This window comes from Phaseolus vulgaris, chromosome 8 (assembly GCF_051622355.1).
Source record: "Phaseolus vulgaris cultivar YP4 chromosome 8, ASM5162235v1, whole genome shotgun sequence".
Classification (NCBI taxonomy): Eukaryota; Viridiplantae; Streptophyta; class Magnoliopsida; order Fabales; family Fabaceae; genus Phaseolus; species Phaseolus vulgaris.
The window spans coordinates 18,174,468-18,246,556 of record NC_143505.1 but is presented as its reverse complement, the minus strand read 5'-3'; the positions used below and the strand labels follow the sequence as shown (position 1 = coordinate 18,246,556).

Sequence of the window (72,089 nt, the reverse complement as noted above, 5' to 3'; positions counted from 1 at the left end):
GTATATGATGTCTGATTTGGTGCTGCAGTTTGGTGTCTTTTGGCATAGTTCAGGCCGGTTTTTCTACTCTTATGATTATGTAGAAAACTAGTTGATATGTAATCATAACCTGCTATTAGAGATGTTCTGGATTGCATAGTTTCTGTTTTGTAGGTGTTGTTTCAGATTCAAAAAGATCAACACAAGCAACCAAAGATTTGTCTTCATCAAATAGGGGGAGATTGTTGATCAAGAGTGATCAAGTGCTTTGAAGAATCCAAATCCAAGGTGTTTGATGAAAGGTTGGTGTTGTTGTTGTGTGTGGGTGAGATCTTGGTAGATTAAAGTGTGATCCACTCTTTTGTTGAATCTAAAATAGATGTGAATTAAAACCTTTTTGAAATTATATGTTTTTCCAACTAAGTGAAAAACAACCTGTTGTTTTGTCGAATCAACCGGTTGTTTTGTTTTTAAAGGTTTTGAAAAAGGTTGAAAGTTGTTTGACTTGGTTGACCAAACTGTCAAACCAAATCAATCGGTTGTTTCGTGGTTTCAACCGATTCTTTCTTTGAAAATCCCAACAAAATTTTGTTTTGATTGGTGAATCTGTTTTAAATGATTTCTAACTGAATACGCTCCTTCATTAAATGTTTTGACCAATCTTTGGAAAATAATTCAGATGCCGAACGAGGCATAAGATTGAGTAAATAATTCGGATGCCGAACGTGGCATAATAATTATGATTACGTTGAGGTAATAATATAATTCTGATGCCGAACGAGGCATAAATAAGTGAATAATTCTGATGCCGAACGAGGCATAAATAAGTGAATAATTCTGATGCCGAACGAGGCATAAATAAGTGAATAATTCTGATGCCGAACGTGGCATAAAAAAGTTTGATTACGTTAAGGTAATAATTCAGATGCCGAACGAGGCATAAGATTGAGTAAATAATTCGGATGCCGAACGTGGCATAATAATTATGATTACGTTGAGGTAATAATATAATTCTGATGCCGAACGAGGCATAAATAAGTGAATAATTCTGATGCCGAACGAGGCATAAATAAGTGAATAATTCTGATGCCGAACGAGGCATAAATAAGTGAATAATTCTGATGCCGAACGTGGCATAAAAAAGTCTGATTACGTTAAGGTAATAATTCAGATGCCGAACGAGGCATAAGATTGAGTAAATAATTCGGATGCCGAACGTGGCATAATAATTATGATTACGTTGAGGTAATAATATAATTCTGATGCCGAACGTGGCATAAATAAGTGAATAATTCTGATGCCGAACGAGGCATAAAAAAGTGAATAATTCTGATGCCGAACGAGGCATAAATAAGTGAATAATTCTGATGCCGAACGTGGCATAAAAAAGTCTGATTACGTTAAGGTAATAATTCAGATGCCGAACGAGGCATAAGATTGAGTAAATAATTCGGATGCCGAACGTGGCATAATAATTATGATTACGTTGAGGTAATAATATAATTCTGATGCCGAACGAGGCATAAATAAGTGAATAATTCTGATGCCGAACGTGGCATAAAAAATTCTGATTACGTTGTAATAATTCAGATGCCGAACGAGGCATATATAAATCCGATAACGTCTGATGCCGAACGAGATATGAATTGAGTAAAGGACTAGGAGATTTGGATTTTAATTTAGTGCCTCGTTAAAACCTTCCCGGTCGTAAACCCTCCTTAGGGAAAAACCGACTGAGCGAGGAAAGAGTGCACTTTTATTATTAAAGTTCAACTGTAATAAAATTTGAGATGTGTGGCATTCCACGTTCTCGGTATTTCCTTCCCAGATAAATATTCTAAATAATAGGCTCCACCGGCTGCCGTATCAGCTATGCGGAAAGGTCCTTCCCAATTGTTGGAGAACTTGCCTCCTTCCTTCCGTGCGCTGCTCCGCATTCGCCATACTAAGTCGCCTTTGTGGAACAATCTTGGTTTAACTTTGGAGTTGTATCGTCTGGCCGCCCGAATTTTGCATGCTTCTTCTCTAATTCTACACTTGTTCCGGAGTTCGTTGATGAGATCGAGACCGACCGAGAGGCTTTCCTTGTTTAGATCAAGATCAAGGGTTTGCCGGCGGAGAGAGGGTTCGCCAATCTCGACGGGGATCATAGCTTCGGTGCCATACGTTAGGCTGTACGGCGTTTCTTGTGTAGTCGTCTGAGGAGTACAGCGATATGCCCATAATACTTCTAAGAGTTCTTCAGTCCAGCTGCCCTTTGCTGGACCGAGACGTTTCTTCAGTTCGTTCAAAATAACTTTGTTTCCAGCTTCTGCCTGTCCGTTTGTTTGCGGATGTTCGACTGAACTAGCGATGTGTTTGATGTGGAGCTTCTCGTAAAATTCAGCTAACGTTCGGTCGGTGAATTGCCGACCGTTATCGGTGATGATGATTTGTGGAAGCCCGAAGCGGCAAACGATATTTTTCCATACGAAATTTTGAACATTGCGGGCGGTGATTGCAGTCAGGGGCTCGGCTTCGATCCACTTGGTGAAGTAATCAATGCCGACTAGTAAGAATTTACACTGGCCTTTACCGGGGGCGAAAGGACCAATGATGTCCATACCCCATTGGACGAACGGCCAAGGTGATAACATAAAATGGAGTTCCTCAGGCTTTTGATGGGACAAAGTGCCAAACTCTTGGCATTTAAGACATTTTTGTACGAAATTGGTGCAGTCACCCTGGACGGTCGGCCAGTAGTATCCAGCCCGGAATACTTTGGCAGCCATTGTCCGTGCGCCGGAGTGAGTTCCGCAAATTCCTTCGTGCAACTCTTGGATGACATAGGAAGCTTGGTCTGGTGTCAAACATTTAAGGAGTGGTTGGGTATAACCTCGGCGATAAAGGTCGTCGCCGATTAAGACAAAACGGGCGGCCTGCAGCTTCATGGTTTTTTCGCCGAGAGGACTACATGTGCCGTCGAGTAAATATTGCTTGATTGGGGTAATCCAAGTAGATTCCGTGTCGGTCGTCAGGCATTCCTGTAGGTCGATGCTTGGGCGTGGAAGCGTCACATGGATGACCGACCGATGCATTCCTTTACACTTCGTGGTTGCTAACCGGGACAAGGCGTCCGCGCGGGTATTGTGATCGCGTCGAACGTGCTGCATAGAAATTTCAGAAAAGGTGCTCATCGACTGTTTGACTAAGTGATAGTATCGCTGTAAAAAGCTTTCTCGGACTTCATATTCGTCGTTAAGCTGACCGATGACAAGCCGGGAATCACTTTTGCAAATTAACTTAGTGATTTCTAATTCTTGAGCGAGACGTAGACCGGCTAATATGGCTTCATATTCGGCCTGATTGTTTGAAGCTTTGAAGTCGAATTTGAGGGCTTGCTCGATGACAATCTCGCCGGGGCCTTCCAAAACAACTCCAGCGCCGCACGACCTCTCGTTCGAGGAGCCATCAACATATAAGATCCATGATGAATGTTCGGTCTCGGCTGAAGAAGTAGTGAGTTCAGCTGCGAAGTCGGCGAGAGCTTGCGACTTGATCGCTCCGCGTGGTTGGTACTGAATATGGAATTCGGATAGTTCGATCGTCCAACCGATCATTCGTCCGGCTAAATCTGGCTTAGTGAGGATCTTTACAATAGGGTAATTTGTCCGAACAATAATCCGATGATTCTGAAAATACATACGCATTCGTCGGGCGGTAATGATGAGGGCCATGGCTACCTTTTCGATCGTCTGGTATCGGATTTCGGCGCCATGAAGGGCGCGGCTGACGAAGTAAACCGGCCGTTCTTCAAAATTAATTTCTTGCACTAAGACTGAGCTGACGGCTTCGTGTGAAACGGCGAGGTAGACTATGATGGGTTCTCGTGCGTCCGGTTTCTGGATGACCGGCGGGGTTGATAAAAAAGTTTTCAAATCGAGGAAAATTTCCTCACATTCGGTCGACCACTCGAAGCGGAATGCTTTTTTCAGTAGTCGGACGATTGGCCTCGTTCGTTCGGCGAGTTTAGGAACAAATCTGGATAGTGCGGTGAGTCGGCCGATAAGTCTCTGAATTTCCTGAATGGAGTTGGGACTTCGCATTTCGGAGATAGCTTTGCACTTCTCGGGGTTAGCTTCTATGCCTCTATGAGTTAGCATAAAACCTAAGAACTTCCCCCCTTCGACGCCGAACGCACACTTGTCCGGATTGAGTCGCATCTGGTGTTGGCGGAGGGCCTGAAAAACTTCTTTTAGGTCGGCAATATGTTGTTTGCATGAGTCGGACTTGACGACGATGTCATCGACATAGACTTCAACATTCCTACCAATCATGTCGTGGAATACGTGGTCCATTAGTCTTTGATAAGTGGCTCCGGCATTTTTGAGTCCGAAGGGCATTACTTCATAGTAGAAATTGCCGGAATCAGTCATGAAGGCTGTCTTCTTCCGGTCGGCCGGGTGCATTTGGATTTGATTATAGCCAGAGTAGGCATCAAGGAAGCTGAGGACGTGATGCCCGGCTGCACCGTCGACGAGACGATCAATGGTAGGCAGAGGATACGAGTCTTTTGGGCAAGCTTTATTGAGGTCTGTGTAGTCAACACACATACGCCATTTTCCGTTCGCTTTCTTCACCATAACCACGTTGGCTAGCCATGTGGTGTAATGGGCCTGCCGAATGAATCCAGCCTGTAACAATTTGTCGGCTTCCTCACGTGCGGCTTGACGTCGTTCCTCGCCTATATGTCTTTTCTTTTGAGCTATTGGTTTAGCTTCTCTATACAGTGATAATCGGTGAGTGATAACCTGTGGGTCTACGCCAGGCATATCAGCGGCCGTCCAGGCGAAAAGATCGGAATTTTTAACAAGTGTCGTCCCGATGGCCACTCGGTCGTCCGGTTTCAGCGAAGTACCGATGTGCGTAGTGTGGCGATCATCGCGAAGCGGGAATGGATGCAAGTCTTCTCCTGCTTCCATACGGGAATCGTCCATGCGAGGGTCGAGGTCAACAAGGGCTATCATTTGACGACGGGACATGTGTCGTCCGGAACGCCGTGTGGGGCAACGTCCTCGTTTTTGCGGGACTCGGTCGTCCGTATTGGTTGTATAGAGTCGTCGAGTTGGCTCACTTTTCAAACTTGCTACATAGCATTCCCTAGCGGTTTTTTGATCGACATGGATGGTTGCAATGTCGTTGTTAGCCGAGGGGAATTTCATGGCTAAGTGTGGAGTGGACACAATGGCTTTTAATCTGTTAATGGACGGACGACCGAGCAGGATGCTGTAGGAAGTTTGTGCGTTAACCAGGAGGTATCGTACGTTTATTGTTTTATGGAGGCCGTCTTCCTCACCAAAGGTTGTGTACAAGTCTATGTACCCCTTAGTATCGACCCGTTCACCTGAGAACCCTACAATTTGTTCGTTATAGGGCTGAATATGTGCTTCTGGGATGCGCATTTTCTTGAAAATGTCCCAATACAATATGTCGACCGAGCTACCCTGATCTACCAAAGTCTTGGCAATTGCGAACTTGTCAATTTCTACAGTGATGACCATGGGGTCGTCCTGGGCTGGATCTATGGCTGTAAAGTCTTCGTCAGTGAAAGTAATCGGAGGTATATGTGGACGCTTCCTCGTGGTAGCATGAGCGGACTGGATGTCACGAAGATGTTTCTTTCGGGCGGAATTTGAGCACCCGCCACCGGCAAATCCTCCAGCTATATAATTTGTTTCGTGGTTCGGTTCGCCCAAGTTAACGGGTCCAGCAATCATGTTGATGACTTCGCGGACTCGTTGGCGAGGTCGGGCGTTTCGGTCGGGACTTGTGCTACGGGGGCGTGTACGCCGAACGGGGCTTTCGCTGCGTTTTCGCGAAGTCTGGCTACGGTCAGTGTGGCGTTTGTAATCGTTACGGTACGACCGGTCGACACCACGGGAAGGACGGTCAGTATTCCGTGGTGGGGATCTTGAACTCCTTGTCCTCTTGACGAACTGCCGTAAATGGCCAGCTTGGATGAGTTCTTCAATTTTATCCTTCAAAGCTTGACATCCTTCGGTCGTGTGACCGAAATTCTGATGGTATTGACAACGCTTAGCAGTATCTGCATTCGGTGGTGTTTGATACTGCTTCAATGTCGGGATTAGGTCCGTTTGTAGTGCTTCATCTAGGGCTCGTCCCCTCGGCACAGTTAAAGGGGTGTAACTGTTAAACCTGGGGATTCGGCCTCCCCTATTCCGGTCGGACCTCAGAGTGGTTCGGACGGTTCGTTCGGTTTCGACTTCTCTTTCTTTACTTTGGGTTTGGTCTTTAAGGGCTCCGAATCCGACAGCTTTGAACCGTTGATGGTAATCAATGTGTTCTTCGATTTGCATGAATTTGGTTGCTCGAGTTCGAAGGTCCTCCATGTCTTGAGGTGGTTTCTTGATGAGACTTTCAGTGAAACGGCTCGGTCGGATGGCCGAGACCAAATGGTGCAATGCAACCTCTTGTTTGAGCCCTCGGATGTTCATGCATGCTTTGTTGAACCTATCTAGAAAGGTTCTAAGAGATTCACCTTTTTCTTGTTGTACCGCTAGGAGAGACATGGATGACATGTGATGCGGTCGGCTAGTGGCATATTGAGTGGAGAATTTTGCGGCTAGGGTGTCAAAATCGTTAATGGAGTTTGGAGGCAGCTCTGTGAACCAGGTAAGAGGTTCTCCCTGGAGCGACGTGGGAAATACTTTACACCACACATTGTTATCTGTGGTATACAAAGTCATTTGCGTCTTGTAGACATTTAAGTGTTCGTCCGGGTCGGTCGAGCCGTCATAGAGTTTAATGACGAGGCCTCTCCATTTGTCAGGAAGTGGAGTGGTGATAATTTCGTCTGTAAAAGGATGACCCCTTTTCCTTGACTTTCTTTCGACTGTTTCAGCTCTGGAAGCAAGATTGGTATTGGCAGGTGTAGGTATGCGAGAGGCGGTTCGGTCGGCCATATGGGATTGGCCTTCTCGTTCGGGATTATCGACCTGTTGTTGGAGTCGTGCATTCTGCTCTCTTAATAAGGCGATTTCTTCTTCTTGGCGGCGTCTATCTTCTTCTTGGAGGCGTCTATCTTCTTCATGTTGACGATGGTCTTCCATCCCCTTTTGTCGCAGTTCCTCCATCTGAGCTTGGAGGATTTGAATCATAGTCATCTGTTCTGCCATAGCGTCGTTGTTGTTTCTTGTCGCAACCATTATAGCTTCAAAAATTGAAGATTTGCCTCGGCCCCACGGTGGGCGCCAATTGTACCTGAGTGGAGAGATGGGGCCCAGGCACGGTCGGTTGACGGGGTGCAATTGCTGACGTGTTGACCTTCTTCTCCTCTGGTCGACTGTCCTTTCTTGCTGTCTCCTTTGGTCGGTCGTCCCTTCGTGCTATCAACTTCGGTCGGGCGGGGGAGGGTACCTGCGAAGGCACTCCGACGCTCAAGTAAGTATGAGATTCTAAGCGCAGTTTCGTAAGTGAATGAAAACGTACCTTTCTCTGGCTTGAGCACAGTATTTATAGGATTGCCTAATGGGCTTTCTATCCCTTGGGCTCAGGGTGGTTATGGATATGTCTTGTCAGTCGTGCTCCGGAATACCCGGGGAACATATCTTCTCTAAACGCATATTCCTTATTCTTCGGAGGTGTATCTTAACCACCTTAGCTTGTCACATAAATGCCCTTACATTTAGTGTGTATACGGCCGGTCGGCCACGTGCGTTCGTTTCCATTTAGTGTATAAGGCCGGTCGGCCACGTGCGTTCGTTTCCATTTAGTGTATAAGGCCGGTCGGCCACGTGCGTTCGTTTCCATTTAGTGTATAAGGTCGGTCGGCCACGTGCGTTCGTTTCCATTTAGTGTATAAGGCCGGTCGGCCACGTGCGTTCGTCCGGTGCCTACCAGTACATAAATAGTTTGTTATATATTTCTAAAGAGTAAGAAACAGTTTTGAGAAATTCAATTTGACAATTTGATCTCAAGTTTTCAATATTCACATCAAGCTTTGGATTTTCAAGAGAGAGTGGAATAGGATTTCTATTGTATTCTTTTCAGATTGTTCTTTGATCAGGTGTAATCCTTTCTCAATCTTCTGTATTTCTGTTGTTGTATTGCCAAAGAGTGTTGTGTTCCTGAGGTGTTCAAGATCAATACTCTTGGTGTGCTTTGCCAAAGGTAGTGTGTTTCTTGAGGGGTTCAAGGTCACTAGTTTGGTGTGTGATGTTTTGTAATCTGGTTTGATCGCTTAGTGGATTACCCAGTGGTTTCTGGAAACTGGATGTAGCTCTTGTTGTAAGAGTGAACCAGTATAAATTGTTTGTGTGCATTTCTCTTTCTTTGAACTCCTTTAAATTTTGTTTTTAAGTTGTTTAATTTTTAACTGGTATAAACAACCAATTGATTCGAAGAAACAACCGATTGTTTTTCTATGTTTTGCTTTAAAACAGTTTGTGTTCTTGCCTAACTTGATTCGTCTTCTGGATCTCTACACAGAATGTCATTAAACCTTCAAAAGTTTTCGAAAATCTCTTATAAACTATTCACCCCCCCCCCCTTCTTGTTTAAGACCATATATTCTAACAAAAATCAAGTACAATCACACCTAATCTAGAGAATAACTTCACACACATGTGAAGGGTTCACAAAAATGAACACTCTCATTACAAGTTTCTTAGAAGATGATTTCTCTAAGCGCTAAAAGCTTTTAAAAAATGAAATAATATAAATGTTACATGAAAGTACTTTTTTGTTGTTTTCCCCATCAAGAATTCGTGAGTTCTATTTGTAAGTGTCACAAAAAGATTCATTATGACCTACTGTTTTTACGTTGTCATTTATGTCAAAGCTTTTCAACATGGATGTTTGACAATAACCTCTTATACTTCACTGTAATACTCCTTTTGTTTGAGAAAAAGGACACATTATCCAAGTAGTTTTGTTCACATTACTAACCACATTAAAAGGAGATTACAAAGTCTAAAGAGTAGGTCGTACACTTGTTAAACTATTCTTTGATGTATGTGATATTAGTCTTTCGAATAGGTACACAGTCTTCTAGATTCAAATGTATCGTTAAAGATGTTTGTTGATCGTTTAATGAATCTTCACAAGTCATCTAGAGTTGGGTTGTGATGTGATTCCAATAGCAAAGAAGAGAATGATTCTTGACATTCTTAGGAATCAACTTGAGTTGGACAATTGTTAGGCACTTTTTCTTAGAATTGGATCAATGTTCTAAGTCAAGAACTCACCAAAACTAGCACCAAATCCAAACTCACATGGAAGTTCCTCATATTGTCAAATTGAACCAACAAAAAGAGGTAAAACTTAAAAGCACCGAACAGAATTGGATAAGAATCAAAATGAACCGAACAAAATGAAATTAAAAGGCAAAGAACTGAAAAGGATTGCTGGAAAATAAGAACAACCGAACCATAAACTCAAGAACACAAGACAGAATTTCAAGGAAACAAGCTTAAACATGAACAATTGAAAGAGAAGGAAGGAAGGAGAAAAGAATGCTCATGAAGATGGATGTAAGGTAGGATGATCACGCCACTAGAAGGATGGTTGCTCCTAGATGAGTGTGCTGCCGCCACTTGAGGACACCATGGATCCTTCAAGATAAGACTAGAGAAGAAGGCTCAAAAGCTCTCCAATGCTCACTCAAAATTTGAGTATAGTTTCTTTTCTCTAAAATTCAAATCTGAAATTTACAAAGGAAGCACCTTTATTTATAGCCTAAGGTGCTGAAAATGCAAGCTAAACAATTTCAAATTTCCCCCCTAAATCATTCTAGAACCGGCGCCTATTTACAAGGCATGAGGAAGGTGTGACCTCTTCCTTCACTTTGGCACCTCCTATTCTACTCCTACACCTATCTACTAATACACCCCCCCTCCTAAAGCTCCTAACTAAAGCCTAAAAGATGCTATAACAAAAGAGGTTTCTAATGTTTCCCTCTAAGCACCTTCAACCAAAGAAATTACAAAAAGAGAAAATAAATGTCCTCTAGCTCCTAAAGCTTTGAACATGCTTCTTGTAAGCCTTTGAGGTGGGCTTTGACCTCCATGGGCGTCCTCCATTTGTGCCTCTACCTCTTCTTGATCTTGTTGATTGGCCTCCATGTCCTCTTGAGCTTGATCTCCATCAGGTTGTCTAATGAATGACAAATTGCATATGTTCTTGATTAAAACAACTCAAGTTGATTTTCACTGAACAAACTTATTTGATATATCCAAACCTAGTATTATTTATTATCATCAAAATCTTGGACGACTTCTTGTCAATCTTGTAGACTTTTGTCTAGTCGTCTATGCCTTAACAACGGAAACAATTATGTTGGCAATGAGAACAATGTTGGTGGTCATGGGAACAATGGTGGTGACAAAAAGTGAGAGGCACAATAGTCATGGTTTCAGGAGGGAGGCTTAAGAGTTTTAGTGATGATCTCAATGGGAAGGTGGAAGGAAGGTATTTTTTGAAGTTGTGGAGGAGAAAATGGAGTGAGCAAGTGAAGTGTTAAGCAAGGGCTTTTTCAGAAGAAAATTTCAATAGCAACGCAACAATGGAGAATGAAAAGTAGAAGGCGTGTGGTTATGCCTTATTAAACTACATATTCTACCTTAAATCTACATATACTTGACATAGAAGGTTCTTAAAGTATTTACAATTATGCCAACAAATTCATTTTCATATTGATTTTGCATAAATCGATATTATTTTAACAAAATAAATTAACTTTTTCTCACTAATAAATATATGTATTATAATTGAAATGTTTCACCTAGCATGACCCAAATATGCTATTAATGTACTAGATTTGCCATTAGCTTTATAATGTCTTAATAGTGACAAGTATATTGTAATGAGTTCATGAATGGAGATAAAGAAAATAAGTAAGTATGAAATTTCAAAATCATGACGAAACAAAATACTTTTATTTCCAAAAACACTCTTAATTCTTTATTTCATATTTCTTGAACTCAAAATTAAGAGACATTTTTTCTTGTAATTTTTTAGTACAATTAATAATTTGTTGAACAGTTGTTTAGTGGGCTAATCCAAGCCCAATTACTTCAAGAAATTCAATCAAGAAAAGGTGAGTGAAGTTGGAGCTTCAAAGTGCAAAAAGAAGGCAAGAAAAGTGTGACTACTTGGAGCAAGGAAAACATGTACCAAGCACTAACCATGCCTTATTATTTTTGGCACATTAGAAGGGAATTCAAATTTCAAATTTCAAAATTTTCCTCCTTATATTTTCGACTAAGATTTTCAAAATAAGATTTGAATTTAATTTTTCATGTATTTACATTTGCATTTGAAGATGCATCATTATGTTACATAGCCATGCTTCTTCTATGTGAAAACACTTTTGAGATATTGAAATATTGAGATAATTTTGGCATTTGTGAATGCGAAAGAATTTCTTGGAGTCTTATATATTGCTTTATAGGAACAAGTGGTGATTCACTTAGAGTTTATTTTGGAGAAGCATGAGTTCATCTGCTTTTTTTTTCTACAAGTGGCTCGTCATTTTTCATCTCCTAACGCTCTCATATTTTCTCTTTTCTTCTTGATTTTATCTCTGCTTTACTTATTTGTGTTCTTATGTTTCTTTCTACTCATAAATTTAAACTTTAAGACTTATTTAATCATATGATTTATATTTGTATTCAGTAATGAACATATTTAAATTCCTTTATCTTTGTCTAATTCATTTACCTTTGTCTAATTCATTTATCTTTGAAATATTTGTATTCAATCATAAATTTTTAGTCTAATTCAAAACTTAAAAACATGAATCTTATCATATTGACCCGTTTTTAATTTATTTTAGACTCTCATGAAATATATGTTAATTAGTACACATATAACTATCAAAATTATGACCTAAGTTGGACTCGTTAGTCTTTGTTCAGTTCATTTAACATATAATTTAAGTGAGTTTAGGTCGATCAAACTTATTATCTGTTTCATAAAATAATAATAATATTTTTTTTTAAATATTATTATTTTATTAAAGTATACATATATGTTATAAGTTTATCAAATTTTAAAATATATTTTTAATTTTTAATGTTTTAAACAACTCAAAATAGTTGGTAACTTAACATAAGTTTGAATTGGTGATTTTTTTTTATCAAATTTCATGTTAAACATTATTATGATATTTATCATTCCAGTTAAGTTAATATCTTAGAATACAACAAGTATCTGTGATACATTAAAACATGTTATTAAATAAATAAAAAAGATAAACAAGTCTGGAAGATTATGTTAAAATCCATACATAAGGAAAAACATCAAATCTAGACTAGGAGGTTTATATTATGAAAAAACTCAAAAAAAAAAAAACAATAAAGCAAACAAAAGTTTTTGGATCGATGATTTTAAATACAGGTTAGACTATAAACAAAATTATTTTCCCATAAAGGAACAAGTATTTCTAGATTTCATGTTTCCATTAGGTCTTCACAAAACAAAATGGATAAGTTTACTCAAAGTTAGCTTTTAGGCCACTTTACAACAACACGTGGTATCTTGAAATTTCAGTTAATATATTTACTTTTTTATATGTTTAATGTAAACCTCTTCTTACATATATAAACGCCACAATGTAATTCTGGAATAATAAAAAGTATATGGTGTAATATTTTCAAATGATTAAGGAAAAAGTCACTGTAAATATTGAAAAGGAGAGAAGATATCGTGTGAAAATTTAAGAAACCACAGACATGTCGATGGATTTTTTTTATATCCTGTTAGGGTCATAGTCCTAAAACACTTATAAAATAAAATTTACACACTCTAAGCCACACACTCTTTAATGGAAATTTAGACATACAAAAGTTTCTTCTTAAAAGACTTTTAGAAAAAAAATAAAAAACTTTTCTGTAAACTAAAATTAAGTTATGTAAAAGTTTAAAAAAAAACTCTGAACAGCTAAAAAGCTTCTACTTTTGATTTATTTATGAAAAAACATAATCCAACTTTTACTTTTCTCTTCTAACTTTTATCAAAGAAATTGTTCTAACCAGACCCTTTCATAAAAGCTTCTTGAATGAGAAACATGTCATACATATTTTAATTGGTAAATTCATTCAGATAAGTTTAATCGTAAAACTTGTTGAAATAAATCAAAATACACTTTTTAAGAAGTGATGAGCCACTTTTGTTTTAAATTTACATTCTAAGATTCTAAAACCAACCCCATAAAAGTTGTTTGAAAAGCTCTCTGTACATGCCATCATCATTAATAATACATATATATTTATACTAAGTGCTCCGTGGTATATTATTCACAATGATGTACTAAATATTATTAATGTTACTGTCAGAAACACTTATCATAGATCTGAGACAAACTCCAAGAATATGTACATTGCCGAATAATATGTTGATAAAGCCAGATACAAGAATCAGGAATGTTACCATGAAAGGGGTAACAGAATTGCCTGCACCAAATGCAACAACAGAAAACAGCCACGGATTGCCACGAGCTGGAGACAAATTCAGCTGAACTGAGACATAAAAACAGTCAAGTTGGCATGCATTAGGAAAGTGAATACACCATGTGTAATGGAGAATTTCCCCAACCAATTCACTAGCAAAGCATTGCATTATTTGCTCCTCTCAAATCAGGAGTTATCCACTCAAACCCCCTCACCAAACACAACAACACAAGACCATGGACTTTTTTTCCTAAGCTCAGTTTCTCAATTGGTGGCTTCAGAATCACTGTGGTTATCTACTGCATCATCAAACAAAGTGGGGCCGTCTGAGGCAATCTCTAAGTTTCCTACAGACTCCAGATCAATAGAAGTGTCCCCTAACTGTGCTGTGGCCAGCCTCAACATTATGTTATGAATAATGTTGGATTGCTCAAGCTTGAACTTGTGCTCTGAGGTGTGTTGTTGATTAAATCGACCGGGAAGCTTGGATCGAGTTGCATAGCAATCACCACAAAGATCAAAACCCATCTTTTCCGTACAATCAGCGCATCTATATCTATCTCCAATTATTGGAAACATCTGTGATGAGTCACACATTAGCATACTACGCAAAACTAGAAGCATAAGAGTTAAAGACACTGCACCTTCAAGAGAAATACTAAGTTAAAAAAAGAAGTGAAATAAGGACTTGTATGTTTCCTGCTTTCAAAAATAATTTTTTTTTTCTAAAATTTGTATTATTTCTAAAACTGTCTCTTGAGCATTTGAATAGAGGACTAGAAGAAAACAGGATAAGAAAACATGTCCAAGTTGTTACTTGTTTTGGAAACAGTTTTTTAACCTAGTGCATTTTAGAACGACAGATTGATTGGAATTAGTGTGGAATTATTTTAGAAAACTATTTTTAAACAAAAATGTTAAAAGGGAATCAAACAGGCCTAAATCTTCAGGTTGGCATCTGAACACTACAAAATAGTAAACTCTTGCCTTCCCATATAAAAGCATCTATAGATAAACGTGAAAACAACAACAAAATTGAAATTAGTTATCAGATAAATATCTATGAAGGCGTCATTAATCTAGTGTAGTGTAGGTTCTTGAACCATATGAAAATGCACAAGTACTCTAAGTTGGCAGTGTGCAGCAAATAAGCAAGTTATAATTATACGTTTGTAGCTTGAACAGGAACCTATGACCTACTATAGGACAATAAGTGAAAAGAATATAAAAGGCACAATGAAAACAAAAGAAAATGGAAACAGAGCAACAGAACGAACAAAAAAAATGGAAGATATGATGGAATAGAACTTTTACCCCGCAAAAATCACAACCAACTCCAATGTGAACTTTTGAGTCAGGATCTGACCACCAATCTTTATTTTCTCCTTTGTTACCCTTATCCAATGAACCTGAAAGAAAACCATAACTAGAAGAACATGAAAAAAGAGAGAAAAATATTGAAAGAAACACCTTACAACAAGAGATCAACCACTTAGGAAATATAAAGAAAATATAATAAAATATTTTAGAGTATTGTAGATGATAACATAAGAATGACTTCCATATTGTAATATATTTCATCCGTTGTTTGTTTGTTTAAGTAAATTAGGATTCGAATATTTAGTATAAAATAGTGGTTATGCTGGAATGCTCAATACTTAAACAGGCCAAACAATATAAAATATCCTAGGAAAAAAATGTATATTTCTAATCCCTATACTTTCGGTCATACAAGGGCAAGATTCCTATACTCTTATATTGAGGAATTTGGTCTGCAAACTTAAAAAATATGTGAATTTAATCCTTCCGAACTTTAAAAAACATGATAAATTATTAGAGAGAGGCTAAATACACATGTTTTTTAAAGTTTGAAGAGCACAACCTTTCTACCACGCTCAATTGAGAGTATGAAAACTAAAAGACATTTCCCAGTATTCTATCATATTCTTAATAGAAAGCTGAAAGAAATACACATATATTTCAATATTTTCACCCAAAGCTGTACGCTTCAAGACATCAGTCATGTAATAAAATTGAATGCAATATACATACAAGAAGGGGTGGTCTCAAGTTTGACTTTGATCTGTTTTAGTTCAATGGCATCTCTCCGCTGTCTATATTCTTCAGGAAGTTGTTCCTCCAAAAAGTGATCTAACTCCAAACATACTTTTGGAAACCTTCTGGGATGTGGACTTTGACAAACTCGGCATCTGAGCGTGTCGTCATCTGTGTTGTTGACGACACAAGTTTGACAGTATACTGATGGGAATGAGGAAAAGTATAACAAAATCAATATACCATTTAAGTGTTTTATTGTTAATAAATCCAATCAGTTATAATTGAAAGAAAAATCCATTAAGTACCATGCCCACAATTAAGAACTACAGGACGAAAGAGCATTTGCTTGCACATTGTACACGTCACATCTGCAACTGATAATTTCTGTTGGAGAGAAATCTCTTCCTGAGTTTGAGCAGGAGTTCCAGCAATATCAGCCTCTCCATTGGAATAGACTATTCCTTCGTCTCTTTCATGGGTGGTGGACCCTGATTGCTCCGTACATTCAGAAGTTCCCACATTACATGAGTTGGATGTCAAATTCGTAACAGAGGAGGAAGAAGGGATACCAGAATGACCAAATTTAGCTTGTGATTCACATGTATCAGGATCAAATTGAGGAGAGTAGAATCCTGATTTCTTTTCTTCCTCTGAAGAAAGATCAATAAGAATGATTGTCAAAACTAGCCCAACAAAGTAGACTAAAGGATTACTTCTATGCTAAATACAAATTTACTAGATAGTGGCATAAAAGAAGGAGAAAACTGCCTTTTATAAAAGTATACAAGGAAAACCAAGAATCATAATGCAGTAAAAAAGAAACAAAATCATATAATAAAATTTTGGATATCCATAAGAACCTGAGGACATAAATCAAAAACAGAGAAGAAAATTTTTATCAGTGAAAGAGCTATTGTATATAAACTTCTCAATGAATACCATGTAACAGAAGAAAATGAGCTAAGATGGATTATTCTTGCATAAGTTAAAATTAATTTATGCACTTTTGTGTTTCTTTTAATTATCTCATCTACTCCAAAAGCTAAGGTGCATAATTTGATTCCAACATATGCGACATGTTTGGTTCCTTTTACTTTCCTACTTCTTCTCCAATGTATTTTATGAGAAGTTTATCCAAGCTAAGCTAAATTCTACTTAATTCAAGACAGATGGATACTTCTAATAGTTGCCAGTATCAAGTACCTATTACAGTATGGAATCCGTATTTGAATTACACAGACACGGTGGAATATATTAATTATAATAAGTGACAAATACGAGAACTTACAGTTACCCTACTATAATTACAAATACAGCATGAAATCAGACTAAAACAATTTACATCATTTTAACATTTCTCTTCAAGTCGGAGCATATAAATATGTGCATAATCTTTAACACATATAACTTATTTGAAGCCCTCTACTAGTTGATCAATTGAATTGGAAATCTAGTTTTAATGTCTCCAGATAAGATCTCTTAAATGAAACACGGACTATCTCAGTGTAGGGCTATTGACTATGGTACACAACTGTAATTGTTTACACATCACACATGCATTGGTGGACTTCTCATAGTCCATGCTGTTGTGCTTGCAGCTATGTTTTATGGTAAAAGATTAGGATCCCACTATTCAACACAATGATGAGCATTTAAAATAACTACTGAATTACAACTCTATTGTGCTACAATTAGCGCATTGGTCTTTGCAGCCTTGATGCCCTCTCAACAACTCCACGATTTGTCACTCATTAGGCCCTAGATACCGTGTTTAACCAGCTCGTGGTTAGTGCCACGGTATTTCTCTTTTCTACAAGCATTTGGAGAGGTTGTTTCACTAAAAGTATTAAAGTGGCTCGTGGTTACAAAGATAATAGAGAAGATGAATTCTATGAAAAATCCTAGACAAGTAAAGTTAAAACAAATGTTCAGACAGCTTATGAGTGATAGTGCACTAGAGAAGAAAACCTAAACTGACATAATAAGTGGAAGAGAGCAATCCAAGGGAAAGAAAGGAAAGGAGATGGCTGGCTACTTTAAACTGCTAGGATTAGAACATTTTTTTTTCTTAATGACCAAACTTCGGTTATTATGTGCCCTGTCACCCTGCATGTTGATCATAAGAAAACCCTCTATCACAAGAAAAGAAACCACCACCTAGAGGAGGAAGGTATAATAATATCATAAATTAAAGTTATTTCAAAGTTAAGTATTTGTGCTCGCTCTCTTTTTGGCTTATGGTACAAACTTCATATTGATACAGTAACAACTTTTTACTTCTGATGTATTTTCTTGCAAGATTCCTGCAGTATGCCTCTTAGTGTTTAGCTGTGCAATAATATCCATACGACAAAACTCAACTGACCAATTAGAAGTAATTCATCTTATGTTTAGTTGTCCAAAAACAATTCAGTATCAGATCCATTTTGTGGTCTGATTTTATGTGTAGTAAATAATAGATTCTTAGGATAAAAGAATCCTCAATATCTCCATAGTTTGATTCAGAGAAAATTTCATCAGAATTTTTTTATTCATTTAAGCATATTTTTATTTACTTATTTTAAAAAATTTGATTGTTACAAATAGAGATGATGAAAATATAATTAATGAAAAGGTTATCAATAAAAGAAATTATATAATGGTTAGATTCAAAGTTACTTTGCTTTTATAGCTCAATGGTCGAAGAATTATGAGCACACAACCCCAAACTTACAAAAGCTAGGAATCAAGATTTTAAGTTTGACATGAAGTTCATCGGGATGTGAGTGCAATTGGAGTGTATTTGAGCAAATAGTAATTATTGTTCATGACATGACTCATTTCATTATCATCTTCTCTATAGAATGTGAAAGAAAATAATTCACATTTTACTTATTCATTATGCAAATTCATTCAAAAAAATGAGAATAGGTTAGACCACAAAAGATTGCATGATTTGGTTTACATAAAGTATAGCCAATAACTTGCTCAAAGATACAATATTAAGGATGAAATAGACCCAATTGTACTCAATGACATTGATGAGTGGTAAGTGAAACAAGTCGATGATGATAACGATATCAAAGAAGGGGGGGGGGGGGGGGAATGAGTTGGTTTTTTATGACAATCTCACTCTTAATTGGGCAACTGTTTTGGAGAACCAATAATTTATACAAGGAGACAAGAAACTAATAAAACAAAGCAACCATCAAGTGGTGGTTTCATTATTGGATCTTCCCATGCTTCTAAGAAAGGTCTAGGTGCAACTTCACCCCCAACAAGAAGGAGGGGCAAGGGGTTGAGAATGAATTGCATGATAGCTCTGATTCTGAGTTTTAATAATTACTTAACTTTGACAGGGGTTTCTTTGAAGGGGGAGAGGAGGAGGGAAATGCCCCCATTGGATAATATTGAAGACAATTATGTAGGGATTGAAGAGACAAATAATTAGAAATTTAAGACATTTATCATATGTTTTGTTGTTATTTTAAGTTTTGAACTTGAAATCCGTGGTGCTTTGATTTGATGTTATTACTATTTAAATTTCTAGACATAATATTATATTATCATTAGTTATGGTTGCCCCTTTCATTATTTTTGCATTACAATTATATTTCTATATTTTTTTAAAAAATTATCTATGTGTATATATTATATTTCTTTGGTCTATAATGTTTCTGTAATAACCCGTTATAGTTTTCGGTACTCCCACATTCCGAAGAATGAACATCTCAATTGTAGTATTAGATATTTGTGGATGATCTAGCAGGAGCCTAATAGCGGTGGCACAACAACTCCGATGAACTTAACTAGGATAGGTTTTGAATGACTCTAATATCATCTTAGTAAGTGGGTTTATGCCTAACTCAACCTCACAAAATCAACTTATAAGGTGAGGTCTACACCTCACTTACATATTATAATTTGACCTAATTCCTAGTCAATGTGGGATCTTCAACAAAGATATATCTACTAAAGAAGGGGTTATAGGTTTTAATAAATCTCCAAGAGCATGGTTTGCGAGATTACAAAAGCAATGGTTTCCTTAGGATACAAGCAAAACTAATGAGATCATACTTTATTCATAACATACACTATTATAGGTAAACTCGCTATATTGTTGGTCCATGTGAATGATATAATTATTGCAAAAAATGATGAAACAAAGAAATTTACATTGAAGGAAAAAATTAACATCCCAATTTGAAATGAAACACCTAGGGAAACTCGAGTATTTCCTTAATAAAGGTTGATTATTCCAGAAAGAGGATTTTCTTCTCCTAAAGAAAATACGTACTTGATCTCCTCGAAGAAACAAGTAAGATGGGATGTAAAACTTCAAAAGTTCATATTAATTAAAATCATAAAATATATTTCGAAGTGAATAGAATCCTCCTATAGAAAAATGTCTATCTATCACACACAAAATCAGACCTTGCTTGTGAAATTAGTATGATAGAACAGTTTAAGCATAAACCAAGATAAGACACATGCAAGCAACTGAACAAAAAATTTCAATACTTAATCCGAAGAAGGGGCTACAATTCAAGAAAGAAGACACCTTGACCCTGAAATTTACCTCCGGGTACTATATATTTCTTGGAGAAAGTTTGGTAATCTAAAGTAAAAAAACAAGATAGAGCATCTCATTCAGGAGCAAAAACTGAATTTCGAGCTCTTGCTCATGGTGTGTGCGAAGGACTCAAATAAAGGTTGGCATCCCAATGCAATTGTACTATGATAACAAGTCAGCCATGATCATTAATCATAATTCAATACAACATGGTAGGAACAAACATGTTGAAACTGACGGACACTTCATCAAAGATAATCTTGAGATCTTCTGGTTACAACCCAATTCCCTATAGGACTTCAAGTTGCAAGCAATTTCACTATAGGGCTTCCTCAACCAATTCTAGAATCTTGTAGGCAAGTTGGAAATGAACAATAGATTTACCAACTTAAGGATGGGTGTTGTAAATAACAAATTATTAGATAAAAATGTCTCCAATATCTCCATAGTGATTAGAAGAAAATAATTTTAGAATCTTCCTATTAATTTCAACATATTTTTATTTCCTTGTTTTAAAAGGCCTGATTGTTACAAATAAAGGTGATGAGAATGTAATTAGAGTGATGGTTATCAATAAAATAATTCTTTATTTCCTTACATTGTTCCAAGCATATGAATTCAAGAACATAGCAACAAAACTTTTGAATGGAGGAGGGGTACGTAGCCCAATTGAAGCTTAAATCCATGAACTGATGTTGGTTATGTGGACTAATTAAATGACAACTTGCACCACTAGGATTTACTAAAAAAGATTTCCAGTATTTAGATCAAGGTTTCTTTAATGGTTTCTCTAAGCCTTTCGTTAACTCATGCTCTATCATTTTGAATTGAGCTACCTTCCCTTAAATAAACTTTTCTCACTAGAATCTATATAGATCTTTTTCCGCAGATAACCAAACAACCTTAAGTGAGTTTCCATGATAGATGTTAACCAATATTTTTCCCTTAATCATCCCTCCATCTTAGCATTGGGATATGTAAAATAGAACAAGGAATCCTAAATTGAGCTCCCGCCAGTCCAGATAAAAAATAATGGACGACAGAAGTAGTAATAATAACTCATAATCAATCATGTTGGAATGTATAGATGACACAGCTTGTTGAACGGATCACTATCAATAGAAGACCATCGCAATTTTAGAAACACCATTATATTCAATGCATTGCACAATAAATCATTGAGACTTATAAGAATCATTTCACACATGTATATTTAGCATGCTCGTGCATAGGCCATTAGGGAAAGTGATATACCAAGAGTTTGGTCTTCCCTTCTCTTGTAAGCAACAGTATAAATCTTAAGAAGCAAAAAGTGAAGCAATTGGCAGACTGTTGGGAAGTGATAGTATTGATGCCTACATACTGGACATTGAGACTCGCGCAGACAATTCATTGAATTGTAGACACACCAGAAACAGCATATGTGGCCACATGCTGCAAATAGAGAGGAAAATATACTAAGAAATTATCAAACTGATAACATATTCACACGCACTCTAGAAAATAATGCTGCCTTACATAGCACAATGGGCTTGTATAATAGATCCCTGCATAATGAAAGTAAAACCAAAATCAGTACACACAATTTGAAAAAGGGAAATATGGTAGCTCACACACCGACTTAAAATGACAAAATAAAGAATCCCTTGTTTCATACAATAGATTAAAAATTTCAAAGCTCAAGAATATGCAATCCTTAATCCAGCCCCAAGAGACAAGATTTTTGGGTTTTGGAGTCAAATTTCATTTGACATTTTTTCAAACAAAAATTGTAAAAAATTGAGGAACTATTACTCTGATTTATTCCTTTTGTTAGCGTTTACACCACTCTCAACGAATTTGGCATTCAATTGAAATTCGAATGTAAAATGCAGGTGTACCAACTTCAGATCGAGAAGAAGAAAAATAACCCCGGAATTGTCCACATCAACTAAACTTGAATCAAGAATAAAATTCATGTTCTTTAAGAAATAACGGCATCCCTAGTGACCCTCTTGAAATATGAATAAGAATCAGAGCACACAATTGAGGCTTGATGAACAACACAACAAAGGGCGTTCCACTTTGGAAACAAAAGAACTCTAAACAATATGCAATTGGAAGAGACTTACAGACAAACGCAGCATACGAAGGATTCGGGGATTTCTTCGTGTTCATCATCCGCAAAGTTTCGATCTCTGAATGCGTTGTTCTCCATTTCGTTAATGTTCCAACAACGCAGAGAGAGAATACGGTGGTGTCACAGGGGAATCAGGATAGGAACGAACAACAAGAGAACCTGGTGTTCTACCATATATTTTTAATATTTAATATTTAATTATTAAATGCATTAAAAAAAATTGTCTAATTCTCTTCTCCCAAAGGAAAAGGTCACACTAAATTAAAATATTTTAAAAAAATAAGAGACTGAATTTAAAAAATTATCAATAAAGTAAGAGAATTAAATTAATATTTAAATCTTAACATATTGGAAATCACGTTATATAGTGCATCTCATTTCTTATTTATTTAATAAGTTTAGTTCATGGTTGCATACGTTTAATAAATTTTAGAAAAAAAATAGTTTTTATATTTTTATGTTTCTCAACTTCCAAAAATCCGTAAGTTTAATATTTATTTAATTTTAAAAAAAATAGGAAAAAGAGACTAAATTTATATTTTCTTTTTAAGTTTGAGAACTCAACTGAATATAGGAACTTTAACTATGTTTGACCGTATAAGAACTAAAAATATTATTTCCTCTAAATTTTAACTATTAATAAAAAGAGTATTACTAATAGGATTGAAAATAGGTGAGACTTAAAATAAGTTTGACCTACTTTAAAAAATTAAATTCAGGTTTAATTTAATTTTTATGGTGATTTTTATTTAGGTTTGATTTACTCTTTTTGAGAGTTTAATTTAGTGCATTATCCAACTTAAAAATCTAGTTTTTATTAAGGTTTTTTGGAAGACATGACTTATTCTTATATTAGTTGTCTAAATCAATGTGAAAAAACTCTATGAACTATGAAAAAGTAAAAGGATAAATTATATTTTAAGTTTCTTGTCTAACCAAAATTAACTGTGAAAGTTAGTTTTGTCTATGCATTTTTCTGCTTCTTTGAGTCCCTCTGATATCAAAATAAATTTAGGATTAAGGAAAGACTCCATTAATTCAGAAAATACAAGAACTTTATCAAATGTAAGAACTAAAGCTAGTTTAAATGAATTTTGAGAGAGGTAAAACACATTTTATTCAAGTTCAAATACTATCTACTCAATACATGAAAAAATTATGGAAATAGTTACCTTAGGTTTTCTAAGAGGCGAGTATAAGTTATATAAAAATATATTTTGTAATAAAATGCATTAAATTTATAGTATTTACTTTATACGTAAATATGTTTGATATTTAAAATGGTAAATAAATAGTTTATTTCAATACATTATAAAATTGTTTTAGTATAATAAAAATACCGATTATAAACTAAGGAGTTTTTACTTCTAATCCATTTTTTTCATAAAATTTACGTAATTTATTAAAATTGGATTTGGCCCGCACTTAGACTAGAACATAAATTATGTATGTTGTCATATTTTTGTTGTTGTTAGAATATAGGTTAAATTAAATAGGATTCAGTTAGTTGGAGTATGAAAATTTTCATAAAAACATTATAATTTTTACTAAACTGATTTAAATAAAGTTGTAAAACAAGTTTTATAAATATTTAAAGTATGATATTAAGGATTCTTTATGTACGAGAGAAGAGATAAACACACATAGATTTGTATTGGTTCACTCTATCACAAGAGAAATATCTAGTTATTTAATCTGATTAGATTAATTCATGTTATTTTCAAGTTTTAAGAAAAATTTTCGAGAAAACAAGAAAATACAATATTCTTAACAACTCTAATTAAGATCAAAATAGAAAAAAAATTGTCCAAAATCATAATAACAATATCACATGGAAAAGTATGAGCATATATAATAAGCATACATATCACATGAAAAAATATGAGCATATTTAATAAGGATACAAAATAAAGATGACTTTAACTTTAAACAAGGTTTGAATCAAAATATTAAACCAAGAAAGTAATGATTTTTCTCAGGCTAAGTTCCCTCTTAATAGTAAAAGAATTCTTTGAATGAATGAGATTGATTTGGTATAATTTCAATAAGAAATGAGAGAGATATGAAGACTTTTATGGTTGATGATTTTAATCAATTAAAATCAGTTTAATGGATTAAAATATATCTTAGATTTAAGTTTTTAGGTTTTTAATATGTTAAAATAATATTTTAGTATGTTAAATTGATTAAAGTATGAGATTTAAGTGATTTTAATCAATGAAAATAAACTTATGATTCAAGTTAATTTAACGATTAAAAATTCGTTTCAATATATTGAAACAAAGCTAAATACACAAATTTGAGTTTTCAGTGGTTTTAATAATTTAAATCGTCATTCATTGAAATGGTTTTTCTTACTTTCCAGCAAATCTAAGAACATTTTAACTTATTAAAACATATTTTAATCTATTAAAATGTAACTTAAACCCATAAAGGAAATCAAAACACATCCAAGGCTTTCTAACTTAGTTAATAATAAAACCTTGATAAAAGAACTTAAAACATGATTAAAACAAAAAATTAGAACTTAAACCCAAGATTAAATGCATGATCAAAATCTTCGATACATACATCATTATCAACATAACATATTGGATTTTGAAGTATCAAATTTTAAAAGTCAAACTTATATATCAACAATTTTCACCTCTAATATTTTTAACACTCTTTCCAATTTCAATTAGCTATTTCCAACCCTATTGCTCTCAACCAATTTAAGGGTTATCAATGGTGTAAGCAAATATCTACCCCTAATGAGAAAATAGAGATTGCATGAACCACTTTGACAAACCTTGAGACTCCCTTGTGTTGAGATCTTACTCTTTCTCCCATGCATTTTCTTTGGTCACAAACCAAGAAAAGCTTGTTTAGTAATTCTCCTTTGGAGGGAAGTAGCGATTGAACAAAGTCACATTTCCTATAAAATGTAGGTTTCAGAAGAGTTAGAGACTAACTTTAACCTAATTTATAAGATTGCAATTTCAATTCATAATAGCTACTTCCCAACAGAGGATAAAAAGGTATAACAAGTCTAAAGTTCAATTTAGAAATTGGATCGAGTTGAGTTAGAGGTACTCCTACTTATTATGACTAGACTCTTTTTGCTTAGTGTATCCTTTAATTTGGAACTTTTGTATATTTTATTTTGAATATGATATACATAGAAACCCGGTGGTATAAATTACCTTCTCTATAATAGTTTACCTATTTCATTTTATATTATTGAACTCATAGACATCAATATATGTCACTTGCAAGGTTATCAGACTCGATAGTCTACTCAGACTTGTGGGAGCCCTATTAACCCGACTCGTAAACCCGACTTTTAGACTCGTAAGAGTCTACTTCAGATAAAAAATTTAACAAAAAATAATAATTCATGATACCAAATCCATAATATTGAAATAAACAAGTTCATACACCAACAAAATAACTAAAACAACACAAATGTTATCAAGTTTAAAAGTCTCATTCATCTAATCCTCTAAGGAAATCATCTCCAAGATCTTCATGATCATCTCCATCATCATCTTCATCACCATCTTCATCATCATCTTCATCACCATCAACATCATCATCAAAAACTATATTATCAAAATCAGATGCATCTAGAATTGAATCATTTAAACTTGTTCCTCCATCTAAGTCAACATTCACACCATCACCTTCAACTTGAGTTTGCTCAAGCTCAACAACATCATCTCCTTCTTCATTTATCCATTCATTATCGGACTCAATGTCTTCAAATGGGAGAGCAACAAATCTTCTAATTTGTTTGTTTCTCAACTTTGAGTTATACATTACAAAAACCAAGTCATTCATTTTCTTCTGGTGCAAACGGTTTCTTCTTTTTGTATGAACCTATAATTAAATATGAAAATTTTGTCAATATATAAATCAAATCAAGAAAAACCTTAAATAACTTCAAGAACTTGAATTACCATTTCAAATGAGCTCCAATTACGCTCACACACTGAAGAACTACAAGTTAAACTCAAAACTCAAACAACAAACCTCTTTAGTTCTGAAGTTCTATCCCCAAACATCTCCCACCAATCTCCACGTAACATTCCTTTCCTACTCAGCTATGCATTTTCCAAAGAAAATGTTCCTCTTGAATAGTGAAAATCAGTAAGTTGCAAATTGATTTGTGTCCTTTCTGCAACATCTTTAACCAATCTTTTCATGCATATGTACAACCCCTCCTTCACCTCAGCATCATCATTTCTAAAGTTTGGTTTATAGGCAATTGGGGGTTTAGATAATAGGCAGTTGCATGCAAATGCCTATGAAGCTGATTATTCCACCTCTGATCAATGATTTTCCAAACAGGTTCATAACTACATACCAATTATGTTATATTAGAAATAATTAAACAAATAAATAAGTATTTGAATTTAAAATGGAAGAAAGTTAGAAATGTTACCTTTTCTTGATATTATTAAAGTTGTTTTTAATCTTCTCTTCGGCACAATCCATCTTCTCATATATAAATCTCATTGTGGGTTTTACATTTGAATCTACCAATCGAAGGACCACCATAAGAGGGGCAACAACTTTTAAGCATATAGTTACATTCTTCCAAAATCGACTATCTAATACCACAATTTGAACTTTTCTCCCTTCCTGTGAAATTCCAAACTTCCTTATTTTCCATTCTTCAAAGTTAAACATGGTCATCAATGATGTTTTCATTTCATACAAACAAGCTAGAGTCAAGTATGATGTGGCAAATCTAGTCATTCTAGGCCTTATCAAGTCCCTTCCATTTGTAAACTTTTTCAAAATGGTAATTAGCATTGCTCTACCATAAATGTAGGTAGTGATCCTTCTTCCCTTCTTAATAGTAGTTTCATGGACCTTTAATTGCTTCTCAAAATCTTCAAAGATTAAATCAATACAATGGGTAGCACATGGAGTCCAATATAAGTGCTCCCTTTTTTGCATCAACAATTCTCCAGTTGCCTTGAAATCTACAGCATTATCAGTAACTATTTGCACTACATTTTCCTCACCAACAAATTATACTGCATCATCCAACATTTTAAATACTTTTTATGCAGTTTTTTAGATGTTAGAGGTATCTAATGAATAGAGAAACACAGTTCTTTTAGGATTGTTCACCAAAAAATTACAAATTGAACGTATTTTCTTGTCTATCCATCCATCAAACATAATGGTACAACCTATTCTCTTCCAATCTTCCTTATACTCTTCAAGTTCTATATCAGTTGTGTCCACAACTTGCTTCAGAAGCTTCTCTCTAATATCATGATATGTTGGAGGTTTATAGCCAACACCATATCTATTAATCATGTCACATATCTTTGCAAAAGCTGGATTTCTAATAACATTGAATGGGATGGCACTTGTGTAGAAAAATTCAGCAATTTGAGCATCAATTTTTTTCCTTATCACCTCTCTTGTATATTTGATTCAGAGTAGCTTGAGCACTATCAGGAGATGTAGATTTACTTTTAAACATCATGCTAGTGATACTTTCACTCTCTTCCTCACCATCAGTTTGTCCAAAACTATTGAACTTTCTTTTCTTCAATGAGGCATCTTTAGCTTCTGAGACAACTTTCAACATTAAAACTTTGATTTCTTCTGGTACTGATACACAAGGTTCAGAGTCATATCTTGTTCCAGCAAGATGATGTTTGAATCTAAAAATTCCTCCATTAAATATTTTTTAGCAATAATAACATTTCATTTTTTTCCCTTCCCTAAAGCATCAGTTTCATGCTTCCATCCAATATTTGTTCTATTTCCTGCAACATTCTTACTTCTATGTGGTAGTGGTGGAAATGTTGAATTTGAATCACTTCCAGACATCTTACAATGTGCAAAAAAAAAAATTAAACAAAATAATCAATTAGGCAAAATTTAAAAAAAATTCCAATCTGCCCTAAAATTAAAAAAAAAAACAAATATGCCCAAAAAGCTAAAAAAAATCAATTTGTCCTAAATCCAATCACCAAAAACCCCAACCCTTTTTTTAAAAGTCCCAACCTAATTTAACAAACCCTAATAAAAAACTCAAGTTGTCCTAACCCTAAAAGTCATCGTAGCAACAAGCACGACGTACCTGGTTGAGGCGACAACTGCGCGATGCATTGCGACTAGGATGCGCGACGCGATGTGGTGCGACGAGGATGTGCAGCGCGACAAGCTGCACGATGCTACGGGCGGCGCGGTGCAGTGTGACGAGATGCTTAGACAATGGTGGCAGAGAAGAAGATGGCATAGTGAGAAGAATGGAGCCAGGTTAAAAAAACCTAAAAACTAACCTAATCAGAATAAAACGCATCGTTTTGGGTTTTTTTGTGCAACTCGGTGACTCGACCTTAGACTCGCGAGTTTGGCCGAGTTTGACGGAGTCAACTCTGAGTTTGCTTCCGAGTTGACTCGGCAACCTACACCTGACCCTTAAACTCGTAAGGGTTTACGAGTTAACCCTAGAGTTTGATAACCTTGGTCACTTGTTTATGGTATGTAAATATCTCTATATTGTAAATCTTATTATTCTTTTTTCTAATATATGTTGTGACCATATTTTCTTTAGAGCATTACAACCTCACCCACTTCACTAGACTCCATTGTTTGAGCGATGACCAAAGAGAATTTATTTGACATATCTCTCGCTCAATATATACATCATAGCTTGATTGAGAAGGTTTATTGCTTGAGTGTCTGCTTACTCACTCAAGCAATAATACTTCGTACCTAAGCTCACTGCAAGAAACAATTATAGTAGAGTCCTCGAAAGAGCGACGCAAAGAGCAAGAGAAACGCTACATGGGATTAATGTGGGTTTAGCGTCCCAATAGAAATGAAAGTTAATCTTGTAGTGGTTATGCATTAGAGACAGTTTCCAATGAGACATAAATTTACAAGGTAGTGTTGGCAAAGCCTACATAAAAAAATATATTTTTTAACTATAGCGTAGGTTTGAGGGACACTAAAATGAATATAAAATTAAATAATTATTAAGAAGTAAACTTTAAGTCTAATGCAACCTCATAAAATCGGCTTATAATGTGAGGTTTGCATCCACTTATATACTATGAAATGTTCTAATCTTTAGTCGATGTGGAATCTTCAACACCCCCCCTCACGACGAGGCTACCAACTCGTGCGTGAGACTATATATTATGGGTGGTTCGGTAACGGTCTAATAGCGAGTGGCTTAATAAGCCCAACAAACAATCGCTAGGATAGGCTCGAAATGACTCTGATACCATATTAAAAAGTGAACTTTAAGCCTAACTCAACCTCATAAAATCGACTTACAAGATGAGGTTTGCACCCACTTATATACTATGAAATGTATTAATCTCTAGTCGATGTGGGATCTCCAACAATAATTAAACTTGGTGTCGTCGTTGGGATCACTACGTGAGAAAGCAAATGTGAGTAAATTGTCGCCATTTGAGACACTACCTAGGAAATAACTATGATTAAAATGAACTTAAGGAGAGCGAAATGGCCACGAGGACAAAAACGATAAGTGAAATTAAGGAGAGCGAAATAGCCACGAAGAAGACGTAGGGTTTTTGGGAGGAATTTTGAGATTATGAGTTTGAAAGTGTGAGACAAAAATGAGAAATTGAAAGTGTGAGAAAATGAAAATGTGAGAAAAAAAAATTTTAATGTTTTATTTTTTTCTCATTAAATAACTTAGCGTGGGCTAAGGTGACAATAAACGTCCACATCACCTTAGTGTCACATTGACCTACGCTAAATGTAATAAAATATTAATTTTCATCCACTTTGTGTCCCCATTCTCGACGGAGTATCATTTTGCAACTTATTTTTTTATTGCATCTACTTTGTGTCTCCATTTTATACAATTTTTAACTTGTATCCACTTTGTGTCCCCATTCTAGACTCAATATTATTCTATCACTTAATTTTTTTTCATTGTATCTACTTTGTGTCATCATTCTATACGTTAACTTATTATTATTATTATTATTATTATTATTTTAATATTTTTTTAGTGTGAGTTAAAGGTCTCCATTGTGAACACAATATTTGACATTTACTTTTGTGTCCAACTTGAGTAGAATTCACCCATGCTAGTGACTTCTTTTTTTATATCCCTCACTTTCTCTTGGCAACTAAAATGGATTTTTCTTGTAGTGGTTGATAGTCCTCATTTGAGCATCACTTGAGGATAACTTGACGCTCAAGCAAAATATATAGAAACAACAATCTTCATAGATTTTCAAAACATATTTTCAAGAAATCTACTTCAAGGAAAATATTGTTGTGCGAGCATTTATTGATTCCTTTTATATTTATTTATATTTATATGATGATACAAAAATTCAAATAATTTTAGTATAACATTCTCACAATGGTATTCAAATACATGTTTATATTAAATTGTTTCATTAATAAATTAAATGTCAAAACTGAAAATATAACTTTTTGGAATAGGGTGTCTCAACCAAAAAGAAATAAACAACTCCCAATCGAAATATATATCACATTATTCTCAAATAAAATAGGTCAACAACAAAGAAGAAAGATTATTAAGGTATAACTACGAATTAGACAAAAATAAGACAAGACCCAAGGTACAAATATTAAAAAAATATCAACTAATTAATTTTCACAAATACAAATTTAAAATAATATTTATATAAACAATACTTTTTAAATCAAAATTAAACAATAATATAATTTTTACATTATTAATTAGTATATCTAGATTAAATTCATATAAATTTGGACTGCACGATGCAACTGTTATTTTCCTATGTTTTGTCATTATTTTCCCTATGTAAACGTTGTGAAAGTGAAATTGTTACTATCTTTTTTATAAAGCTTCAATAATTGAGCAATGATTGTGAGAATACTGATGAAAACGACACATTTTTGTGCTAAAAATATTAGTCACTTTTTCTCTCTCATTGTACTAAACGACATTATTAGTGAGAGATGTGACAGAGAAAGGTATGATGTGGAAAATCAGACACTGTAACAAAGAATTTACGGTAATAACATGTTTCTATAAAAACTATTTATTAAATTATAACTAAGTTATATAATGCTAAAAGTTTAAGTTATTATTTATTTTACAACACTGAATTATTTATTTATTCACATTTTTATTCTCGTATATATACAACATATAATTATTTTTTAATGCATTTTTCCAAGAAGATAAGTGATTTAATTATGATAGTAGTAAGAAAAAGTGTAGGCAAACCTTTAAATTATTTATAATCTTGGAATATTTCCTAAAACATTACTCTTGGAAAATGTACACAGTTATATATAGTTGTAAATATGTAATGTACTTAAACATTCACTCATAATAGTATTTTAATAATATAAAGTTATATTATAATTAGATTCATTGTCTTAAAAACACATATTAGGAAATATTACTGATCCAGCGAATATGAAAAGTTCTATTCTTATAAATGGTAAGTAATTCCTCTTTTAATTTTGAAAAATAAGTACTTAGAAAAAGGATAATATTTTAAAAAAATATGACTGTTATGAATATTTTTGTTATATTATGAATTATTTTTTATGATTATTTATTAATATTATTTATAAACTATTTTACAAATTTTATTAATAATAAAAATTATTTCAGACAATTAATTATTTTAGTTTTTAAAATTAATTTATATGTAATGAGATTTTTTAATGATATATGATTATTCTTAATTTAATATTTAATTTTCTTGTCATAGTTATGAACTTATCCAATCTTGAAAACTTAAATTTTTAGCTCTTTATATTAAAAAAATAATTATTTAATTAGGATATTAGATGTTGAAACATTTAGATGCAATAGGTCTCAATGATGTCATTAAAAAAGAAATTATGTATTTGAATAAATTAAGACTAAATTTATGATTTTTCTTTGTCACCACCTTCCTGAAGGGTTAAAATTTGAATATATTCTTATTTTATGGAGAAATTTAAAAGAAAGATAGGACCACCAAGAAACTATAATTCTGCCAAAAGCTCGTTAAGTTTGGATGCATTTATTGTTGCAGTAGGACTTTAAAACTATTAGTGAATATAATTCTACAATGTTTAGAATTACCTTCTATAATTAAAAATTTATAGAAGAAAAAAATAATAATGAAGATATGTTAGAGAAGACATTCTCCACTTTCATGCAACTAATTTGCTCCTATAACAATATCGTAAAAAACGTTTTAAATAATATTTAAATTAATTTTATATATTTTTATGATTGAACAAAATAATTAATTTTAAATGAAAAGTCATTATGCATGTATCATTAGTTTTGCTCCATTCTTATAAGTGAATGTAGATTATCTCATTTTGATCCTCATATAAATATGAACTAGAAGTTTAAAAGATAATTTATCTATAAAGATTAAAAAATCAATGACAAGATCAGTTTGATGACATAAAAATGATAACTAAATAACATATTCCAATTGTTAATGTCTGAATAGACTTATCACTTGGACAATCTAATATAACAAACAAGTCAAGGAACTTAAAAGTAAGAAGATTCAATTAAGGAGTTGAAAGTTTCAAATGATTCATTTGATGAGGTGGAAATTCCAAACGATTCCTTGAACATAAGATATGATTTGGAGAACCTTTAATACCTTAAAATTGTTGAAAATGATGACGTTATTGTTGGATAAAATAAAATAGCATGGATCCAAAATAAAGTCATTGTTGAATAACACAAATAATGGAGAACTACAATGTCCATTGGAGATTGTCAACAAATAAATGTTGACCAAAATGGAAATTGTAATTAAAGTAGAATTTGATTTGTTTATTAAGCAAAAGATTTTTGAACTTGCAAGAAACCTAAGGATGTAAAAACTAATTGGGTATAGATGGGCTTTGTGCAAAAATCAAATGAGAACGGTCAAATTCTTATATATAAAACACGGTTAGTTGTTCAATGTTTTTCACAAAAACTTGGCATTACTTTTAAAGAGACATATTCACTTATATTGGATGCAATTTTGATATTTGATTACTCTAGTTGCAAAGAAATGTTCGAATTTACATTGAATGGATGTTGTCACGACCTAATTATACGACTATCTTGAAAATGACATTGAAATGAAATCTATTGAAGGATTTAATTTATTCAACAATGCAAATTTTGAAAGGATTATTTAATCAAATTGAACAAGTTCCTTTATGGATTAAAGTAATTTGGACGCATTTCTTATAATCACTTCATTGAGCATTTGTCCTTATATTTATGTGAAAATATCAAAAAATCAATTTATCATAATTGTTATTTTTGTAGATGACATAAACATTATTGGAACTCCTATAGAGTTTACAAAGACAATTGATTACTTAAAGAAATAATTTGAGTTGAAAGACATGGAAAGGAATTTATTTATTTGAGATTACAAATTGAGTATTTAAATAAAGGTAATTCCATATATCAAGAGATTTACATAACACAAAGTGTTTAAGCATTCCTACAAAGATGAATTATATCCATTATGCACTTCAATTATTGTAAAGTCTCTAAATGTAGATAAAGATTCCTTTGGACCTTAAAAGAAGGATGAAGAACTTTTTGGTTCCAAAGTATCATATCTTAGTGTTATTGGAGCACAAATGTATCTTGCTTACTATACTCAACCTGATATAACATTTGTTGTAAATTTTTTAACAAGATATAATTTTTCACCTACAATAAGATATTGGATTAGAATAAATCATATGTTTTGTTATCTTAAGGATACTATGAATATAAACTTGTTTTATTCAAATATTTCAAAATCATATTTAATTGGTTATATAAATACAAATTATTTAACAGATTCTCGTAATGATCAATCACTAATACGATATTTATTCACATGTGGTGACATAATTTCATAACGATCTATGAAACAAACAACATTTTCTAATCATGTAAGAATTTTATTATTACATGAGGCAAGTCAAGAATATGTTTAATTGAACATATGTAAGAATATTCTTAGATAAAATGATATCAATATTGTATATGAAGACTAACCATATTGTTCAATTGAAAAAATTATATACTAAAGAGTATACAACTAACCATATTCTTCCAGATTATTTTTAATTAGTGATCTTCATAAGAATGTTATAGAGGGTTTGCTCATGTGAAAATCTAGCAAATTTATTTACAAAATATTTTTCAAAAAAAACCTTTGAGCAACTGGTCACATCATTGGACTTTGTTATCTTAATGATGATAGTTTACAAGTTACGGAAGAATAAATAACACATTTATTGAAGAAAGATATACTCTTTTTTCTTCACTATTTTTTTTATCTGTAGTAAGAATTTAATGAGGCACATTCTTAATGCACGTTGATGAAGGGAACTATTATGAATTATTTTTGTGGTCTTAAGTAAGGCAATTTTTCCCTCTCCTATATCAATTCCAAAATACAAATCTGGTATTGAAAATGACAAAAATGTATTTTTAATGACGAAAATAACCTTATATAAAAGGAGGATGTAAATAAAAACCTTTTATCCAGAAATATTATGGATTTTAATTTCGGAAACACATTTTTAAATTTCAGAAATTTTCATCAGAAATGTATTTTTAATTTTGTATTCTGGATTTTTTTTCCAGAATGTTTTTTTTTTAATTTTATTTATTATTCTGGATTTCCAAATTCAAAATAAGGGTAATTTTAGAAATTTGAAAAATGACAAGGTGCAGGTTAAAATTGCAGGAAGAAATTGCACTTAGATAATTTGTAAAGTTGTAATTTTTGAGTCTTTTGGTAGTTATACTACAATACACCAGGGCCTTAAGGTTTCTTTATCTTTATGTTGTGACGTTCAAAAAGCATTTTGGTGCCTATCCATTTACTAAGATATATTATCTTATAATCTTACGTTCATCCCTGGCACGATTTACATGACATATTATATATATATATATATATAACATCAATTTTATTCTTTGCTAATAAAATATCAAATAACTTCATATTAATATGAAATTTGGTATTTTAGTTGAGTTCTGAGAAATATAATTCAATTAAAAAATATGAAACGATGTAGTTAATGATACATGTTATAGGAGTGTATTTTAATTTCTCGAAGTAAACAAATTAAACTCCAATTACAATAATGATTTCTTAAGTGCAAAAATAAATTACCTTCAATTTTGCTGGAGCTGCTATAATAGTAAATTACACAGCCAAATAAATGTAATATCACACTATGGTGTTGATAAAATTCCACTAGTTTTCACAATCCACATAAAACATGCAGCTGAGTGCAATGTCTCCAAGTACACATTGCTAAGGATTCTAAATGCAAAATTGTATAAATATTTACGTACTAGTATAGTAGAGTCTAGTAGTATACCTTATTACAACATCTACGTACGGAGAAGGCAACTAAGATTAAGGTATGGTAAGGGGTTGGGATTGGCACTATTATATGAAAAAGATAAAAAAAAATTCAGAGACCCCTTTTTGCTTTGAGTAAGGTCTCTATTGATAAAGAATATAGGTGATGTTAGGATCTAAAATGTGGATTTTATTTCCACAGCTTTACATAGTTGTCAAAACTTGCAGAGGCAACCATTCCAGTGACAGAAGACTGAGCCATGCAAGATACTACATTTTCATGTGCAAGGATTGTCATGCTTTTGTTCTCGCTCATGTTCCATAACTCTAAGCACTGCAAGACCACAAGGAAAAAATATATATTAGTAAATTAGCCGCTGATTAACACATTATGATTGAAGACCAATGTTAATTGTCACAGTAAATGAGAAGTGTGGTTACACGTCTAACAAAACTTCTCAAGGTAAACCTTTTCTCTTTTTTTTTTACTTCTAATCATTTGAGACTAAAAAAACATATTTTCAGGATTTAGCTGCCCTGAGAAATGATGTTATAGCTGGTGCATGGAAGACATATGACTCAATTTAAGGAAGTGAAGGGAACGAAACCAGAAGATTTAGTGTTAATGATGTGATTATAAGAGTCAGAGGAAGACAAAGAAAGTTTGGAACTATGAAGACCATAAATAAATGGATTTATTGAATTTCTGGCTTTTGATGGAGCCTAATGATATTTTTGTTATCCATGAGGCCAAACCCAGTGTAGTGGGATGTTTTTCCATGGTCTGATGCATTCAAGTCCAAAAGAATGGTTTTTGAATCCATGTGTTTATTACAAGTTGCAACAGGTAATGAACAAAAGCTTACCGAATATCCTCCAATCACCAACAAAGTTGAATAACTTGGATGAAAAACACAGGAATGAAATTGGCTTCCAGTGGAGGTGATCTCTTGAATGCATTCTCCTGAGTTCAAACTCCAAATCTTTACCATATTAAGACTCACAGATGCCAAGGCTTCACCATTCCCATCCCAGCAAATATAGTTCACTGGTTCAGGATGACCCTACAAAGACTAAATGATTTAATTCAAACTACAAAAATCCATCAAAGATGCAAACTTCCAAATAAGATCGTAATGTTCCATAACAAATCTTCAGTTCCTCCAACAAATTATTGCGTCTCATCTGCTTTCTGATTTTCCAAGTAAATTTTTTTCATCTATACTGTAAAATAGATAATTATAACTGACGACCATAAAAATAGAAAGAGGAGAAGAGAGAAAATAGAACAAACTCCATCAAATAATTAGATATTAGCATATGAAACTTGTATAACATAAGCAACCCTTAATTTATTAAGGATGGGTTTAAAATTCATCCCTTTGTGATTATACAATTTGAATAATCTTTGTTTAAAACAGATTACATTACAATACTACATTATAGATACGCAAGCAAATATGCATATAGATTTTACCTGCAGGGAGTACATTTTTGTGTCAGTTTCAACATCAAAAATTGACACTCCTTTATCAGAAGGTGCTGCTAGGAACTGCCCCAATCTAGGCTGAAACCTCACTTGTGTATTACCTCCCTAAACAATGGTGAGAAAAATATCAGAGACACGTCACAAAATATTCAGAGGAAATGGTAAAATGTGTTTACTCAACAAAAATATTAAGAGCAAATGATATAATGCGTTTACTCAACAAAAATATTCAGAGGAAATGATATAATGCATTTACTCAACAAACCTTAGTTACACGGGAGCAGTTGGGCGAATTAATATTCCAATACCGAATTTCATTTTCTCCATCACAGAAACAGAAAAGTTCAGTCTTCTTAGGATGGAAATCAAGAGACATTATAGCTGAAGAGTGCCCACTATATTCTTGTACACAACGGGTAGGCTGTGCATTGAAAGAAAGAAAGAAAATAGTTAATTGCAGCTAGTAGAATATAAATTGCAAACGCAAGGAACAAGGCCTGAAGCAGCTAGAATATAGTTACAAGTTTTAAAAATCCTATGTATGAGCTACACATAATTTATAGTAAAACAGGAAAAAGTCCATTACATTGGTTGTGTCCCATAACCGCACAGATTTATCCATTGAGGCAGTTGCCAACTGAAGTGAATTTGGTCTAAAACGGACATCTGTAATAACTGCTTTGTGTTCTGCAGGACTGTTCTCTGTCTGTAAAGTGTCCATGCTCCAGAAGACAACCTAATGAATACATCCCCACATAAAAGAAACATAGAATGAATATTTTGCTCACAGCAGTTGTTTGGAAATTAGCCAAATAGTAGAGACCAATCAGCATAATCCTATTATCTATATAATAGAAAAAGATAATTCACAAGAAAAAAAATTATAATATTCACCACCAAATGTTCCTTGAATGAGGCACACGCACACTATCATTATTATTCAAGTGAATTTACCTTCATGTCATCTCCAGCACTGGCAAGCCACTTTCCATCAGAAGAAAAGTGACAACAAGTAACCTTGCTGTTCCTTGATCTAATGCTACCAAATTCTGCAAAGGTGAAACCTGAAATGAAAAATGAAGTTAGTGATACTTTCCAGTAATACTTAGATAGAGAAGAGAGCCATATATAAAGATTACCTTTTGAAGACTCTTTCTGTTGCTCGGCCGGGCTTTGTTTCACTGCTCCATAGAGATTTCCACCATCTCCACCATCATTTGATAGAAAGGATTCTACATTATCATCTAAGGCATCAACATCTCCAAATCGTTCCATGTCCTCCTGGTTTATGAAACGATAGTGTCCAGAGCTCAAAAAAGTCAAGCTTATTAACTCAGTATCGCAAAACGTGGACACTCGTATTCTCATCAAGATTAATGGTTATTGTGACAGTATATAAACAGTGTTCTAGTTAGTTTCGGTTCTGTGCAACTGATAACAACAAAATAACAACTAATGACAGCTATTAATATATTAGAATCTGATTGGAAGTTATGATCCAGTTAATTCTGCAATAACTTGATGTATCTTAGTCTACTAATAGATTCTACTTCTTTTACTCATGTGATTGACTAATAACAAAACATCATGCAGATTTTCCTTTCTCTCTCTCTCTCTCTGAACTGTTTTTATATTCTACTTGTTTGCTGCAATCTCAATAGCTAGCTAAATAGAAGTTTTCAACGTATTACTACTGAAATAAACAAATGTAATGATAGGTCAGAGAGCTGCAAGTACAAAGTAAAAACATATGCCATACAGGTCAACAATCAAGATAAGCACAACAAATGTGAAAAGAATACATAATTTATATGATCACACAAACACATAAATAAACTAAAATTATTGACAAAACTTACCAGTAAATTTGACGATGATGCAAGGCCTCCTGTTGCCTCTGTACCATACATCAGCATGCTCTTTTGCACATTGTTAACATGCTGCATGTTGTTTGCTGTATTTAATCCATCACCAGGTGTATGAGTTGATGGTGGTGAATTAGGTGAAGGAACAGCAGTGTTACCAGTACCAGTGCTATTGGCAGCTCCAGAATGTTGTTTTCTTTTTCTGTTATTCTGATGTCAAAGCAGAAACACTATGTTAATTAGCTTTAAAATTGAGACAAATTTTGGGTGGGACAGTTGGTCAAATTCCACATAAGAAAAAAGTAAGACATTAAGCACAACCTGCTGCAGTTGATGTTGCTGTAATTGTTCCTGCTGTTGAGATAATGAATGTTGTGACTGAGCCATCTTCATCTGCCACATCCATTAAAGATAAAACCAAAAGGGAATATTAAAATTGATCTTCAATTGTGTACTCAGTTTCCATTTGTATTATACAAGGCAAATACAATATAAAACATTGATTATGTTGGAAAGAGTTATAGTGAAGTCATTAGGAATGATGTATCAATCTAAAGATTGGAATCATAAGAAATATTTTAATTTTTTATTATGGCTTTTAAGAATAAGATGTACTAATTCCTCTATTTGTTTATGTCTAGTGGGATAAGGCTATGTTTTTGCATGTATAGAACTATCAACTACCAAGGAAGCTTCCACTCAAGCAATTCTTAGAACTTCAGTTTAATTTTTGCAAGTCTATTCTTAAAAGTTTTCCACAAGTGCTGCACATTGAATTGAAAAATATTATACATGTTAACCAAATATTGATGTTTTAAATTCTAATTGACATTTTAAATTTTTTTAAAAAGCTAGTCCAACCTTAGGTGAATCAGACTGCATTTGGGAGCAAATAGATCCATCATTTCTGCTAGACTGACCATCCTTTGCACTTAAGCTACCTCGAGGAAGACCAGAAAGCCTACGAGGATCCATGTCACCATAACTAGAATTTCCAAGGTTATTCTGTGTCAAGACATGTTGCTGTTGTGATGACATAACAAATTGGTTCGGGGTTGTCAAATTGGGCTTTGGAACTTGTACACCCAAATTAGGCCTTAGTTGATCAATTCCCTGTAAAGGAAATAATTGGTCTATAATTCCACTCTCAAGGAGTTCAACAGATAAAGAGAAACAGCATTTATGAAGATACCATTCAACTTACAGATGCTAGAGGCCAACCCTTCAATGGAAGACCTGTAACTCCTTGATTTAATCCTGAAAGATAATTTAATAAACAAAATCATAACAGTCAATAGAAAGATTCCACCATGTCTATATTCTGCACTGTATATGGAAGACAAATTTAAGTAGCAGTATCTAACAAGGCCATGAGGAATATCTCTGCAAGGGATTAATATTGAAACTACAAATAAAACCCACACTACCTATGCATGGTTGAATCCATTGCAAGGTTAAAAAGCTTACATTTCCAATGAAGAATTTCTTTCATCACTAAAGAAGATAATTGGGTATCATAATTTTAAACTTGAGAAAAACGATTATTAAGGAAAACAACAGGAAAGAAAAGTATCTTTCATTTTTCACCACTGAAAACATGTCACATGATGCAGCAGCACCGTGGCCTTCTAAACCACAGCAATGCATAGAAGAAAAAGAGAGTGATGATGAAGACAGAGAAAGGACTGGAACACAGAAAGTTAATTATGAAGACGGAAAGTTAATATTATTCATACATAGTCATTAAGGTAGAAATTTGATGTAACAACATGAAGGTGGCACGTTGGTAATACCTGCATTGCCTAGCCCTGATTTTGATTGTAAAATTGCTTGCCGATAAACTGATGTATCCATAGGCACACTCTTTGGAGGGGCACCTAAATTAACTTCGGCTTTGATGTCCTGTAAATTTAATTTATCAAGGTACTTGTCACAGGTAGAAGTGAAAATAGTAGAAAAAGCACGAGAAATGGCTAACTTAGAATATGGTTGAAGTAGTTACAGTGTTCAAAGGAGTTCGCCCAGGAATTTGCTGCAATGCAGTTGACATATTCCCTGAATTTCCATGAACCAATTGGCTGAGGCAGCAAAAAGAATCCAAAACATTAGCAGCCCAATCCAAGTTGTTAAGATCCAGTTTTAAAAGTAGCACTCTAACCCACAGTAACCAAAAACTTAAGTAAATTTATTTACCTTTGATGACTAGCTGCTGATTTGAGTAAGACCATCCTATTAGCATCCATAAGAGTTGGAGATGCCTCTGAATCCATTGGTTGGGGGTGTTTCATTCGATCTTCATACATTTTCATTGCCAACACACTTGCTGGTTGCTGCCCCAACATTCCTTCCGTGTTCATAGCATTTATGGAACTACCAAGGGCAGGATGATTAGGATCTCTTCGCTGTAACTGTGCATTGCGTTGCTGCATTAGTTGCATTTGCTGCATTTGAAGTTGTTGTTCTTTAGCTTTTGTTTGCTGTGTCTACCAACATGCAAATATATATTCAGTTTGCTAACAATAATAACTAAGGAACAGAAAAAACATAGATTCAACATGATAAGACCACCTCAATGTAAGCCGCAGCAGCCTCAGAATGTTTCTCATTTGTCCTTGAGATGAAGATGTCCCAAAAGACAGACCACCACTCGTAAAGAAATCCTCCAGGTGCATCAATAGCTGTCAAGGACCAAACAATACAACTCAAACATACACTCCATTGTTCCACTGCCTTCAACATATATACTATCATTAACTAACAATAATGTCCCCTGTGTTTGAACAACAACGTTTAAACAAAGCCGAGATTTTCCAAGGTAAGAGAAAGGAAAAAGCACAAGCTCAAAGGATAAGTTGATCTACGAGAGAAACCAATTCTCTACTGTTCTCGACAAGGAGGAAGAAAAAAAATGAGAAAGAAAGAAATAGGAAAGGTGTAAATAAAAGGGGAATAGAGTAGAAAAAGCCCTTGTTTGGATCGATAGAAATAAAAACAAAAAGTGAAAAATTTTCTCCCTAACTTTTTAGATAAGTGAAAAGAAATGTATAAATGATATAAAAAACTAAACAAATTAAAAAATTCTTTAAATGAATGTAAGTAAAATACACTATCAATATATAATTTTTGTACACTATCAACTCATCTTAGATTGTAATATTATTGAAAATCATTGTCTATTATGATAATTACCTTCTTGTTCTTTACCAATCCTCCCCAGGATACAACCCTGGTAAGATTACTATTGGCCACAGCATTTTCCTTCCATGTATAGAACACAATTCTTCAATGTTATCAAATTGATATTTGAATCAAGAATTGCAAAACAATTTTTTGAATCACAATTCATGATTTTGTATCGAATTGTATGATACGAAATTACATAGATTAATTCATGTATAATAAGATACAAAGTAATTTAAGATTTATCTTGTGATACATATAAGTAGAGATAACAAAACGTACCAAATCATAGGATTCTATTAAATATGCAATTCATACCCAAAACTCAAATTTGGACCATTGGATAACCTGGAACAACCCCACAGTAATTAATCTAAGTCCCAGTGACTATGATAACTACTTTAAAATTCATACTTAAGATGATATCTTACTAGATGATAGTATAAATTTTTGTACCGTATATCAAAAGTAAACTCTTAATAATATTATCTTTTTCTTGATATAAAATTATTTTATATGTTAATGTTATAAACGTTATTAAATTTTTCAAACATTTAAAAGCAAAAAGAAAAATAATTCACTGCCCCTTCTTCCTTCCCATTTCGCAGTAGTTATTGGAGAAATTCTTCTTGATGTGGCCCCACTCCAAAATTTCTCTTTGCCCTGTATTTACAAATCCAATATATTTCCTTTTCCCCTAGTTTCCCACAAACAAACACACCGTACATGTTTAACAAAGAAACCCAACCCCTAAAGCAATGAAATATAGACTAATAATAAACTATCCACCCAAAAACAAGACAAACATTTTGACCCAATTCATACAATGACCATGGTGGTAAGGCAAAACATTAACATTGTAAAAAATAATCAGCAATCTTACCTACTGGATCCGTGGCAACTTTTCCTTCTGCGACAAAAGCTTTCGCAGTGGCATGTAATTTTCTTTTCATTAAATAATCATAAATATAAACATCAAGCCTGCAGAATAACATAAGAAAAAAATAGGGAAGCAAATAAACAAACAAGTCAGGATCAAAGCATAAAATGGAGAAATAATAATAATTATAATTATAATTAAACAAAAACAGGGCAAGAATAAAGCAAGAGACAACATACATTTTATCAGCTTCCCAATTACTCTGATTCTGAGCCATAGTAGGCTTCATCAGGACAAACCCAATTCCAAGAGACTAGAGATCTTCTCTGTAAAGAAGGAAAAATTAATTTAGGGAACCTTAAATATAAAAATAACTCATAATACAAGCAATCACGCTCCATTCATTTTTTCCTTGTTCAATTCAACCTTCTAAATGCCACCGTGAATTGAACTCTCAATTGTTGACAATTTTTATTTCCTTTCCTTCTAATTCCCTCTTATTCTCAAAAACGGCACAGACCAAAGAAAAGTCCGCAGTCAAATTCAACTCTCCCAATTGAACCAGAAAGAGATAAAAGGAGCATACCAGTCTCTCGGATCAAAGCTTAAACCACCGCCCCAGAAGTTATCCACGACACAAAAACCTGTCCCGAGCAAGGAAAATTCAGAATTGAGCGAAAATAAAAGGCATGACGCAATTCAATTCAAGGGTGACCCATAAAAAAACACGTATTTTTATTAATTTATTTCACGTTCTTGCAACCTTGAGACGGTGTTGGACTGAAACAAGAGTGATCAGAACCTCTTACAGGAACGCGCGCAGAGGATAAGCTTGTGTGAGCCCAGAAAATCTTGGATTTTTGTGGAGAATAAACGCAGAAAAAAAAAGGAAAAAAGAGAAAAGAGAAAAGCGTGGAACTTGTTTGAGTGTGAGTGAAGTGCAACAACCACGCTTGAGTTTCGCACAAGTGGAGTGAGCATCGATGAAGAGATGAGAGATATTTATTAGAAGGTGGAAAGTTAGGTTATTTTTTAAATATTTGTACTACATACACAACAAATGTAAATTTATCATTTACATCTCTATCTATCTATAGTACTTTTTTATTTTATCATTTATATATTAAAAATTAAATAACTCTTACACATTTATATATAAAAAATTATTATTTACACATTTATATTATTACTATAAATTTATAGTTCATTTAATAAATATACATATATATTAGAAAATAAATAAATAAAATGACTACAGTTACTTATGTATTGTAACACGACAAAAATACATCTAATTATTACAATACAAATCCTACATGTTTATATACAAGTTTAGAGTTTTTCAAAACATTCATAATATATGATTAGGACTTCAAAATTTCAAATATTTATAATATAAGGTTCAAAACAATACTCTAAAGCCTTTCAAGCTCTCCTGCACCTGTATGATCATCATCTACTCGTGTACATAGTACCGTTATCGCAATTCAAACACAACAAGAAAAGTAAGGGTAAGTTAGTTCATTCAATCAAAAGAGTAAACCAAATTACATGGATCAATTTCTCAATCACAATCATTGGATTTCATTTCAATCCTAGTACTTTGATTTCATTTCAATTACACAGACTACACATGAAGTCATGTCTTCCGGAAGATTCATTAAGTATGTCCCTACCAGAGACTAACACCTAATCCATACATCAAGGATCAAGGTAAGTTCAAACATCGAATATTGAATGTCTACAGCAGGATCCGGTTGCATGAACTCCCTCATTAACTTCTCACCACCTGATTTCTTAGTTTATATGACTTAGATTATCAGTGAAACTAGAGGATCTCTGTTAAGCATAGACTTTTCATACTTAATGTCATCAAACAACAACTCGTATATTATCCCAAATGTATGACATCAATTTCATACAATTCTCATCATTCATATATAATACATATCATTCAATCACATAACATTTAAAAATTCATACCATTCAAGAACTTTTCCAACATAAAAAACAATATTTAACTTTCAAACTATTAAAATATAATATGTATACATATTCACACAACATAAAATCAATTTTATCAAATAACATGCCTGCAAGAGAAGTTAAAACTTGGGACCACGTCCCTTCCACATTCAGATCTTCTAGCTTAGGGTACTATTAAAAATTAAAGTTAGCTTCCCTTGCCTGAAATTTCTTATTCTGATGGAAATTCTACATCAAACAGGGGAATCACTCCAAAATTTAGGAACCTAAAGCAAGTTATCCAAACATTGCCAAATTTTAGTATGAGCTTAATCAAGTTCAAAGATACATTTTTCTCAACTGACCCCACTAAGATTGATGACTAGGTCATAGAGAAAAACAAATAATAAGGGATCTTTATAGTAAAAATAAACTTACTCTGTTTGAAAATCTGATCGGGTAGAAATGTACCCTAACTCCTCAGCTACAACATGGTGTGATCAGATTTTGGAATAGATGAGTTATGGGGGAGAAATTGAAGAGAGAAGGGAGAGAAGAGAAATTGGGAAAGAGAGAAAGAAAGTTACGTAAAGGAGGGGGATTTTGCTCGGCTTCTTTTCTTCTACTTTTTGTTTACGTTGTTACATTATCCCCACCTTCAAAAAATTTGTCCTCGAAAATTAGCTTACCAAGAAATATTAGGATATGATTATCTTATCTTCTCTTTTATTTTTCAAGTTGAATCACATCATATGGCATTTCACAATACTTTAACTATATCGATATTTCTACCATGAAGTTACCTTACTTGAGAACCTAAAATTTTAACTAACTTTACTTTAATAAAGAGATTTTTTATTTAACTAAATTAGACTTTAGAATATATATACACGAAGGACATAATGAATGTTGGTTAACGGAAGAGATAAATAATTTTATAGGCAGTAGAACCTATTCTCTTGAGAATCTAGTAAGAACCTATGAACTTTGGAGTCATCTTCTTAGATATGATTGCTCTCCTTACACCAAGGAATGACGTAACTCTCATAAAATCATGATTATCCATAGACAAATCTAAAGGTCTTCTTTATTTATCAGCTTCAAATTTTTTCCTGATTGAAGATGTCTTTAATCATCATAGTTCTCAAAATTTGGCTCACAGTTGCTAATAACTGAAGCGATAAAAAAGAATTGCTTGACTAGCTTCCTCTTGGTGAAGATAAATGAAGGCTTCGATATCTTACTATAGACCTCTGCTTAGAACTAAGAGTAAGATCTACCACCATCTCACTCCATCCAATACCATGTGTTAAAAGATTCATTCCCAACTTTATGAAAAGGTAAGAATAACCCAAACAAACACAAATTTCCTTAACATTAGTTACAGTACCCAATATCATCTTTTCACCACTTTTGTCAAACTGAGACCTCCTATCTCACCCAATTATTGGCATTACCTCAAGCATACCATTCTCTTCCATGAATAGAACATGCATAGTCTTCATTTAACCATCCCATATTACTCATAAAGTCATTTTTCTTCATTGTATGTGACAAGTAGGTGACAAAACTCATGGGAATATTTTTCTTTAACTCTCATCCCATTTATGTCAAAACTATATTAACATACCTCCAAGTCATTATTTGTTTGGTGTTTGTTTTTTTTTTTTTTTTGACAAGATAAATGAGTAGCTACATACTTGGCTATATTTTCCTTCATACCATGTCACCAAATAAACTTCCTTAAATCTTGATACCCTTGTGTCATACTTAGATGTAAACTGAGTTTGCTTTCATGACTCTTAAATAACCCATCTAATTCAATTTATCATTCTCTAGCACACATATTTTGTTTCTAAATTTCAAGATACCATTCACCTCCCATAGAAAAATCTTTATTTTTCATAATTTAGTAATTTTAGAATATTCTTCAAATTGAATTTCACCAATTTCCGTATTCCCACTTTTTTTTCTAGAAATTCATTAGTTATGACAAATGTACTACAACTTTCAAATTTAAACGGTTGAAACTTCCACTCAACTCCAACCATATAATTATGTCTCCTCGTGACTTTAACCATCTGCAACAATATTTCCTTTCCCAGGATAGTAATTCCACTAAAATTAATAATCTTTCAAAACTCTCTCCATCTTCTCCAAAAGGAATTATGCATCATTCATTACTCGGTCTATCGCAATCCAGATTCAATTATGTACTTTCATTGTTTGTGAAAAAGTAGCCACACATAAGAAAACAACTTTATTTCTACCTAGTCACGTCCAATTTTGTAACATTATCCCAGGTCTTTGATACCCCACTTCAGTCTTTTATAGGTCAGACAAACAAGGACCTATGGAGCCACTTCTTCTTTATGTTGAACCATAAAAAACCTTCTTCAAATATTATCTTAGTTATGCGTGATGCATATTAAATCATTTTTATAACTTTATACAAGACTATGTTCTCTAACTTCTTGTTTGCAAATACAAACAACTTATCCTAAACCTCATAATTCCCCTTTTACCTCCATAATGAAATTCTCAATTCATGTAGTTCTTAAAACTCCATTAATTTGAGTCTTTAACCATTACAATTGACACTTGAAATGTCTCCTTGCTCGTGACGGTTTCAACAAAATTTTCCTTCCCTGGATGGTACACAAACTTGAAATCTTACTCCCTTAATAACTTCACCAATATCTTTTGTCTCGTGTCTAGTCTTTTCTAATCAAACAAGTACTTGAGATTCTTACAATATTGAATGTAACTAATCAACTTCCTGTAATAATAAATTAAATCCATATAACTTTTCGTTTCCATGCTAGCCTTGCGACAACATCGTTACTCACTCTTACCGATCATATTTGGATCTATAGGTTGTCTTATACACATATTCTTTTTTTACTTAAAGTTATGGATACCCAAATCTCATGTCTACTTGGAAAATATTGATGTTTCATGCAACTTGATCCATCATACCATCATCCCTCAACAATCTCGTTTATCTTTCAAAACTTCACACATAATCTAGATTCTTCATCCTTTTTCTTCACCAACAATATTGATCTTCCTAATGGTATCATACTCGATCCTACAATCTATTTTCTCCAATTTAATTTTTCAAATTTACTACTCAGATGAAGACATTTTATAATGTGTCATTAACGCCAACCCTGCTCAAGCACCAGACCAAAGAAAATTTCAATTTTATCTTTGAAGACAACCTTGGGACTTACTACGGAAAACTGTGAATAAAGTTACACTCTGTCGAAGTACTACTTGTCTAACCAGTATTATTTATCTATATTTGAAGTCATATTATGAAACAAGTTACTCTAATTCGTGATCCGTTCCATACCCGTTTTGCAACTACTCATTCCATGTTATTCCAATTTGGAGATGTCACATTTCTATTCATCACAATTAAAAAGAAAGTGATCGACATAGAGTCAATTAATCTCGAAAGATTATATATAGGTCCTCCAAAGACAAACATCTCAAACTCACTTAGAATTTGAGTTCATCGGTAATAACAACCACCTACAGTGTATATGTAAAAAAAAATACTACACTAAAACAAATGTTGGTGTAAAACTATTAGCTGAAAATACCGCTTTAAAACTTGCAACCAAACACTTAAACTGATTAAATTTATTTTCCTAAAATAAACATGTATTCAATATCAACTTCAAATAATATAGAAATAACCAACGTAAAACATATACAAAAAAGTATACTCTACTTTTAGAATTAAGATGGAAAATCATCTTGATTTAGTCATGAGTGTGCACCCTCACCACTTTATCAAGATTCTTTTCATTCTTAATACTTTCATCTTGTTATTATTATCATTATTATTTTTAGTAAGAAAAAAAATTAAAAGTTAGATATAAAAAATAAACACAGTTCAAAATTGGTAACCAATATTTTTTAATTTTTAAAATAATATTTAATAAAGTTATATTTTTTAACAAAATTAAATAAATAAGTGATCAATACTATGTTAGTTATCTAAGTAAAAAATATAACTTTATTTCAAAGTAAATACTTCCTATAATTATAAAAGTTTTCAAAATTGATAAATTACTTTAAGTAATAAAAATAAGGTTAAATGTTGCCTTTATTTTTTAATATTTTATATTTAGTTATTTTGAGACGTAAGTAGATTAAGTTTAAGCACTAACAACTTGATATTTTTATTTAATTTAATAAACTTAAAATTCATACTACAAATTAGGAAACCATCAGCAATGACAAAACTAAAAGTAAGTGGACCTTTGTCATTTTCTGAAGCATAGTCATCGGTTCAAAGATAATAACTGGTAGTCACCATTAATGTTACATCCGAATCAATATATCATTGCATCGTCTTCCAGTAACCCATCTCTTTCATTCACATTAAAGAGTCAAAGGGGGAAAGTAAATAAATAAATAAATAAACACCTCTTATTTCAATCTTCCTATTTATGCTTCCTCCTTTGCATCTTTTTTACCCCTATGGATTAATGACTTCTACACCTTCTTATCCAAGAAGCTTGGAAACAAAACAAAAACATGTAGATAAGATTAAATTCCTCTCCAAATTGTTGCAAAGCTTAGAGAGAAAACTGATAGGTATTTTGAACACTACTAGAATAGACTGAAATTCTAGTGTTGTAAGAATGTCATATCATACCTGTCTTATTTGTTGGAGATGGATGAAGCTCATCTCAACCTTGCATTGGTGTGTTTGGTGTAGTTTTTAGCTAGGTTGCTTTGAAAGTGGCTATGTGTCTTAGGTATTTCTGTATTTTAGGCTTGTGTGTATTCAAGGTTGCCTTTTGCTGCATGACCCATTCTAGATACCAAATCAAGGTAGTAAGATCAAGCTCATGATGTGGTTAAATGGTTTTGGAAAAGCTTTTTAAATTTTTTTAAATGGTTTGATTCAGTACAAAAATAAATTTGTTTTATTGAGAAGCAATCGGTTTATTTCTTCTCTGTTAAAGGCTTTTCGAAATTCTGTTAGGGCACCAAAGGTAAAGCTCGGTCTGTTATTTCAATTAAGCTTAGCTGGCAGTTTTATCAACATTTAACCTGTTGTTTTTATAATCAATCTGTTGTTTTTTAAACTGCTCTGTAACTGTTTTTTAAAAGTGGTTAGAAACTGTTCTCTATAAAATAAAATACCCTTCTCACGTGAAGGAATGCTGAACAATCACAGTTTGACAGAGATACAACATTTCATGTGTGAAAAAGAGAATTGAAAAGCTTTTGCAAAGTTTTTTCAAAAGAGAAATACATGTGCGCTTGTTCTTGAAGAACCTTGTGCTGGTTGAAGGTGATGGTACTGCCTTGGAGCAAATAGAACAACTAGTTTATGTTCTTGCAACACAGTTTCAGGTGTAATCTTTCCCTTATTCATTCTTGTAATAGGTATAAGTGTTAGTCACTCTAGATAGGGTTTCTTGGAGTGCAAGGTATGCTGGAATAGTGTTTTTCAGCCTTGGTTGTTTAAGTTCTTGAAGGGTTCAAGAACTGTTGTGTGTGTAATTGATTGTATCTGTTTTTAGTGGATTCTACCTTGGAGTAAGGTGAACTGGACGTAGCTCTTGATGAGTGAACCAGTATAAAAATTCTCTTGTGTTTCTCTTCTCATCCCTGCACTTAATTCTGTGTTTTCACATAATCTGTCAAGAAAGGAATCTATTCTATTAAAACAAAATCTGTTAAATTTGGACCTGGTTAAATCTGCCGTTCTAACTTGTTAATCAATTCTCTAAACATAAATCAAGCTGTTGTGTGAATCTATAATAGGGTAAAAAGGGTGAACTGTTTTCTTTAACTGAACTGTGACATTTGATTCATTACTCTAGATGGCTTATGTTAAGTAAAATTGATTAATTCTGTGCTACAAACTACAACTTTATAAACTGTGAAAGTTAATCAATTTGGTTCTGGTATTGCTGCTAGTTGATCTAAATCGTGTTGACCATGTTCTGGTTGTGCTAAAAGTCATCTATAAAACAATCTGTTTCGTTTAATATCAATTTGTTCTTTTCACCTCTGTTAAACTGTAAAGCAGCCTCTTTTGCGAAAATTTGATAAGCTCAATTCACCCTTCCCCTCTTGAACTTAGACACTGCTTAACTCTAACAATTGGTATCAAGAGCTAGGGCTTGTATTTTGCTCAAGTGTATGCATGATGTCTGAGTTTAAAATGCCTTTTGCTGAAGGTGCGTCTATTAATAGACCTCCTATGTTTGGTGGTGTTAACTATGCTTTCTGGAAAATCAGGATGAAAATCTTTATGAAGTCTATTAACATGGGTATCTGGGATGCAGTGGTCAGTGGACCTTTTATACCTATGTAGGTTGTCAAAGAAGAAACAATAAAGAAGCCTTGGTCTGAATGGAGTGAAACCGAGAGGAAGAAGGCCCAATATGACTCCTTAGCCAAGAACATCATCACCTCTGCACTGAATATGGATGATTTCTTTAGAGTTTCTCAATGCAACTCAGCTAAGGAGATGTGGGAGGTACTAGAGGTAACTCATGAAGGGACGGATGGTGTGAAACGAGCAAGGAAGCACTCACTCATTCAGGAATACGAACTGTTCATAATGCAATCAGAAGAGAGTATTGCAAATGTGCAAAAACGATTTACACATATTGTAAATCACCTCACTGGCCTTGGTAAAAGTCTTTGACAAGGAAGAACTCAACATAAAGGTGCTGAAATGCCTTGATAGGAGCTGGCAGCCTAAGGTAACAGCAATCTCAGAATCCAGAGATTTATCCAAGATGTCCACTGCTGCACTCTTTGGAAAGCTGATGGAGCATGAACTAGAGCTGAAAAGATTGAAAGAACAAGAAACTGTGGAGAAAAGAACCAAAGGAATTGCCTTGAAAACTACCATGGAACATGATACAAGTGAGGAAGAAGATAATCCTGAACATGATGAGACTTTGAGTCTGCTCACCAAAAAATTCAGTAGATTTCTTAGAAAGAAAAACCGTGACAGAACTCAACAAAGAAAGAGGTATTCTAAATCCAATGATTCAAATTCTTCAAATTACACTTGTTTTGGATGTGGTAAACCAGGTCATATAAAGGTTGATTGTCCAAACAATCAAAACAAAGAAAAATCAGCAAGCAAGAAGAGTGAAAGAAGCAAAGGCAAAAAAGCATACATCTCATGGGAAGAAAATGATGTATCCTCATCTAGTGATTCCTCAACCGAAAGTGAGGAAGCAAATATGTGCTTTATGGTGAATAATGAAGAATCTAACTCTGATTCAAAGAATAGTAGGAAAAATCAGTGGTACCTGGACAGTGGGTGCTCGAAGCACATGACAGGTGACTTTACTCAATTCATAAGCCTAAAACTCAAAGCTGAAGGACACGTCACATATGGAGACAACAATAGAGGAAAAATTCTTGGAAGAGGAGATGTTGGCACTAAAGACTCAACCACTATTGATAATGTACTGTATGTTGAAGGGCTAAAGCATAGTCTTCTAAGCATTATCCAGCTGTGTGACAAGGGATACAAGGTTAATTTTGAAGCCAACACTTGTACAATCTCAAATGAAATTTCTGGTAAGGTGCTTTTCACGGGAAAAAGGGTAAACAACATCTATGTCTTAGATATGACGAATAACTGTTCTGAAAATGAGTATTTGTTGTCTAAAAGTGATGAGTCATGGCTGTGGCATAGGAGGCTAGCTCATATCCACACAAATCACTTGAATAAGCTGAAGTCTAAGGATCTTGTTTCTGGTTTACCAAACATAAAATTTCAAAATAACAGATTGTGTGATGCTTGTGTAAAGGGAAAACAGATAAGAACTTCATTTAAATCTAAAGATGTGGTTTCTATAAATAAAGCCTTGGATGTTTTACATATGGACTTGTTTGGACCATCTAGGACTGCTAGCTTAGCTGGAAATTACTATGCCTTGGTGATTGTTGATGACTTTTCAAGATATACATGGACCTTGTTTCTTGCTTCTAAAAATGATGCATATAAAGCCTTTAAGAAACTAGTTAAGGTTCTGCATAATGAAAATGAAAATAGAATAAAACAGATTCGTAGTGATCATGGGGGAGAATTTCATAATGCAAAATTTGATAGATATTGTGAAAAACATGGGATCACACATAGCTATTATGCTCCTAGAACACCCCAACAAAATGGTGTAGTTGAAAGGAAGAATAGGTCATTAGAAGAGTTAGCTAGGACCATGTTAAATGAATCTGGTTTACCTAAATATTTTTGGGCTGATGCAGTATACACTGCTTCTTATGTTCTGAACAGAACCTTGATTAGACCAATTCTTAAGAAAACTCCCTATGAATTGTATAAAGGTAGGAAGCCTAGCATTAGTCATCTTAGGGTTTTTGGCTGCAAATGTTTTCTTCTAAATAATGGTAAAGACAATCTGGGGAAATTTGATCCTAAATCATATGAAGGAATACATATTGTAGGGTTATGCTATAAATGGACTTGCTTATAGAGTGTATAATAAAAGATTGCTTGCAGTAGAAGAATCTATACATGTTGTATTTGATGAAACAGATTGTTTTGTGCCTAAATCTGTTCTGGATGAACCTGGTATGGATGATTTAAGAACCATTTTGCAAAAGAATCAATCTAGTGAGCTTGATGCAACTAATCCAAATGCTGTCAAAGAATCTATTGTGAATGCAGGATTGCCTAAAGAATGGAAAACACCCAGGGATCTCACACTAGACAATGTAATTGGTAAAATTGAGAAAGGAGTCTCAACAAGAAATTCACTTAATAATTTCTGCAAAACAGTGGCCTTTGTTTCACAGATTGAGCCTAAAAGTCTGGAAGAAGCACTACAAGACAACAATTGGATAACAGCAATGCAGGAAGAACTGAACCAGTTTGAATACAATGAAGTGTGGACTTTAGTTCCAAGAAGACATGAGATGAATATCATAGGAACCAAGTGGGTGTACAGGAACAAGCTGGATGAACATGGGGCAATCACTAGAAATAAAGCAAGGCTGGTTGCTAAAGGTTATAACCAAGAAGAGGGAATTGATTTTGGTGAAACCTATGCACCAGTAGCACGTCTTGAAGCTGTCAGATTACTCCTAGCATTTTCCAGCATACAAGGCTTCAAGCTATTTCAAATGGATGTCAAGAGTGCATTCTTAAATGGTTACTTTAATGAAGAGGTGTTTGTATCTCAGCCTCCAGGGTTCGAAGATCATAAAAATCCAGAGCATGTGTACATGCTTAAGAAAACAAATCCTACATGTTTATATACAAGCTTAGAGTTTTTCAAAAGATTCCTAATATATGATTAGGACTTCAAAAATTCAAATATTTACAATATAAGGTACAAAATAACACTCTAAAGCCTTTCAGGCTCTCCTGCACCTGTATGATCATCTGTTTGTGTACATAGTACAATCATCCGTTCAAATACAACAAGAAAAGCAAGGGTAAGCTAGTGAAAATAAAATTTTATAATATACATCATTCAATCAAAACAGAAAACCAAATTACATGGATCAATTTCTCAATCACAATCATTGGATTTCATTTCAATCAATAGTACTTCGATTTCATTTTAATCACACAGACTACACATGAATCCATCGTCTTCTGAAAGACTCATTAAGTATGCTCCTACCAGATCAGGGATCAGGGTAAGTTTAAACATCCAATATTGAGTGTCTACAACAAGACCCGGTGGGTATGAACTCCTTCACCAGCTTCTCACCACTTGATATCTTAGTCTATATGACTTAGGTCATCAATGAAGCTAGAGGATCTTTGTTAAACATAGACTTTTCATACTTAATGCCATCAAACAACAACTCATACATTATCCCAAATGTATGACATCAATTTCGTACAATTTTTATCATTCATATATAATATATATCATTCAACCACATAACATTTAAAAATTCATACCATTCATGAACTTTTCCAACATAAAAAATTCAAACTATCAAAATATAATATAATATTTATACATGTTCACAAAACATAAAATCAAACAATTTTATCAAATAACATCCTTGCAAGAGAAATTGAAATTTAGGACAACGTTCCCTCCACATTCAAATCTTCTAGCTTAGGGTACTATTAAAAAATAAAGTTGACTTCCCTTACCTTAAACTCCTTATTCTGATGGAAATCCTACATCAAACAGAGAAATCACTCCAAAATTTAGGACCTAAAGCAAGTTATCCAAACTCTTTTTTCAACTGACCCCACTAAAATTGATGACTAAGTCATAGAGAAAAATAGATAATAAGAGATCTTTAGAGTAAAAATGAACTTACTCAGTTTGAAAATTTGATTGAGTAAAAATATACCCTAACTCCTAAGCTAGAACATGATGTGATCGGATTTTGGAATAGATGAGTTATGGGAGAGAAATTGAAGAGAAAAGGAAAAGAAGAAAAGTTGGAAGACAGAGGAAAAGAAAGTTACGTGAGGAGGGGGGAGAGGAAAAGAAAGTTACGTGAGGAGGGGGGAGGGGTTTGCTCTGTTTTTTTTTTTTCTTCTGCTTTTTGTTTAAGTTGTTACATTGTGATTGAAAAATAGTGAACCGTAATTATATATGATAATAACTTAATCATAGATATATTTAAAATTTATATCTTAATTTATAAGGTTGATTGATTTATTATGATAAAGAAATTTATCATATAATAATTATAATTATTTAGCGAAATTCAACATATTTATATATATAAGTATCTACTAGGATATTATTTTGTATAGACTTATAAAATTGATAATTTATGATTTTTAGTCAGAGAAGAGGAGAATCTCATTTGTTATAATTTTTTAATAAAATAATTTATTTTTAATAAATAATTACTTTGAAAAGTTAAAATTCTAAAAATAATCATTCAATTAACTAATTTTAAGATCTATTTTTTTTATATACTTTCTATCTCTCACGGTTTGTTAAAATTTAATGTTTATACACATTAATTTTATAAAAAATTAAAAAAATTGAATGTGAAATAAATTAATTAGAATTAGTTGTACATCTCGTTTCTAAATTATCAAGATATCACGATTTTTTACATTGAATTTTTTTCACACATTTTTACTAATTTACTAAATATTTAACTAAGTGTGATATATAATAAAAATAACAAAATGGGAACAAAATAACAACGTTTTGTAACAAAAAGACTTTGTTTAAAAAAAATCATTATCATTAAAAAATATTATGCGAGTCATGATTGTCGTATTTTTTCTTATAATATACATTATTTGAACTTTTTTTATTTAATTAATATAAGTAAACAAAATTTATTTTATTAAAACTAAATTCATCGAGAATGAATTTTCTTAATAATATGATCAAATTTAAAATAATTTACGTAGCAAAAAAACCAAATGCATTCCGAAAAGTTTAAATAATTTTAAAACTATATTAATTTAAATTTTATTCCTCTAAAATCTGTTTTATGAAATATAATAATTAAAAAAAATATTTTTCTAACAAATTAGTTTTGAATTAAATAATTATATATTTTTTAAATAGAAATTCAGTTAACATACGTATATTAATGTATATCTAACATTTATTAAAATAATATAAACTAATTTTTTGAAATAAAATTAAAAGTGGAATTTTTTTAGGATATACTTATACATGACACTTATATCTTAAATTTTTATTTTTCAAGAATAAAATAACAGTAAATAAATGATTTGATAATATTAGTTATATGTATCTATCATAACTTTAATTGTTTTACATTTTATTTAATACATTTAATAAGATTTATGAGTAAACAGAATTTATTTTATTAAACTAAATACATCCATTAAATATACAACTGAGAAAGAATTGTATAATAATGTAATAAATTTCAAATAATATATGTAGAAAAAAAAACCTAAAAGTTTAAATAATTTTTAAAATATATTAATTTAAATTTATTCCTCTAAAATATGTTTTACGAAATATAATAACCTCAAAATAATATTTTTCTAACAAATTAATTTTTAAATAATTATATTTTATTTAAAATCATTTTTAAAGAGAATTTCAGTTAACATATCGTATATTAATGTATATCTAATATTTTTTTTAAATAATATAAACTAATTTTTCGAAATATAATTTAAAATGACAATTTTTTAGTATATATTTAAACATGTCACTTTATCTTAAATTTTTATTTCCAGGGATAAAATAACAGTAAATAAAGAATTTAATAAAATTAATTAATCAGGTATCTATTATAACTTTAACCGTTTTACATTTTATTTATTTAATATATTTAATAACATTTATAAGTAAACAGAATTTATTCTATTAAAACTAAATACATCCATTAAATATATAAATGAGAAAGAAAGTTTTATGTGTTGTTTAGTTATTCTACTAGTTTTAACAATAGAGCTTCAACCATAATTAAAGTGCAATTTTAAAAACTCATAAGTTGTTATTATTATCATTATTATTTGTAGTATGAAAAAAATTAGAAATTAGATAAAAAAATAAACACAGTTAAAAAATGGTAACTAATATTTTTTAATTTTTAAAATAACATTTAATAAAGTTAAATTTTTTAATAAAATTAAATAAATAAGTGATCAATACTATGTTAGTTATCTAAGAAAAAAATATAACATTATTTTAAAGTAAACACTTCATATAATTATAAAAGTTTTCAAAATTGATAAATTACTTTGAGTAATAAAAATAAGGTTAAATGTTGCTTTTATTTTTTAATATTTTATATTTTGGTATTTTGAGATGTAAGTACATTAAGTTTAAACACTGACAACTTGATATTTTTATTTATTTTAATAAACTTAAAATCCATACTACAGATTAGGAAACCATCAACAATGACAAAACTAAAAGTAAGCGAACCTCTGTCATTTTCTGAAGCATAGGCATCAGTTCAAAGATAATAAATGGTAGTCTCACCATTAATGTTACATCTGAACCAATATATCATTGCATCATCTTCTAGTAACTCATCTCTTTCATTTACATTAAAGAGTCAAATGGGGAAAGTAAATAAATAAATAATCACTCTTATTTCCATCTTCCTCTTTGTGCTTCCTCCTTTGCATCTTTTTTACCCCTATCGATTAATGATTTCTACACCTTCTTATCCAAGAAGCTTAAATTCCTCTCCAAATCGTTGCAAATCTTAGAGAGAAAACTGATAGGTATTTTGAACATTACTAGAATAGACTGAAATTCTAGTGTTGTAAGAATGTCATCTCCTACCTGTCTTATTCCACTCCATGTCCTTCCTTTCTCGATTTCTTCATACCAATCGCCACCGCAAACAACTTTGGATTCATCTCCTCCACCCCCCCCCCCCCCCCCCCCCAACCAAAGCACAACTTTGACGACATCCAAAAAAACGTTTTCACCAGCATCAAGCAAACCATTTTCACTGCCTCGACACCACTGTTCGTTTTAGCGGTTGCATAATTTGACATGAGATTGAATATGTTGATGCAAAGGGATTTCATCTCTTGTAATTCCTTCGACATGAGATTGAATATATTGTTGAAGAAGAACTAAATAAGAATTAAAATCAAGAAAATAAGAAGAATAAGGAAAACGCATAAAACCCTAGAAACTAAAATGGCGAAAAAATTGTTCCTGAAAAGCGTTACACTTTCATAAATTTTTTTATTGTTTCTATGCCATTATGATCAAAGACTTTCATCACTTGCTCTTTACCTCCTTTTGTAAGTCTTTCCCCTCTGATATGACCCAACTTTATGAGAAGATAACCAAGAGCATAAAGCATTATTCAAGGCTAGGTCAATCATCTTAGGATGAGACACAAGGCCCCACCATCCATTAGAGGATCCTCAGGAGAAGAACACCTGGGCATGGACCAAAGTATCAATTGTTTTTCCTTCTAGGATTTTTAAGACAAGATTGAATTGTAATCAATTGGGTTCACATTGGCCCAATTAGAAGAAGAATAAGCTAGCTTAGACTTCTAGAAACCCTAGCTTCTAGAAAGCCTTCCCATGTGTCACTTTTAACCTAAATTCTAGAAGGATCCTCCATGTGTGTGATACCTAGGCTAAGCCTAGCTTCTAAAATGCTTCTTATCATTATCGCCCCTATCATTGCACTCTTGTTCTCCAAGGCACCCATATCTATAAATAGGTTGTTTTCCCTCTTGTAAATCACATTTGAATTTTGAGTAAAGAAACTTTGTCAGAGTGATTTCGTGAGTGTTTTTCCAATTCTCTCTGAGTCTTATCTTCAGAGATTGTTTCAAGTGGCGACTCCTCCCTCACTCATCTTGGAGTTTCCTCCCCCAAGTGGCGTGATTCACTACCATTTTTCATTTTCACCTATGTTCGCCCATTCTTTGGTTATGTCTCTTTTATATTCCACCATTTATATTGTCTTATATTTACTTTCGTGCTCATCGTCCATCATCTAGTATATTGTGTTTTTCCTTTGCTTTTTTTAAGAGAACCTTCACACTTACTTAACCACTTGATTAAGTTCGTGTCCAGTGGCAATCTTCACTGATTTTCACCATATTTTGTTAATCAAAAATCATAATCTAAGTGAAAATTGTAAAAACATGTGCAATTCTAAAATCAACTCACATCACCCTCCCTTTACTCACAAACTTCAATTACAACTTCATAAGACAAAGGCCAAATTAAGGTTTTGCAAAGATTAATCAAAACATAGAAAGAGAAATAGAGGTGAGAATGGAAGTATGTTTTTACAGGAAAGAGAAAATAAAGTGGAAAGTAGGGTATGATATTTAAAAAATGTTGTAACTGGTAATTTTAAGAAAAAAGAAGAAGTTATTAATTCATTGTATGTTAGAAGTTATTAATCCATTATACATTAGGATTTGGAGATAATGGTGTGAAGAGGATTGAGGTTTATGCGTATTGAATTGAAAACTGCTACAATAGTGGCAAGTAAAAAGGAATAATAATTGCTCCGTAAATCAAATTGAGAACTAATCCATTGAAAGAAAAATGACTAAATGACTACATAGTTCTTTTGGTAATTTTAAAATGAGATATATCAAATGGATAAAATGGGAAAAAAATTGTGTACACTAAAATTGCATTATCAAACAAGTTAAAGTTAAAGAGGAATCATTTTTATATATTGGTATATATATATATATTCACATTTTTAATTTAAATAATATAATTGTAAAAAACTATAACTTAAAGAATATTTAGAAATTTAAAAAAAAATGTGTTTTAAGTGTGCAAGTAACACAATTATATCTAGTGGAGAAGTTAGAAAGTTATACTTGGAGGGAAACAATGCAGTGAAAAATATACCACACTATTTGAGAGTTATTTGGAAGGAAATAATAGGGAGAAAAGTATACTTATATTTGATAGTTATCGAACATCACCACCTAACTTCCATTGAATTAATAAACATTCCAAAGAAAAGAGAGAATTTTTTAAGGTATTCATGAAGCAATTTGGGAAAATGGTGCTAAACATAAGAAACTTGAAGTCAAAATGATGGAGGACCATCCACGAGTTCCAAGTCCCTAAAAAAATAGGAATAAGAATAGAAGAACATACAATATAAATATTTTTCAGTCTTATAAAATCTGTAAAAGCATAATAGTTATTTCAGGTCTTGTATTTTTGGACCATTTTCTATAGTAGAATTAAATAAAACATTTAAACTTTAGAAACCCTCACTTGACATAAAAGCAAGGGTTTCTAAAGCACAAGTGAATAGAATAGTCATGACACCTCTAATGGTTAGAAGCTCCAAAGGCTCACCATTGATTAACTAAGCTAACGAAGGTTAAGTTAGCTTAAACTCTAAGCTACCTTCACCATGGAAGCCTATAAATAGGTGTTCTTTCCCTTTTGTAATCAGAATTGATATATTTTGAATGAGTAATCTGAATTTCATAATTCATTCTCTCCCAAATCTCCTTTTATTAGAGAACCTAGAGGCCTAGTGAAACCCTAGGGAGTTGGCCAAACCTCTCCCTACTTCAACACCTATTTCACTTCATATCTTCATTGAAACTCCTCCATTCACAGTGCAATTAATTCTTCTTTTGTTGCATCTCCTCATCATTTCATCCAAGGCACACCTTGGATTACATCACAAAGGTATCCTTCTATCACATGGTTACAACTTTCAAACCCAAACCCAAATACTTTATTCAAGAAACCAATATCCAACCTAAATGAGTTAAGGCATCGAACCACCAAGTTCATGTAGTTGGAGGAACCAAAGACTTTTGCATTAAAGTTTGAGATGAAACGACAATAGTCTAGAAAAAGGTTTATAAGAAACAATGTAGTCATTGTTTGCAATTTACACCAAAAATTTAGGAACCTCGTGGTTTGATATTTAGGCTTTAAACCTCTCTCAATGTTAATTGAGCATATATCCTAAATAAAAATCTCACAAGTGAACTAGTTCATACACCTAGGAAGGTTCCAACTCCAGCAAATGCAAATCCCAATTGCTATTGTTGATACCATCGCAATTGTGGTCATGTGACAGAGGAATGTATAACTCTGAAGGACAAGATATAATAATTTATTCAAGTCGACCACTTGCAAAGGTTCATCCAAAGGGAGAACGACAAAAGTTATCAATAAAAAAGAAGGGGTAAAAATCATCGTTCAGAAGAGTGTCGACAATATCTCTCTCCAAGATAGTAGGTGTTGATCAACTTCGGTATATGAAGGTCTTTGAAGATTTTGATAATGAAGAGTTGACAATTGTATTATGCGTGATGACCTTTCATGAATGCATGTGTGTGATCAAGCATACATCAAATGTTGTATGTATGGTTATCAAGCATAAGTCACCATAGCATACAAATTGTTTTATTATTTTTAAAAACTATTTAACAAAAAGGTTTCATGAAAAAATGAATCAATTATCACTTATAATAATAGAATATCATTATTCTACATCTTTATGATTCATCACTGTGAGGTAATATCTTTCTAAATTCTTGTAATATCTTGCTTTATATCCGGTTGGTGTATTTGTTGTGGAGTTTATATACATTGCTTGATATTTTTCTCTTAAGGGTTATTCAAGGACAATATTGATTTATATTGCAACAAACCATTGCGTGTTCAACAATTAATACTAATGAATGCTTGGAAATCGAACAATAAAAGAGTTGGATGAAGTTAATAATTAACTTCTTAGAGGGGTGAATATGTTTTAAGGGTTTTGAAGAAAAAATTATAAAGAAGAAAGAATCTCAATTTGTGTTTATTGGAGGATAACTTTTTAAATGAGGTTACTTAACACCTCCACTAAAGTACATTATGATGACATAAGTCAAGTACATCTTAGAAGAACTACACAAAGACATAAATGAGATACATTTTGGAGGTAGTTTTGTGTCAACAAGAGTATTGAGAGTAAGATATTATTGGTTGACCCTGAGAAGGGATTGTATCAACTACGTAAGAAGGCGTAACTGTCAAGAGCAAGGTAATCTAATTAACTTTGTGTTAGAAGAACTAAATCACATTGTCTCACCTTGGTCATTTGCAATATGAAGAATGGACATTATCTACAGAGTCCTACCTACCAATGCACAATGAAAATTCCTCTTAGTAGTTGTCTACTACTTCACTAAGTGGACCGAAGTTGAACCATTGGCTAAGGTAATTACTAAACAAGTTTAGAGGTTCATCTAGAAAAGTATCAAATGTCAATATTGGGTTCTTTGTGCAATTGTTATAGAAAAAGACGACAATTCACTAACAAATTACTTGTTGACTTCTATTAAGGACTCCATATTTGACAAGTAGCCAACTTGGTGGAGCACCCTCAAACCAATGGATAGTAAAAGAAAACAATTAAGGTTATTTTCACGAAACATAAGAAGAAATTGGGGAGCGTAAAGAGGAAATGGACTGAAGAGCTACTAGAAGTCCTTTAGACTTATAGATCTAGACGACATTCAGCTACACAAGAAACTCCATACAATTTGACTTAAGACTTTAGCGTCATGATCCCAATTGATATAGGCAAGTCATCCCATTGGCAAAGATTCTTTGACATATATCTTAACAAACAATGCTTAACATTCATTGTTGGAGATCCCACATCGACTAGAGATTAGATCATTTCATTGTATATAAGTGGGTGCAAACCTCATCCCCATGAACTGGTTTTATGGAGTTGAGTTAGGCTTAAAGTCCACTTCGTAATATGGTATCAGAGCCATTTCGAGCCTATCCTAGCGAGTATTTGTTGGGCTTATCAGGCCACCCGCTATCCGGCCACTATCGGACCACCCATAATATATAGTCCCACGCACGAGTTGGCAGTCTCGGTGTGAGGGAGGTGTGTTGGAGATCCCACATCGACTAGAGATTAGAGCTTTTCATTGTATATAAGTGGGTGTAAACCTCATCCCCATGAACCGGTTTTATGGGGTTGAGTTATGCTTAAAGTCCACTTCGTAATATTCATCCTAAATTTAATCGATGAAATTTGAGACAATGTCAAAATCAGAAAAGTATGCAAACAATGTTGACCAATAAGCTTTGATGAATCCAATATGTCATGAAGATTTGAAGTTGTGTGTGTGTGTTTAGGTAGATTTTGTTGTATATCTTTGCATTACATTATGATCAAAGTCACATCAAATTCTATCTTCTTAAAAAGTTTTGTTTTCTAAATCTGCTCTATTTTTTAATTATTTTATTCAAGTTAATCAGTTAAAATTACTTGTATTAAAGTCTGATAACTATAGTACTTTTAATAGATTGATTTATCGTATCAACAGGTGGAAAATACTTAAAAGTTTTATTTAAAGATTTAAAAATGTTTTGTTTTTTATTTTGTCTTTTCTGTTAAGTGAAATCAACAATTTATTTCGATAAAAGAACCGATTTAAAGTTTGTTGTTTTCTTCTGTTAAAAGAAAATAGTCAGTTATTTTGAAAAATTAATTAAATGTTTTTAACAAATTTCTGTTATACTAATCAATAAGTTTTAAATTGATACAACTGTTTTCATTAAATTATCAAACTACTTTTGCAATCATTATTACCTTGTACAAGGATGTAATGCGATAATTTAAAACAACAAAATTCATAAGAGAGAAAAATATAAAGGTTTTAAAATCATTATTGGAGATTAATTTTTGCTTCTTGGATCATTCTCTTGTTGTAAAGAAATTTTCCGGGGTTTACATTTTCTCTGTTCCTCATTTATAAAAGCCAAGTGTATTCAAACCTTTATTCTTTCATTGTATTTTATTCAAGCAGATTTAGATAGGGCTTCTGAATTTCTATTGTGTGGTTAATAGTGTGTGTTCTTGTAAGGTTCAAGATCAATACTCTTCATTGTATTTGTGTTTGGTTTAGTGAATTCTCTTTGGTTTTGTTGAGGAGTTGAGCTCTTGGTGTAAGAATGAACCAATATAAATCTCCTGTGCTTTTCTCTCTCTCTGATATTTGTTTTATTTGTTGTTTCAAGTCTTTTGCGTTTAATCAATTGGTTAAATACACATAAAAATTGATTTATATTTTGATTATATGCTTGTTGTAATTTTTATAATTGGTTGAATGGAGAAATAAATTTGTTGATTTTATTAAGTTTTCAATTTGACTCCAGCTTTTGCGAAAATCTTTTGAAAACAATTCACCCGCTCTTGTTTTAGGTCACCTATTCTAACAAACAAAAAGTAGCAAAAGGATAAAACTGGAAGTTCAAACCTAAAAAGTTCCACTACGGTGGTATTGTCTAACACATATCGATCTTGAAGGAAGAGAAGAACAAAACATACAAGCTAGAATATTTTTTTGGAAAAATGATACCACAAACATGAAACGCCGCACACCTTTAAGTTTTTCTTCAACTAATCCATGTAAGAAAGTTGTACTCTTTAAATGCACCAATCTTGTGATGACAACATATTGACTTTAAACTACAAGCAACTACAAAAACTCAAAATCATCATTAATTGAAAATCCAATAGATGTGGTCCATATACTCCTAGTCTACTCCATACATATGAGTGTTTATGAGATGGTATCACATGCATTTAAAAGAATTAGTGCATTGTGACAACTAAATCAAATTGTGATTAAGTATGTGTAGGTGTGACATTTATGTGTTCAGTTATACTTTGACGTTCTTATATGTGTTTATAACATGCATATATTCATCACTCTTCTATTTGTTTTGTTTGGATTGTCCTTATATGTGAACATCATTTTGATAAGCAGGAAAAGATTGTGGGTAACAAAGCTTAGACTTTCATTATTTTACTTTATAAGATGCTTAGATTAGATAAGACATTGGGACATAAAGATTAGATGTTTATTACACCTTTAATATTGAAAAATTGTAAATGTAATTTAGTTTCTGAAAGTATTTTATTTTGAAATTTTTATTTCTTTATTTCTATTAGTTTATATAGATAAGTGATATATGCCTCCTTTAACTTTTAACTTTTCATATTTTATTATTTACTAAAGAGAAAACATTTGTTTTAGTAGAAAGGCTTCATAATCATTATAAGAAAAAAAAAAATTGTCTGGTCATTATTATTGTGAACATCAAACATTACCAAAGATGCATTTGTGGTCATATGTATACGTAGAACCTTCCTTTTATACGCATCCTAAACTTAGATTTAATCTTATTTTAAATTAATATATAGACTCAAATTTATAATTAAAAATAAGAAATATTTTTTATATTTTTAAGCAATATTGTTAAAGATACAAAGTTTATTTCTAAAATTCTTTCCATGTAATGCAAATTTGTTCTAAAGAAAGTGACTGAAACATTCATCTATATACCTCTAATTTAATTTTGTTTTTTATATATAAAAAATAATGTTCTTTTTTTCACACGAGTTTGAAACTTGGGTAACCCTTTGCCGGCTCAATATTTCTCCTCAACTAAAATATTATTTTTATAAGTAAAATTATCACATTGAAAAAGAAAATCATTATATAGACGACAAAAAATGTATTTATGATTTTTAACCTAATTAGAAAATTTGTGTTAAATAATAATGTATTTTCACCATTTCTCTGCTCTTAAAAGAATGTGCTGTAACACACATCTTCTCTCTTTCTCTGCTATAATATTCTCTTCCCTTCATTTCTCAACCTTTCTTCTCCAACTCAAGCTCAAACACTCTTCTTCTTCTTCTTCTTCTTTATCATCATCTTCTTCTTTTTCTGCTTCTTCTTCTTCAAAACAATAGCAAAAACCGTGGCTGGAATCTTCAAACACCACGCTTTCCTTTCCAAACTCTCATGCCATTCTCTCTTCGCCTATCCACCAACCTCCACACACCATGGAACCTCTCAAATTCCAACGAACCAACCCCACCCACTAACCAAAATCTCTCCTTTAGGAGATTCTCGCCCCTTTCCTCTTTCCGAACCTCCCTGGACTGCGTCTCTGATGGAGGGGTTACGAAGGAGGTTCCGGTTCGGCTTCCCTTTGTGGTTGTCAGGAGACCCAACGAAGCATCTAGATTCTTCTGGGTTGGGAACTGCCTGCAGGTGGTGACCGTCGACGGTGGCGCCGCTGCGGATGCTGACGTGGACTTCGATGATAGGGTGTTGAGGGTGTGCGGGTCCGTTGTGAGGGAGTTCTTTATTCCGAGAGGGGTGACGGGGAACTATGTGGAGTATGTGAAGTGGAAGCTTCTTCATCGGGTTTTCAGCTCCGCGCTGCAAGTGCTCGCCACTCAGGTATGTCCTTGTTTGATTATTGTTAAAAAAAATCTGTTTTTTGTGTTCTAAAAGTTGTTTGTCTCTGCAAGAAATTTGTGTGTGTTTGGTGTGTGCTAACTGCAAATCAAACGCTAGCTTCTGGCATGTTTGGATAAAATTAGCTCACACATAAATTAGGAATTACTAAGATGAGAGTGTTTCTAGATATTAACTTAAACACCAACCCATATTTAGTTTATAGAGATATTTATCTCATTTTTTTTTCTTATTTTATTCTCTTATTACAAATGCTTACTGGAAAATTTTCTCCAAACATGGTCTTTTTCCCAGCTGCACATTTCAGTTTTCTAGAAGTTTGTTCCCCGAGTACTTGAATGGAGCATTTGAAAAATTAAGAAGGGGAGGGGGATAAAACGTCTCTTGGGTGTTATGTTTTTCAGTTTTTAAGATACTTGTTTTGGAAACAAATAATAATTTTCATAACTTAATAAAATTTGGAGGGAATTGATTGTTGAGTAGCGTGGAAGTACTTTGGAAAACGGTTTTTAAAATCCGAAAAGAAGTGAGAAGAGAGAACTGAATATGGTTCTTTGTATCTTTATCACATAATGAATGTATTGCACATTTATCCTTCTTTTAACTGTGATTAAATTTCTTGTAGGTCTAACTGTAGCTGTTTGGAATGCATGTGAACTTACTGTGTTGTTATGGATTGGTCTCAGGCAATGTTTACAGCCATGGGAGTTGGATTCTCAAGTTCTCTTCCATCAGCTGCTGCCCTTAATTGGGTCTTAAAAGATGGCATCGGACGACTAAGCAGATGCATATACACTGCTAGTCTAGCATCTGCTTTTGATACAAATTTAAAGGTATTTTAACTTCCATTTTGAATTAAACTAATTTCCCGGAGTTACAAGCACTTTATTCTTATATTTGATTATAAAGTCACCTGAACTTAAGTACAGTGAGTTGAAGTGATGATGGTGATTGAAACTGCATTTTGACATGCACCAATCATATATGAAGGAATCTGATGAATCTTTCTCTTTATCTTTTTGGTACCTGCTGTACAAAGAGGGTCAGGTTCACTACATCTGTTCTTTTTGTTGCAAGCATTGGACTTGAGTTACTTACTCCCACATTTCCTCAATGCTTCCTGCTCCTTGCAACTATTGCCAATATTTCTAAACAAATAAGCCTTGCTTGTTACTTAGCAACTCGGGTAAGGATCAAACCTACAGCATATAGTTCTCTATTAAATTTTTTCTTTTCTTACTCATGTTTGGAGCATTCTTTGAATGATTTTATACTTTTAATGGAATTTCTTTTATGTATATCTTCAATCTGTAGTGTTTTTTAGGAGTAGTCCATATGGTAATTGTGATATATGAAAAAAATCTGTATGGCAGAAAAATAAAGAAAGCTGTATTCTAGCTAGGCATTGAATTTATTAGACTTCCTAATATGAAATTGTCTAACAAGGTTGGGGATTAGAAAGAGATGTCCAATTCTTGTACTGCTGATGGTTGCAGACTTATCTTTTACCCAACCTCATGTACAAGAATGTTCATAAATTAAGGACGTATCTTCTGAAAATTCATGCTTTGTCTTGTTTATAGTGATTGATAAATTCTTTTGACCATAATTGATGTTTTAACATTTTTTAAACAGTCAGCTGTTCATCAAAGTTTTGCAATAGGAGACAACCTTGGTGAAATATCTGCCAAGGCACAGGTGAGCATGTGTTGCATTTCTTTCTTTCTTTCTTTTTTTCCATAATATGTATCTTGAACGGGCTATTTTCTGATTTTTTTTTATATATATTTCAGATCCAAACAGTGTGCTTCGACATCCTTGGTCTTATGCTTGCTGCAATTGTTAACATGTGCATAGAGAGCCATCGAAGGTTGTTGTCCACCTCCATTGTTATTCTTTTTTATATAAAAATGTTAATTAATGTTCTCATTACTCATTTGGCATATAACTTGAAATTATTTTCTGGCTTGCAAGGCAACAAGCAGGTCTGCATTACCTTATCTATCCCTTTTTTGCTGCAATGGATCTCTTTGGGATTTATCAAGGATTAAAGCATGTACATCTGCAAACCTTGACTAAGGTAGGTTTTCTGTGTTGCAAGCTAACAACTAACTCTAACAGAAATATGCTCTAACAAAATAACAGAATGCATATTAGCCTAATAGAATATGATATGCAAATCTAACAGCAATCTTCTAGATTCCTTATTTGTAATAAACAAGTTCTGCTCTGAATTTTTTTTTGACACTCCTTTTGCACTAGACTTGGGCTTCCACATTGCTGTCTTCTACCCTTTATTTCACAACATTATAACTTTCTGGTTTTTGGTTATTGTGTCAAGAGTATTTAGTTTATTGCCTTGTTGGAGTGTTATTTAGGATAGGCTTGAAATTATTCTGAGCACTTGGATTGAGTGTGGATATGTGCCATCCCCTGCAGAGGTGAGCGATAAAGAAGGAGTTAATCTTCTGGGAGTTAAAGGTGATATGCCAGACTCTTCTATTCTGTTTAATGTCGGAGTTGTGTTCTTCAGTAGTGTGCTTACACTCAACTAATACAGTTCGTTGGTTTAGGTGAATGCTCGTGGCCAATTAGAATAGGGTGCTTAAATCCCAAGGACCAAATACCAAAGTGGTCTATGAAGACAATACAATGTATAACTAATGAAGATTATTACTTTGTATGCGTGGAGTTCTTCAAAGGATTAAAAAGAACTAGAAAGGTGAGCTATATTATGAGGGTATAACATCCTATGAAGTAGTGTTTTCTAACTGTTTATTTTGTTTTTTTCTTTGGGTGCTAAACCTTCTAGCAGTCTATTCTTGTTTCTGTTCGTGAAGGAGCTGAAGCAGTACATATAATCATGGGTTTGTTGCAGGTAATATGACTATTCTTGTTAATGGTTTTTCAACTACTATGATTCATCACTGCTAGCTTATTGCTTGGATCTTCTTTTGTCAAGGAAAACACAAACAATTACAGTTTGATTGGGTCCCTTAAACTTGTTTTTTTGTATCTTTTCCTTTCCTTACACAAAGAGAAATGCTAGCAATACATTCATTCAAACACAACCTCTAATATTGACCGAAATCTATTAGAAATCACAAAATCGTGAGTCTCACTTATTTGATGAGTTTCACTCTGATTTTGTAATTTTTATTAAGTTTTAATTAAGTCTGTCAGAGAGGACTTTACTAGCACTCCTCTGACATAAAAGTATCCAAATTCAATAAATTAATTTGGTTTAAGAAGATGCAATGTTTAGGATGAAGCCAATTTTCCTTATTTTAATGATCTTTTGATGTGGCCTTGAAAAACAAAAAACAATGGTTAGGCTTGCTACATCAGAAGGGCCCTACTTATGAACAGTACTAGGTGGGAGATTATTATAGAGGAAAGCAATGCATCAGACTCAACAATGGAGGATTGGTCTGTAATTGTTGAGAATGCCAAGAGATCTGCAGAGAGGGATGTGTCTAATTTGATTGACCAAATGGTGGAAATGGGTTGGATGGTGAAGAACATTCTATTGTCAACAAAAGAGCAAATTCGATACAGTTTTGTGTGTGATTAAAGATAGTTTTCAAAATTTGGTTGGCTCCTTATTTAAATGGGAGTGTTTGGGGATACGATACCATTCATTTTAAGAATAGACTAAAGAATAAGGTCAAAATTGTGTTGTATGTATACTGTGTAATACACATTTTTTGTTGCAGGGTATTATTAAGCTCATGCATTGAATGTATACATGTATGCCTGAATGGTATTATTACACTTTCACACTAGAAAAAGGGCAATGCTTTTTTTATTAAATGTTTAGACAAGCTTTATAACATCGTTCATTAAGAACCGTATTCTAACATCCATCAAAAACTTATTCTAACATAAAATTCACAATAGACAAAAAAAGGATGAGGTTGATAAAAGAAGAAATACAGGGAAAAATGTCAAATTGAGTGAAGATGTGTTCCATGAAAGAGAAAGATAAGAATTATAGGGAAAAAAAAAGGAGGAAATCAAGCATTAGAAGAAGGATAATCAAATATAAAATTTAAAAATTGAATAAAGAGGTATTAAGGTAGAGAAATGCTGAGAATATTTGTTTAATATCTTTTATTTAAATTAATTTTTAGGAAATCTTTTAGTTTTTTTAAATATCTTTTAGATAAACATAAAAATATATTTATTTATTATTTAAATTTAGAAAGTTATGATTGAGATATTGTTCATATTTGATATTCTGTTATATTTTTACTCTATTTATAGAATATGTAAATAAAATAAATCACGAGTTTCTCTATGTAATATATCTCTTATATTTTTAAAATATATTTCTAAAATTCAAAATTTCAAAAAATTCTAGGTTTATTTATGAAGTATAAGTTGGATTTTGAATGGGAGGTTAAATAGAGTTTAAGACTTTTTTTTATCTCAAGTAATATAATTCTGATAGTTAATCAATAACTCATCCATAGTTTAGGGTTTAGGCTCTTTTTAAGAATCTTGTAGAATTGTATTACTAATAAAAAAATTGATTATAAATACGAGCACATAAACTACTATTGCTCATGGCTTCTTAATTTTTTTCCTCATAACTTGAATATTTTTAATTACCTCTCTTGAGTACAAACACATGTTATAGATGATAAGAGAAGTAACTTTCAAAGAAAGAAAATAGCAAAAATTGATTATAAATAAGAGCACATACATCACTATTGCACTAATAATTTGAATATTATTTAATTATCACTGATAAGAAGACTAACTTTCAAAGATAAACATAACAATAATTATCATAGATGAATAATTTCATAAAATGAAGAGTATAAATATTTTACACTTCTCATAAAGATAAATATTTTATAGCATATAAATTACTAGTTACTTCATTAACTTGTAATTTATTTAATATTTTTCTATTACTATCCTTTATATTTTAATATTTTTTTTTTTATCTTTGATTTCTATTTATTTCAATTTTATAAAAATAAATAATTATTGCATTATTTTTAGTATATGTTGAGTTACATTTTAATGTTTCATGCAGCTCAAATTATAAAAAAAATAACATTCTAAATTAGAAGTAACTAATGTTTTATTAGAAGATGTTATATAAAAATTACACATAGTGAACATCGATGTTATGTAAATCCAAAACCCTATATCCTAAAAATTACACATAGTAAAAATTATAAACAATTCTATGTAACAATAGTTTAAATTGAAAATTAAAAACAAAAATTCTAAAAATAAATCAAAATTAAATTTGATTAATACTCATCACACCAACTCATTTAAATAAAATGATTTCTTCAAATAAAAAAAGCCTATACAACTTAAAAAAAAAAGTGCTAAAAAGTTTAATAAAAATTTAATTAAAAAAATATAAAATTATAATTACATAATAATATATTTTGTCTAAAAAACCATAAATTTCATTTATATAATAAAATTTATGTAGTTATATATTTTTATGTTATTTTACATA

General features: G+C 32.7%; 4 protein-coding genes and 1 pseudogene across 17 annotated transcripts; 1 reads left to right on the top strand and 4 right to left on the bottom strand.

Annotated features, from left to right (window-relative positions):
* Positions 1–13,268: 13,268 nt before the first annotated feature.
* PRT1 (proteolysis 1) lies at positions 13,269–22,332 on the bottom strand. Of its 2 annotated transcripts, none has more exons than XM_068629563.2 (7): positions 22,149–22,332; positions 21,556–21,584; positions 21,292–21,471; positions 15,791–16,135; positions 15,480–15,686; positions 14,742–14,836; positions 13,269–14,006 (listed from the first exon to the last, which is right to left on the bottom strand). In XM_068629563.2, the coding sequence occupies exons 1-7, from the start codon at positions 22,232–22,234 to the stop codon at positions 13,692–13,694; spliced, it is 1,257 nt and encodes a 418-aa protein (XP_068485664.2). In that variant the 5' UTR covers positions 22,235–22,332; the 3' UTR covers positions 13,269–13,691. The 2 variants fall into 2 exon arrangements, with proteins under 2 accessions (XP_068485664.2, XP_090149917.1); XM_090293791.1 differs by having other exon boundaries at positions 14,742–14,853; positions 22,149–22,329.
* A 3,237-nt stretch (positions 22,333–25,569) lies between these two features.
* LOC150025476 (uncharacterized) lies at positions 25,570–25,993 on the bottom strand. Its single transcript, XM_090294513.1, has one exon. The coding sequence runs from the start codon at positions 25,976–25,978 to the stop codon at positions 25,625–25,627; it is 354 nt and encodes a 117-aa protein (XP_090150639.1). The 5' UTR covers positions 25,979–25,993; the 3' UTR covers positions 25,570–25,624.
* Positions 25,994–26,413: 420 nt separating this feature from the next.
* LOC137824708 (uncharacterized) lies at positions 26,414–28,406 on the bottom strand (annotated as a pseudogene).
* Positions 28,407–35,344: 6,938 nt separating this feature from the next.
* On the bottom strand, positions 35,345–43,921 carry LOC137823483 (transcriptional corepressor LEUNIG_HOMOLOG). Of its 4 annotated transcripts, none has more exons than XM_068628647.2 (19): positions 43,671–43,921; positions 43,494–43,551; positions 43,147–43,233; positions 42,911–43,008; positions 41,416–41,525; positions 41,041–41,330; positions 40,850–40,925; positions 40,641–40,749; positions 40,052–40,104; positions 39,709–39,960; positions 39,169–39,240; positions 38,842–39,057; positions 38,122–38,263; positions 37,937–38,046; positions 37,569–37,718; positions 37,248–37,403; positions 36,971–37,087; positions 36,360–36,557; positions 35,345–35,827 (listed from the first exon to the last, which is right to left on the bottom strand). In XM_068628647.2, exons 3-19 carry the CDS (start codon positions 43,194–43,196, stop codon positions 35,684–35,686), a joined length of 2,343 nt encoding a protein of 780 aa, XP_068484748.2. In that variant the 5' UTR covers positions 43,197–43,233; positions 43,494–43,551; positions 43,671–43,921; the 3' UTR covers positions 35,345–35,683. The 4 variants fall into 4 exon arrangements, with proteins under 4 accessions (XP_068484748.2, XP_090149605.1, XP_068484747.2 ...); XM_090293479.1 differs by having other exon boundaries at positions 40,040–40,104; positions 43,671–43,887; XM_068628646.2 differs by having other exon boundaries at positions 41,041–41,324; positions 43,671–43,886.
* Positions 43,922–65,902: 21,981 nt separating this feature from the next.
* RUS4 (root UVB sensitive protein (Protein of unknown function, DUF647)) lies at positions 65,903–70,392 on the top strand. 10 transcript variants are annotated; one of them, XR_016515079.1, is made up of 10 exons: positions 65,903–66,583; positions 67,288–67,434; positions 67,641–67,787; positions 68,237–68,299; positions 68,395–68,471; positions 68,576–68,681; positions 68,985–69,082; positions 69,175–69,323; positions 69,417–69,479; positions 69,936–70,392. XR_016515079.1 is itself a non-coding variant. In XM_068631432.2 (10 exons), the coding sequence occupies exons 1-10, from the start codon at positions 66,140–66,142 to the stop codon at positions 70,173–70,175; spliced, it is 1,539 nt and encodes a 512-aa protein (XP_068487533.2). In that variant the 5' UTR covers positions 65,914–66,139; the 3' UTR covers positions 70,176–70,392. The 10 variants fall into 10 exon arrangements, 4 of the variants coding, with proteins under 4 accessions (XP_068487533.2, XP_068487532.2, XP_090150505.1 ...); XR_016515080.1 differs by having other exon boundaries at positions 65,914–66,583; positions 69,041–69,082; XR_016515083.1 differs by having other exon boundaries at positions 65,914–66,583; positions 69,041–69,082; positions 69,414–69,479.
* The last annotated feature ends 1,697 nt before the right edge of the window (positions 70,393–72,089 follow it).

Excerpts from the sequence above, each read along its gene's own strand:
- PRT1 (XM_068629563.2), bottom strand. The coding sequence starts at position 22,234 with ATGGAGAACAACGCATTCAGAGATCGAAACTTTGCGGATGATGAACAC. Across the intron at positions 21,585-22,148 it reads TTCGTATGCTGCGTTTGTCT|GGATCTATTATACAAGCCCA; the intron begins GTAAGTCTCTTC and ends TTCATTATGCAG. Across the intron at positions 14,007-14,741 it reads TTGGTTGTGATTTTTGCGGG|ATGTTTCCAATAATTGGAGA; the intron begins GTAAAAGTTCTA and ends GACTCATCACAG.
- LOC150025476 (XM_090294513.1), bottom strand. The coding sequence starts at position 25,978 with ATGAATGACTTGGTTTTTGTAATGTATAACTCAAAGTTGAGAAACAAA.
- LOC137823483 (XM_068628647.2), bottom strand. The coding sequence starts at position 43,196 with ATGAAGCCTACTATGGCTCAGAATCAGAGTAATTGGGAAGCTGATAAA. Across the intron at positions 43,009-43,146 it reads AATTGGGAAGCTGATAAAAT|GCTTGATGTTTATATTTATG; the intron begins GTATGTTGTCTC and ends GTTATTCTGCAG. Across the intron at positions 35,828-36,359 it reads TGGTGATTGGAGGATATTCG|TGCTTAGAGTTATGGAACAT; the intron begins GTAAGCTTTTGT and ends GTGGTCTTGCAG.
- RUS4 (XM_068631431.2), top strand. The coding sequence starts at position 66,140 with ATGCCATTCTCTCTTCGCCTATCCACCAACCTCCACACACCATGGAAC. Across the intron at positions 67,435-67,640 it reads CTTTTGATACAAATTTAAAG|AGGGTCAGGTTCACTACATC; the intron begins GTATTTTAACTT and ends TGCTGTACAAAG. Across the intron at positions 68,472-68,575 it reads TGCATAGAGAGCCATCGAAG|GCAACAAGCAGGTCTGCATT; the intron begins GTTGTTGTCCAC and ends CTGGCTTGCAAG.